The sequence below is a fragment of the Poecilia reticulata genome, linkage group LG21 (assembly GCF_000633615.1).
Source record: "Poecilia reticulata strain Guanapo linkage group LG21, Guppy_female_1.0+MT, whole genome shotgun sequence".
NCBI classification, from domain to species: domain Eukaryota; kingdom Metazoa; phylum Chordata; class Actinopteri; order Cyprinodontiformes; family Poeciliidae; genus Poecilia; species Poecilia reticulata.
The window spans coordinates 15,800,842-15,872,930 of NC_024351.1; the positions used below are offsets into that span (position 1 = coordinate 15,800,842).

The 72,089-nt window shown below is 38.7% G+C and overlaps 1 protein-coding gene across 1 annotated transcript; it reads left to right on the forward strand.

Annotated features, from left to right (window-relative positions):
• The first annotated feature begins 8,608 nt into the window (after positions 1-8,608).
• syndig1l (synapse differentiation inducing 1-like) lies at positions 8,609-46,866 on the forward strand. Its single transcript, XM_008398404.2, has 4 exons — positions 8,609-9,265; positions 17,713-18,377; positions 36,892-37,029; positions 43,444-46,866. Exons 2-4 carry the CDS (start codon positions 17,850-17,852, stop codon positions 43,600-43,602), a joined length of 825 nt encoding a protein of 274 aa, XP_008396626.1. The 5' UTR covers positions 8,609-9,265; positions 17,713-17,849; the 3' UTR covers positions 43,603-46,866.
• Positions 46,867-72,089: the final 25,223 nt, after the last annotated feature.

Consider the following 72,089-nt stretch of genomic DNA (forward strand, 5'->3'; position numbering starts at 1 on the left):
TTGTGTTTGTAATGTTTCACCAGTCAGGCATGGTGTGTCAAGTATATTTTGTAAATATTTTCCCTAACATAAAATCTAATTTTTTTTTCTTTTATTACATATTAACATTTTGGGTTTAACATGAAATCAAAGGAAGTTTAATGTGGAAAAACACAGATGAAAGTGTGTTTCCTCTGCCACATTTATGTCACCTTTTCCTTGACGTAAGCATACCTTTCGGTTTCACACATGGGGAATTGTACGGAATTTATGAATTTAATATATTGAAAATATATGTAGACACATGGAACCTTACACGCCAACCAGACCCACTAGAGAAATCTTCAGGCTTTACGGCTTCGCCAGCCTTGACCTACTTTTCGCCTGCATTTATATCATTAAAGGTTTCTCTGTCATTCACATCCTAGACTGCACATTTATCCTCTAGGTATATAACGGCCACAGTTTTAAATCAGGACCTTTACAGCACAGTGATCCAGACATAAAGGAAGGTAATACGCTCTCAGACATTGAATAAGTCTCACTTATATCCTGGTTGAATACCACAATGCCTGATTGAAGCATCAAGACTATGCACAAAATAATGCTTTTTCTTCTCTCGCTTTAAGTCTACAAGGTATTAAAGTATATTTTGACACTTTAATAGAAGACAACAGTATATTAGTGTCAAAAGTCTTGCTTCAACCTTTATGTCTTTTTTTTTTTTTTGATTCTATGTTGCCAGGTTTGTTTGTAATATTTTAAATACTCTTTTGCCAGCTGGCCAGTCAAGGGGTTGTGTTGTATTTTGGTATAGCTTTCTGACACACATGCAGATAGCGCACAGGATTCTGGCAACATTAGTTTTTGTCACAAAGATTCTCGGAAAGAAATTCAGGCCAAAAAAAGTTGATTCTCTGTTGCAGAAAATCAACTTATCCCCCCTTTTTCTAGGAGGAAAAAGAGAGCTATGGTTCCAGGATCTCTGTCTCCAATGGTGATTAGAGCTGGAGTTTTTTTTTTTTCTTCCTTTGGTTTTTGTGATTCTAGTGGGCTTTATTCATTAGTAACTTGACAGTAACAAAGGTTAAGAGATAAGGGGAAGACATGCTGCAAACGACCCAAGGCCGGGAATCAAACAAGGCACTGCAGCCTCTGCATACGGTGCACCTGCTCTACCACGGATCCATCTGACTCCAAGACATCACCTTTAATGTCCAGCAGCTTCAGGATGTGTTCATTCACATATCTTCTCCAATGGACATTGCATATTCTGCAACGTGGCCACAAAAAAAAAATTCTAGGTTTTTCTAGGTTTCCAAGTAACTTGGCAACAAAACACAAAAGAAGAACTACTTAGAAGGACTAGGGCGGACAAGACAAGCCAGATTTAATCTTCAAATTTGTTTAAACAAGACCTCTCAAACAACCACATCATCTGCCATGGCTGCCAAGATTGATTGGCAAGTGGAGAGGCTGACGGTGGGTGAGATCTAAAAGGTTTTTGAGCAAACTGAACCAGCAAGCTCCAGCTCTCAAAATGAAGTGCTCCTTTTTTGTTTGTGCACATTGTACAGAATGCAGAATGATACCATTTTAAGTTTGTTCCAGCCTCTGCATTCATGTTGCCGTCCAACATGACCTTTGGATGATCAGAGTCACATTTTGGCTCAGACATACGAGGCTGAAGTGCTTGCAGCTGCAACGTTTCCTCTGTCGGTGTTGTCATTGCAGGGGGGGAAAAAAAGTCATTTAGGCTGGATGAAAATATTTCAGAAATCATTTTTGCAGTGTCCAAAATCACTCAGTGAGCTTTACTTTACATTTACAAGCTTTTACTAAAGCCTTGACAAACTTGAAATTCAGTTTGTTGTGTCAGCCTTTGTTGTTGTTAATTGTTTTAACTGACCGCTGTCAGTTCTGTCAGGAGATCTACATTTTCATTTAAGTTGGAACGCAAGGTGTTTTCTTCAGTATGCTTCTTTTATTAAAGAAAAAAAAAAGAAACAGAGGCCTTTTTGGTAAGACTCTGTTTTGAAAATGTATCACTTTTGCTTCCTTTTTTGTAATAGTTGCAAAAGGAAATGAAAATGAGATACTGGCATTTAACTTTATGCTATCTCATGTTCTCTTGGAAAACTTGGACAATCTTTTCATTTGGACCAACTCACTGGATTACAGTAAGATGCACGACTCCTTAGATTTAATAATGATATGCTTTGAATGTTTTTGGAACATCACTGTTCTGTATCTTGTTGTATTTTGAGTTTATTATATTCCTTTTTTAGAATTTTGTAAATCATAATTTTGCTATCACATTTTTATAGCTACACCAGAAAAGCACCTTTATCTGAATTGAAGCAGCTAGTAGTATTGTGTGTTTTCATTGCAACAAAAAACAGAAAATGGTTTTGTTACAAGAGAAAATGTGTAAAATCCATAAAAATAAAAAAAAATAAATTATTCTTCTCATGAATGAAAGTAAATTTGATTGATTCCCAGAGAAGGTTGTTGCTAAAAACTAGAAACTCCAATGTCATTTGCAGGTGTTAAATATTAAATCATTTCCTATGAGTTGAGAAGGAAAGCCCATTTGAGGAACGTTATTTTAAAAAATCCCCTCTAAACCAAACTGTGGCCATGGATGCATTGAAAATAGCTGCATGGAGTGATGTGTTCATAGACACCCTCTTGTTTAACAGCCTCAGCGCTTTTTTTTTTTTTCTTCCCCATAATCTGCAATGACTGCTCTCTTCTTATTCAAACAAGAAGAAAATTGATGAAAGACCTTCAAAGTTCTTTCAGACGGACGCACGCTTTACATAGAGCACGGTTCATCTTCTATAGCTTCATTATTTCCAGGCTTCTTTTTTTATTGTTACTGTTTTGGTTCTGTGTTTTTAATGTAAGGGGAGGATCACAAAGGTTCATTTAAAAACTGTTGTGATCCACTCCACTGCTAATTGTGAAATCCCATGAAAGCACGCACAAAGGAAAAGTAACCCGAGAAACGAATTGGATTTCGTTTGAGAGGGAGAGAAAAGACAACGGGCTAAACAGCAGAGATGTCAAAGGATAAATTCAGTAATTAAAAATACAACATAGGACTTTCAGATGCGCTCGACTGAGCGGGGAGTTCAGAGGAAAGGCATTGATTCTCTTAAAAGAACGGAATTTGATTTCTGCTGCTCAAAGAAAACAACGACAGGACACTTGTCTTTCAATTACTGGACGCCTTCAACAAAGCTTCAAATTTTATTAATATTTTTATACTAATTGTATTGTAATGATATGGTATTATAATGCATGCAATGTTATATTGCACAACACCATATTGTACCAAATCATGGTGTACTGTACAGTCACACAGTAATGAAATCAATTTAATTTAATCAATTATTTCTGATGAGTTTGTCAGATTAAAAGTAACTCTTCAAAATAACAACCCTTGCATAAGTATTAAACATATATATTTAATATATTGAAAATGTTTTTTTAATAGCTCTGATGTTAAACTCCAGTGTAAAATGCTGTTTTCATCAGCTGTAAACATAAAAACAATCATGAAAAACTTTAAAACCTCAGTCTCGGTGTAAGTATTCTATGCATGTTTCACTTTTTAATATTACAATTTATTAAATATTAATACATGTTGGAAAAAGCTGTGAAAAGGCACATTTTTTGTGGATACTCAATAATATATGAAATAAATACACATTATATGATTTTACATGTAACACACGTAAACTGCATCACAATGTGATGCAGTTCAATATAATTGGATATACATTGTGATTTTGAATAACATGAAAGCGTTTTCAAGGTGACAGGTAAGTGTTTAATCCCAACAGCCACTGGTGAAAAGTTCACATATATTTAGCATCCAACGCATTACAGTTTTGGAGATAATATGTGATGTGTCTCGTTTAAATTGTTTTTAGTTTTTACTGAGAAGAGAAAGAAAGAAGCAGAGAATCCTAGACCTCTTTGTTCTAAACCACTTCAACTGAATTATCCGGCTCCTGGGGAGCAGCTTCATTACTCTAAGCCTTTTCAAAGGTTGAGCCAAGCCACTCTTCACAAAATGATTGAATTTGCAGGATTTTTATTTTTATTATTATTTTTTTTTATTTTGGCTTTTTATCACAGTAGTACAGATCAGGTCTTAGTTCATTGTGATAAACCCAGTTACATGGATCCACATGTGGTTTTTTTGTTCACATGTCGCTGATAATCACTGATCGGTGCAAGTCAAAGTTGGTCCAATCAGAACTAACATTATGGATGTTTTTTTTTTTTAACATATATTATTTACATTCTCCCTCTTTTCAAATTTCATCTAAACATAAACCAAAAATGAGAACGTATACTTTGCTTTTGCGTTTAGATATTTTGACAGGAATCTTCTTAAAGAAAACAATACAATAATTGCTGTAGGAATTGTGGTGTGGTCTCCCTACACCTCCTGGAGCTCCTGACTCTTGAGTCACAAATTCTACATCTGCATTAGAAAGAATAACTTCTCTTGCAACACGGCGTGGAAAGAATCTTTTACTTGACATATTATGACAACTAGCTCGACTACTTTGCAAGGTAAGAGTTATGCAACGTACGTAGCCTGCTGTGGAGGTTGAGAATTCACCACAGACACAAAGAATACAATTTCAACATGTTTTAATGAAATTGAAACTGAAGAAAGTAGCAGAGAGATGTGCATAGTCACTTGTGTGCATGTATTTGCATTTGTAACTTGTTCAAAGCAATAAGAAACAACTTTTCTAAAGTGTCCAACTGATACAATGATTTTAAGATCCAACAGAAAATGTCAATTCTGATCCGAGGGCTATACCAAATCACCTGAGAAAATCTGTATTATGAACAACTTATCAATAAAGTTGTTGCATGGGAACATCAAAATCAGATCCGAAGACAACTCAGGATAATTGATACATTTCGATGGTTGGCACATGAGTTTTCTGTTCGCATTATGTTTAAGATGAGGGGCGACGATCTATAGCAGGTTTCAGGAGCTGGACGTTGTAAATAAAAGTCTTAACCACGACGGAGACCAAAGGCATGCACAACATGTTAAACCCACACGTGAACTAGATGTCATGTCCCGTGTTGTTTAAACGACTGTGAGGCTTTTCAACAAGGTTCTATTTTGTGCTCCCTTTTATCCTCAAAGGGTTTATCAGATTTCTTGAGGAGAGAGCAACGTTCAACTTGGGACAAAGTCTTGATTGTTTTTTGTTGTTGTTGTTGTTGTTGTTGTTGTTGTTTTTTTTGCTGCAAGTCACTGAAGTGAAACATGGAGCAGCTACAGTCTATTTTCCAGAGTGCATCATCATCATCATCAGTGAGGAAGCTTAATGTGTCAACCAACATTTCTTTAATTGGAAAACTAAGTGTGGCCGTTTTTTCAATTAACTAAGCCCTGGCAGCACTCTAGCTACAAATTCATCCACATTTCTATAATGACATTGAAAAGTTAAAAGGTGTTACATATACATGAGGTTTAAATATGTATTATCATGAGGCAGGCATTTAACAATTAGCACCACATTCAGCAACGTTTTGTTGGCCTTGCTTTGTCTCTTCAAACTCTGCTGCTCATTTGTATTCTTTTCTGTTTCTCCCTGTGAGTGTCGACTGAGAGTGACAGAGAGGTGGAGGTTGGAATCGAGCACGGTGCCGTCGATGAGCCCTCTGCCTTCTAGACTCATTTGTGAAAAGGTTTGTAAAGGTGACAAATGACACCGTAAGAGGAGAGCAAGAAAATGGTTGGAGGCGAGAGCGAGGCGTTTTTTTGTTTTGTTTTTAATACGGCCGGTATATCTCCGATTTTAAGGAATTCTCTCCACGCTGTTGCCATTATGCCAGAATGCCTTCCTCCTGCCTCCAAACAGACCTGTGAGCCACTGAGCTCAGGGATATTCATTTGCAGCCCTAATGTTCTGTGGCAAAAGGAATTGGAGTCATCTCAAAACAAACAAATTGGATCGTACAGCTCTGCCGCATGGCGAGACATGCCTGTAGCTACGAGAGCGACAAGCACCTCTGAAAAGCAGGGGAGGGATGCGGCTGAGCATCACAGTATGACAGCTTTCTGCTGATCAAACTAAGTTCAAAAAGAGAGGAGTGAAGCTAAGGAAGAAAAGTCGTCAATGATTGATGGGCTTCTGATGAGGCCAAGAGAGCAACCGACCAGCGGACCTGAATCTGTTTGTCAGGAATGATTGCTGTTCCACTGAGTTTGAACAAAAAAAAATAAAAATACAGGTAGGAAAAGAAAGAAAAAAATACTCCTGGGAGGCCTGTCTTAAGAACAGTAGGTGGTTTGAGGAAACGTTGAAATGGCGGTATGATCAATGTTTCAGAACGTTCAAGCTATTACACGGCCTGTCAGAGCCACCTCCCATTGTGCTTGCCCTCTTTTTTTCCATCCCTATTGTCCATCCCTTGGTCAAACTCTGTGATGATCTAGACTATTTTGATCCACACTCTCTTGGGGTATTTCTTGACCTTTTCCCCCCCTTTTTTCTTTTTACTCTAAAGTGGGCAGGTCTAAATGTCAAATGCATAAAAGAAGCTAGTGTACATCAAAGAAAAGAAATGTCTACACAAAGAATCTTAGAGGTTTTACACTTAAGGGTCAAAATAAGTAAGAGTAAGAGGTCCAGATGTAGATTATGGTGCATATTTACTCTGAGGTGCATTTACTTTCAATAAGTTCTCATTTTCTTTTGTAAAAGAAACAAGCATGAAATGATTGATATGTTGTTGATGTAACAGTAACAAGAAAATTCCTACGAGAGGATGATTCATATATATCTGTGACCCAGCTGCACATTTATAGAAAGGTCTATTTTTTAGATTAGATTCCAGATTTAGTGCGTACTAATTTGCCGCCTGGCATAATATAACATATGGGTGCAATTGCTCTTTGTGTTAATGTGTTAATTAGCTAAGGTGTTAAATCTTACACTGAAATCTTTTTTTTTTCCTGCACAGTTCTGTGATATAGCTTCATTTTTCCTAGCGTACCCACAAGACATTTTAGAATACAAATACAAAGACACACAGTGCTGTCTGATTAGGACGGTGCCAGTGTTACTGGCTGTGCCTGCAGCTGTAATGAAGTCCATGGATCCATCCTCTACACCTGCTTAATCCTTACAGGATTCCAAGGGGGTCACAAGGTGAGCAATGGAATAAACCCATGGACCAGACAGCAGTCTATCACAGAGCAACAAAGACACCCACAGGACAAACGGCAAGTTAGAGAGACTAATCAACCTACAACAACAGGCATATTTTTAGTATATAAACCACAAGAAACCCCTGGGCAGCCAGTTTCTCCAACATTTCTTGGTGTATTTGCTCTTTGCTTGTTGTCCCGTCCAGTTAACCCTGTATGCGCTCTTCATTACAACAGGTGAAAAGGTTTGGACCTCAAAGTTCGACCATGAGATTATTGATTTGCAGCTTGTCATGATGCCAACTACTACAGTCTTGTTGCAGAGAGAAAATCTTTTTGAGATGTTGCTATTGCTATAAATCCATGGGCCAAACAATGAATGGAGCCATACAATTTCCCAGAGCAGACTGGGTCCAGCTTGTACCACCCCTGAGGTGGCTCCAGAAAACAGGGAAGAACTGCACAGTACCTGGAAATGGAGATAAATGTACATGGGGCTGGCTGGGGAGGGTAAAGCCACGCCCATGGAGAAGGAGCTTAAGGGAACGCACCTGGAAAAGCTCCAGCCAGGATTCACACCTTTTTACTGCAAGGATAAACCTCAGATTTGACTTGACTTCAAGAGTAGCCAAAGACAATCCCAGGATGTAGAATCTATCTAGCAAGTTCTGGGTCGGCACTGGCTGGAGTATCCTCACAATGGGGCACCTGGAAAACCTTTGAAGGGACAAGACTTGGAAGCATTTTGATCAGATGTCAGAATCACCTCAGCTGACTACTTTCAACTCAAAGCAGCAGCGATGTGATGATAGTACAAGCCAACCCTCAAGACGACTGACGTCTGTGTTTATCTGGAGTTCAAACTGAGCATCGAACTGCATTACTGACCATGGCGCTGTCTGCCCTTTTTTTTGACCACCAACAGAAAAAACCATGTCACAAACCTAAAATCATCTTAAACTGGCATCTTGTACATGACAGAGTACAAGTAATCAAAATAATTTGATTTTCAGCAGACAAATCTGCATCAACTGTGTGAAACTCTCATGTCAACAAAGGCCAAACTTTGGACGAGGTGTTTTTGACACCTTGTTGAACCTACATGCAATAAAGAATCAGGGCTTTACTTATGGCACCAAGGTGTTCCCAAGAAACAGAAATCAAACATTATTTAATAAGAAATTATTTTCACGGTCTTTCACCAAGTAGATTTATTGTCTTATTTCTAAAATAATACTACTACTACTACTACTAATAATAAAAACGTGATTGAGGTCATTGGATTCGCACATTTAAACTAATGAAATCAGAACAAAAACACAGAGCTGCCTGCTCACGTCCATCCATTCTCTATCTAATTGCTGCAGCTGTGTTTAAAAGGTGCCCGCTGTCTGCCCTGAAGCTCTTCCACGGAGAGATGACAGTCCAGTCCGATCACGACTCTGATCACCTGTCACTTTAATGAACTTAGATTGGCTTGGACGTTTCTTCCTTATTTCATCCCAGTCTGCTTGCTTTCCCGCAGCGGTGGATTGCATTGATTTCGAGCAGTCAGCAGGTTGTTGTTTTTTTTTAGCAGATCTTTAGATTGCAGATGGCTTGCTGATGACCAATAGGTAATAGTAAATTCGGTTATAGTAATCTCTGGCTGACTGGGGGTGGACGCGCTTTGTTTCCCGCTCGCCTCGCGCGCACTTCCACTCCTCATCTCTCTCTAAACCTCCACGCACCATCAGTCGTGTCTCCCTCTCCCTCTTTTTTTTTTTCGTTCCGAGGCTTGTTCTAAGTTTCAGAAGAGACCGATATCTAGTGAGAGGTCGGGTTTACTGTGGGGGAGAGCACCTCATCTTCGTTGAAGGCGCTCTTTCTTTCTTCTCTCCCCCCACCCCACCCCACCCCACCCCGCACCTGAAGTCGGAAGAGCGGTTTCGCCCGGAGTGATGGGCTATTTTCTTTAAATGAGAAAGTCTGAGAAATGTCTCTTTCTGTGGAGGACAACGCCAGCTCCGCTGCCATAATGCACGGGCAAAAACAAGCGAGTGTTTCCGTCTTCATGACAACATCTGGAGCCGCCGGGACCCAAAGGTAGGGATTTTATCCTCCCGTCACAGTTTTCGAATCTCTTTCGCAATTAACGCGTGTAGAGAGGTGCGCTTTTATTTGATCGCGCGTGTCTTTATGTGAAGAAAGCGCGCTGCCTTTACGCGCAGTTTTGCCTTCTCATGTTCATCCCCAAGTAATTAATTTCATTAAGGGGCCATATCTGTCGCATTGCACTGGGTCCCTTGCGATGGAGGAGGATGTTGATGAAGAACTCACACAGTCCCCCCCCCCCACTTGCGGACTGCTGAAGCTAAAATCCTACTCTGTTTTTTTTTTCAGCGACTCAACTTCTGTCCTGTATTATCAGGATATGTCTTTTTAAGATCGAGTAGAGGTTGGAGTAAAAGCACTTGCTTGGACAAACAGTGTTAAAGGATTCATTTTTCCTTAATGAAGAAATCAAAGGGTGGAAAAGAAACAAAGACCGCTGTGGGGGTTTGTGTGTGTGTGTGTGTGTGTGTGTGTGTGTGTGTGTGTGTGTGTGTNTGTGTGTGTGTGTGTGTGTGTGTGTGTGTGTGTGTGTGTGTGTGTGTGTGTGTGTGTGTGTGTGTGTGTGTGTGTGTGTGTGTGTGTGTGAACGAGTACGTTATCTCCCCTTAAAGCATGTGCGTTTTATATGTTTTATACTCTAATTGAAAAAGTACAACTATTTTGTGGATCCATAAAGTGATATAATTCAAACGTTTATGTTTTAAGCAATTTTAGTCATTAGTGTTTTCAGCTAATAAACACAGTTTTTTTTTTGTTTCTGAGATTATTTGAATGTTCCATAAGATCAATAAAAATATTTTGTTGGAAAGGCTTTATGTTCATGTCTACACAGTCTTTGATGCTGTCCTCAAAGAAGGTAAGCCACCAAAAATCACTGCTTTGAAAAGCTGGCTGTTCCCAGATTGCTGCGTCAAAGCGTATTTGTGGAAAGCTTAGTGGAAGGAAAAAGTATGAAAAGTGTACAGAGCCTCTGTTTCAATAGCCACAGGTTTGAATTGTCCCATTACATACTGACGTGAATCCAATGGATAAACTGAGGAGGGGGCTGAAAATTGGGGTTATTACAGAGAAAGGTGTAAATTATTTTTAGAAATGCCATTTTTTACAAAATAAAATAATAAATGCAATTTTTTTTTCAAAAATCGATTCCTTGTTTTCTCTTATCTTTTGAGAGATGCCTGTTTCATTTTCTATAAGAAACAAACTTTTTGTCTGAATGAAAACATAATACCAAATCTACGTCTAACAGATGGTGCGAATAATTTAGATTTTATGTGACCACATTAAATGAAAGTTGAGTGGATGGGAAAAAATGCACAAATAAGAAGGATAACAGGCTTCAGAGGATTTCAGTTCGTGGGAGAAACTAACACTGTTGGCATGCACTGAGCACTACACATGACTAGTTCTCACTATTAATATTTAAGGACTGACATTGGTGAGATTTATCATTTTTGTCTCCAAATGGGAATCTTGTCCCCTGAGCGCCTGCAGTGATTTCTGTCCCCCGAATCTGAGTTGCATGAGTAAACAAGACAATAAGCGTTCAATCTATACCCATCCGTCCATCCAGCACTCAAAATAACCCAGTCTAAGCGCTGGCCTCTTGTCCTCCTCTCCTAAAGTCTGCGATCAATAGGCAATGAAGACAACTCAGACACACTCTGCCTCGCCGACAGCAAACAACAGAGAACAAACTATGCAGAAGTGCGACACCTTTCCCGCTGAATTATTCAAGCACCCACGACAGAGACGGCAGATTTACACATCAAGGAACACCTCGCGTCCTCTCACAGGTGTGTGAACATCATAAAGCACGGTGGCAAGAGTGCAACTGGGCACAGGGACTCCAGAGAGGGGGCTGTGGCTGTTCCGTGAAATGTATGAATAGTTTTATGTCCGTGAGCTCAGCAGATAGTCATGACCTCATCTGTGGCTGTTCGTGCGGAAATAGACATCCGATTAATCTGAAGTGGATTACATTTTATGCACAGTCTCCTTTGATGGTAATAGATCGTAAAAGGATCAGTCAACATGAGTTAAGCCCATTACTCGTATAATCATTTTGGTTTGTCCCCGGATCAATCTGTGGGTTTTCCTCTGCTGAGGCGGCGTGAAGGGATCACCAATGATGTGCCAATGCCGATGTTTCAGCATTTCAACCTTGTGCATCATCCCAATTTGTGGCCATAAATAAGTGCGTGTCGTCATCCTTCTTGTGCACATTCAATGCCACATACTGCTCCTAAAATGAAATTACATTTAGCGATGGAGCTGTTGTTGTGGTCCCCGGCAAGCAGCTCTCCACATGTGGCAGCGAAACTGTGGATGCGACGTACTAGTAAACACATTAGACAGATAAGGCGCATTGGTATTCTGCCGCCTCTCGCTGACGCTCGCCTCTAGGCCTTGTTGATAATACCCGCTTTCCGTTTCTCCAGGGTCAGAGGTTAGAGCGTGATTGGCAGCAGACTGAGAAAGGGAAGCAGGCTATGCTGACTTGGAGTCTAATTGTGTTGCGGCACTCGGATGTTGGCGCTGCCACGGTCCTAATCTTACCCTATTCACACCTTGTTGCTTACAGGCTGATCGCTAATCTTTGGACCCCTTTGCCGGACCCCTCTGGGCACCTCTGTCTCATGCAGTTGCACTGCAGCACCCAGGCCCTGCGCTAAGGCCATCTTAGTCATGCCGAATTGTTTTCCTTGCAACAACGGCTTCTCTGCCTCATTCGCTTTCAGCCGCACCTCCCAGCTCTTTATTCCTCGCCGCCTCTGCTGTCTGCCAATATGCCCAAATGCACTCAACCAGAGAATCACATATAATTGTGATCTCCCTCTCGATTCCCCCCCACCTCACCCTCTCCCTGCATCTATTTGTTGCTCCTTCTTTGCCCAAAAAAAACAACAAAAAAACGCACTAAACATCTCACATACAGATGTATAGTCACTCACAGCCACATGTTATCAATGTTTCCAAATGAAACATGCCTGCATATATAAATTAGAATTCTTTACCTCTATGACTTTCATGCTGTCTGATTGTAAGGTGTCCTACATTTTTCAGCCTGCACTAAAATAGCTTATTCACTCTTTAATTCCCATTTGGAGGGAAAGAAAAAGTGCCCAACTTGAACCACCAACACAGCCTCAACAAATTAAGTAGCATGGCAAAACCATAAAGATTCCTGCGTGCGTCCCAGAGTAATGACATGAAAGTAGTCCACTGTCAGCTTAAAGCATTTATTTGGAGTATTAGTCTTACAGATATTATAGCGGCAAAGTATGAAGCAGAACACTTTTTCCTGTTACTTGCATGACAACCGCATCGTCTTGCTCTCAAAACCGAGTCAGAGCGACTCGGCTTATTTGCTTTTAAAGTTTAAGCAGACGCACCAAATCAGGATTGTTTGTTGTCCCCACTAAGCATGGACTGTATATTAGAAACTAGGATTTTATGGGATTGCATATAAATATTAAATCGAAAGCATACATTACACAGTTCATTAGGAAAATAAAACAAATTCTTCATAGTGCTGCTGAAAGGGCACAGCATATTAATTATTGCAGTTGTAATTTTGTGTACGACATTTATGTAATGTTTTGAGTTATATACATAGACTAATGCAAAAATCTAGCATATGTACACATTAAATGTAGTAGTTTAAAAAGTGCTTATTGTGCACTGTGGGTGTCTGGGTATTTACTGGCTGGTTAATTATTTGGACGGTCTGCTCAGGTAGCCAACCTGCAGGTGGCTGCTTGCCAGACTTGCTGCTCAAAGCTAGTCAAGTGTTGTTTTAATACAGTAAAAATGAGAAAAATAATACATATGATGGTGAAGCTTCTTTGGTTCTCACTGAACCAAATTAGTTTTTCAAGACCGGATATTATGGCATGCAAGGCAAACTTCGTTTGCCAAGTTGCCTAACAGTGGCAACTTGAAGCCTTGTTAACCAAAACTGATGCTTTAAATACATTCAATCATCACTGGAAACATTCTGATGATTTCTTCTGCAAGAAAATAAATTAACTGGGAATAGTCAAGGCAAACACCTTTGGGAATTAATTTCAGTGTCTATGTCAGAGCAAAGAAAAAATGCAATGTCTTTTTTTAAAACACTGTTCCTAAGAGTATTATATTTACACCAAACCTTCCCGACCTGGCCGACCACTCACCAAATGCTTCTGAAACATTCTGCCTATTTCCTCCAAAACTAAATGTACCGAAGATCAGGCACTTGTCTTACACAGCACAAAGGGAAAATGTCTGCCACGATAGGCCCTGCATCAACCCCCAAACCCAAGAAAAAATAGGGTTGATAACTGAAAACCTTTAAAATCCTGTGTTATGACTTTAAATCCGTGCCAACAGTTTGTTTCTCTTATAAAATGTAAACGGTGTGGTAATTTTAGCAGAAGCTGATTTTATTTACAGTGTTGCAGACATGTTATGGTGTTATGGTAATCAGAGCAGTTGCTTTATTCTAATACGGAGGTGATTTACAGCTGCTAATAAAATGCACTTTAACTGAAGTATTTAGCAAACACAATGTACAAAAATAACACAATATAAACAAAAAAAACTCAATCTAAAGGATACAATGGACAGCAATGGCCTACAGTATCAATAATTTATATGTCGGGATGCACACACCACAACGTGGTCTATGTTTAGGCCAAGGAGACCCATATGCTTACATAAATATTGCATCAAGAGCATAAAGTAATGTAAACACCTGCTCATCCACTGAACAATGTGCTATTAGTTTCATTCTTAAAATTTAAGATTCACTTGCACATATGAGCCCTGGGGCCACGCATGGTCTAACCAAAATCGTATTCTCAGCACATTGAGGCACAGGAAGACCAGCAGGGAGGAACACTGAAAACATTGTTAGCTGTCCAGTGCTTCTAGAGTTTTAGGATGTCTGGGAGTCTGGGGGATGTTGATTTATTAATGTGTTTTTGGAAAAGAGAAGAGAGGGAGGAAAAAAATCTACCTTTGAAGAAAAATGGGGAAGCAAAGAGAGGAATTTGTAGCGTATAACAAGTCATTAAAGCAAAGAAGGCAAGGAGGCCACAAACCTCAGTGTTTTTAATTGGAACTTAATGTGATAGATCAACACAATGCAGCGTGTAATTGCTGTAAAATGAAAAGGATACAAAGTTGTTTTTTGTCTACAAATAATTAGCTACAACATGGAGTGTGCATTTGTATTGAAACCGCACGGGTCAACACCTTCAGAACTGTATCTGCATGGCTGGCTGACCAGGGCGTATCCTGTTTTCCGCCCAATGACCGGCGGAGATAGGAACCGGCCACCTTGTGACCCTGCATGGTTAAGTGGGTGTAGACAATGAATGGATGGATGTTACTGCTCAAGAAAAACAATAGATGGAGTAAACTAAATAGTTCTGGTGAGATGTGAAGCATCCTGTATGTGGCTGGCAGTGAAGAGGTTGAGGACACACTCCTTTTGTTCCAGAGGAGGTTCAAACTACAAAACCTTGTACATTCTGCTTTATCCTTTCACCTTGTCAAGTATTTACTGATTAATAAACCCATTTAATGAGTTTACGGCTAGATTTAGTTCTAAAACTAAGTTTCTATATATGGTGAGATTGTTATGTTACTCGCACTTTTACAGATTGGTCAGAGTCCGCCTGCAAACAACATCTGCGATGCTGTAAGAGGTTTTCTGCTGTATTTGTTTTTCTTATTTTATGGTGCACAATGGGAGTTGCTGGAAACCTTGTACGTTTGTTAGAGTATAGGAAGTGATCGTATTTCTTTGAATCAAAAAACGGGGGAGCAAAAACAAAAGTTTGCACACCAACATTAAAATATGGGAGCGGTTGCTTCTCTTGCATAGATTTCCAGGCATTTATGAGCATCAACCCATAGTTGTCTTGATAATGTGCTTGGAAAAACCATTACAGAAGGATGTAACGCTACAAGAACAACTTGGTGGTCCAGACCAGTGACTCTGTACCAATATTTACATATATATATATATATATATATATATGCTATTTTTAAGGCTTAGGATTATTGTGTGTTTTTTTATGTCTAATGTATATATATTTTTCTATGACAAATGACTGAGTTGCCTTTCTTTAGAGTATCAGAGAAACTGGTAATGCTCATAAATTGCAAAATACATATTGAACTTGAATGCAGCACACATAATTGATTAGAAAACTTCATCAAAGAACAGTTCGTACGAACAGACTTTCAATGTCAGTTTGAAATTGTGCAGAGATAGGACACATTTACATAATCATTTTTTGCAATTCATTTATGGAAAACATATTGAAATGCAGTGACAGAGATGAAAGAGACGGTTCTGACTTAAAGAGACTATGGAAAATAGAGAAAATTATGCGAGTGAATCTGCTACTTTTTTATTCACTATAAATAACCTATAAATCAAGATAACTACACAAGCTGTTAATCACTGAGCCCTCCATTGTATTTATCTCATCAACTGAAGGCCTTTTCCTGTTGTTCCTAGTCTTGTTGTTTTCTGCATTACCTTTAAAACATTTGGTAATTCAGCCATATATGACTGGTATCAGGAATCAAGGTGAATAATCTATGTCTGGAAATCTCATGCAACCTAGAAATTATTCAGAGCAAGGTCAAGGGGTGAGAAGAAAACCTGGGATTGTGGGAAAACGAGTAGGATGAAAAAAAAAATTACATTTGAGCCTGGATGCTTTTGGATGCCTTTCCAGAGCAGGTGCATAGTGCTACAGATGGAAGATGGCTAGTGAGCACTTCTGAGTCAATCCAGCACATTTTTTTTTCTTCTTTCCTGTGCTCTGAAAAACATGCTGACTGGCATAAGGCTCACACTTACGCATGACATTAAAAGTTTTATTTTTAGGGTTATTCACGTCTACTATATATTTAAGGGGAACCGCTGCAATATTTTCTCCAAATAGCTATCGCAATTATATTTTGATAAACTGAGAAATATATCAAAAAGAAATAAATCGAGTGCCAGACATTTAGAGAAAAATTAATAAACAATGAAAATGAGTACCTTCGCCAATCTCAAACCAATTATAAACTTATGTTCTAAAGATGTCATACTTGTTTAAGCAGAACTATCAGACACTGATTAGGAGAAATGGGAATAATAGCTTCCCTGTGAGCAAAAGCTATGTAGGAGGCATCCACTGACACATCAGACGGTGATACTGATTGCACATTTGACAATAATAATCTGATCTGCTCACAAAAACTACATACACAGTGGAAAAGAGCGATATAAAAAACCTTTTCTCGATTAGTTGAGATTCTTCCCTTTTTTTGGATACACTTACATAAAATTGAGCTCAACCAATTGCCTTCAGAAGACACCTGGTGTGTTATTAAAGCACACCTTTGTGTAATTCAACCTGAGCATTAAAACAATTGTTCTAAGAACAAACGTCATGAAGGCTAAGGAATGCACCAGACAAGCCCGGTAAATAGTTGTGGAGACGTTGAAAGCTCTCCAAAGGACACATTCCCCTCAGGTAAAACATAGTGTGGCAACATCATGATGCTTTTCTTTGCATTCTAGTTCATAGAAAGATAAGTAGAGATGAAATACAAAACGGTCCTAAAGGAAAACTGTTGGAGGAGGTAAAGGCCTGGAGATTGACCTTCAAGCAGAATGGCAACCATAAACATACAGCCAGAGCCACAATATTTTATTTATTTTTTCCTTAGATCAAAGTGTGGTCATGTGTTAGACCAACCCAGGCAAAGCCAGACCTAAATCCAATTTTGACTTGTAGCAAGACCTGAAAATTGACGTGTCATTCTGTCTGGCTGTGCCTGAGCTATTTCGGCAAAAGTGTTGGTGTCTTTATGTGCAAAGCCTGCAGAGAAACACCCCAAAAGACTTGTAGATGTACGAAGGCACTTGATGGCAGTGGATTTAATTTATACTCATTAAAGGAAAAGGAAGTAAATACAATATATAGGCCACACCTTCAGGTTTTCATTTGTGAAAGAAAAAAAAACAGAAAAAAAATATCTTTTTCACTTTCAATTATACCTGTCGCATAAAATTCAAGTGAAACACACTAGCATTTGTGGCTGTAACGGACTGAAATATGGAAATGCTCACTGGATATGAAGACCTTTGTAGTTCGCCATATTACTGATGTTTCTGCTCTTTCGCCTGTGAATGTTTTCTAATGTGACTTGAGCGAGGATGCAAATTAGGCCTAATGGATTCATCTGCGCCATCCAGTTCTCGACAAGCAGAAGGCTGTAAAAGTTGCTGCTGCTGCTGCTGATGCTGAGAGAGCCCCGGCTGTTAACTTTGATCTGATGCGAGCATGTGTTGGAGTAAATGTTACCTGCCAGTAGATGTCAAATAAAATTCTGCTGAAGGTAAAAGCTCTCATCTCTGTCTGTGTTTGTTGCCTCTACAGATCTCAGAGTGCTTAATGCCATTAATGTCTACCGGCATTAACACCCACCACTAAGGAGCCTGTTCCTCCCTACAACTCTTCTGTCTCTGTCCGGCTGCCGAGAACGTTCGTTCTCTCGCATTTTGATCCCACTTCCAATGGAGAACCTCAGCGAACTGCAGAACCCATTGCTGGACAAAAACAGTAAGCACATGGTCAATGGTTACGGAGGAGAATTCCCCAATAACCAATACCAAGAAAACATTATTAACTACTTTGCTGGAGGAGGAGGTGGAGGAGGCCCAGGTGGAGGTGAGGGCGGTGAAGGAGGAGGAAAGGTAAATAATGGGAATGTAGTCAGTGGAGGAAGTTACAGCACCAATGGGAAGGTGAAGTCGCAGCAGTTTCTGGACGCCACCTCTCTGCATCTGGCGGTGGAGGCTTTCTACAGGCCTAACTTCATCTTGTACAAGGAGGACAGCGGAAGCATCAAGGCTAAGGAATACAAAAGCGAGTGCTGTGAGACCACCTTTACCGAGAAGAAGGCAAAAGAGGTGTCCAGCACCGCGGGAGGGGACACGCCCAGCGCAGAGGACCCTCAGTCCAAGTTGCTCGACGACGGCGAGCATGTCAAGATTCAGACCGTTTCTTACGAGGTAGAGGAGGAGGAATATGTGGAGTATGAGGTAAGAGCAGATCGAAGGCGGCGTGATTTTGTCAAAAATATTCAAACGCACTCCTACTAACCGCTGTAATGTGTCAGCTTATCCGCATCTGAAAAAAGCTGTGCATGTAAAGCAATTAATTCATTTTGCTCCTTGCTTCTGTCCCATCATATCCGACGTTTCCATATATGCTGACGATCTAAGAAATGCATTTTACCGGGGTCTAAAAGTGAAGAACTGAAGGAAAGTTTGAGGAAAATCCTGCAAGCTGATATTTGGATCTGCTGAATGTGACATACTCTGACTTACTTTCTGATTAATTCATCTAATCAATATTTGACCTCTTGGGGGCACGTATAGGTTTTGTTCACACTTAAACCAAAAGTGGCTCAAATCCAACTATTTTGCTCGAATGATCCTTTGCTTAGCCTGAACCGTACAAATCAGATTTATTTTTCAAATTAGACCACTGGCCGCCATGATGAATGGTTGTGAACTGCAGATGCTGCTGATGTGTTCTGAAGCCCACTCAGTCTAGATGTTCGCATTTTACGTCACTTAAATATGACGCTACATGAAATGCAGACAAAGACGGAGTAAGAGTGGCAGACTAGATGAAAGTCATTGTTTTGTTGGTTCAAATCAGATTTATCTTTTTTTTGATACTCACATGCCAGCTTGTGTTGCATCCATATTTACTCCAACATGCTGAGTGTGACGCCACATATCCATAAACTGTTCTTATCTAAGGTGCATTGACTTTGCTGAACTGCTTCAAAGTTATCCTCAGAGATATTTTTACAAAGCATTGCTTTTAAATTTTTTTTTAAATGTCCATTTTTGGGTCCAATCATTTTCAGTTCAGGATAGCATTCGGTTAGATCTAATCTTACACCGAACTTTGACCCACGAATTCAAGCCACACACCCATAAACAGACTCCTAAGTGAAATGCTTAAACTTGTGTTTCTGTATATAACAACTTAGCAAAGCACCTGTCTTAAACAGGATCTTTGGTCACTTTCTTTTGCTTAGTCAAAGTTTGTTTCAGTCTCTTGTTGACTCCTTGAAAATATCGTAGACAATAAAGATACTCACTCACTGAAATGGCATTTTAGCTCTTTCTAATAAATTATTGGCTGAAAGCTTGACATAAAGCAGATCAACAGAAGCGTGTTACATCTTTCTGACTTTGAGATGCAGTTTTTTTTGTTTGTTTGTTTTTTTTGTCCTGCACTTAGAGTCCTTTTTAAGCACTCACCACACAGCATCCAGCCATGGTCAGGTACATGTCAGGACAGAAAATGAGAGAAAACGCTTGTATTTCTGTGGCGCACGTGCTTTTATATTCAGGTTTTTTGTGAGACTGACATTTTACCGAGAGTAAATCTCTTTTGATGCACTGACCTCGCAGTCAGTTCCCAATATTGGTAACTCAATCGCTAGATATTATGAAATCACAGGGCTTCCTTGAACAGAAATATTGGGTACTTGGCACAAAATTAGCTGCAGCATTTTCACACTCCACCAGCACAACCAATTGCAAAAAAAATACTCAAAAGGATTTAACGAACCCGACAAGCAGAAAAGGGAGTTGGGAGCCGATTGGTGTCCTGTGGTGGACACTGCACACAGGTGGCTACTGGATAATTAAGACAAACATCAGGCAAATTTACCATGTAGACATGAAATAGTCTCTGGGGAAAGAAAGCACTCTTCAACTGGCTTTGATATATAGACGCAAATGAGGAAATAATTTCTTGATTTTGGAATTTCCTCCACTTCTCCAATTTCTTTGAAACTCGTGAATTTAGATGTAAACGTCACGTTTGATCTGTGGAATCTCATTGACATTGTTTTATTGCCGTTATTCTTTTCGCACACATTCTCTTTGAGGCGCATCAACAGGCTACTTTGAGATGTAAAGAGTGAAGTAAACATTGGGAGTCATTACGTAGAAGCCCAGCAGGAAACAAATGACACTTCCAAGTTGTTTCTAGCTCTCCTGCCCACAGTCTGACAACATCAAAGATCTGAGATTAGAAAGCCTGTCTGCTGACATGCACTGTGGTTGAGATTTAGCAAAAAATGTTTTGATAACACTTTATTTGAAGGGCGGTGAATAAGACTGACATGACACTGTCATAAACACATGTCATGAACATGAATAAGCCTTCATGAATATTTATGACTGTTGTCATAAAGCGTCATTCGGTTAATTATGACACTTTCATACAAAGTTGACATTATTCAAAATGTTGTTATGACAACTTGACATTAACCAAGAAATCATTACTGATATAAATTTGTTATAAAAGTATTATTGATTGCACTTTAAAAATTAGGTAACTTTATGTTATTAAAGGTAAAGTATAAACAGTAATGATTTCTTGGTTAATGTCAAGCTGTCATAACAAAGACATTTTGAATAATGTCAACTTCGTATTAAAAGTGTCATAATTTACCGAATGACACTTTATGACAACAGTCATAAATACTCATGAAGGCTTATTCATGTTCATGACAGATGTTATGTCATGTTTAAGACAATGTCATGACAGTCTAATTCACCCCCCTTCAAATAAAGTGTTACCAATGTTTTCGCCATGAATCTATATTCTCAACTTCATATTTGCAGACAGTTTCCTCCCAGGAATTCATTCGCCATTTCAATATTCCCCTTGATTCTTTTTGTATTTTTTTATTTTGTTTTTTGTTGATTTTTCTGAAGGCATCGTACAAGAAACATTGTTCTGCCTGGTGAATGGCCATGTTATCAGTTTGATTAAATCTTTATTGTAGACATTTTGCCTTCTCCTTCTGGCAGTTGGAGTAAATTTAATGTTTGTCCTTGTGGAGAAAGGCTTCCGTTTTAGGATATTAAAATAGGTGAATGAATACCTTTCTCTTTTTGCCAGGTGTCTCAGCCACTTCTTGCTGTAACCAAGGTCTATATGTTTTTAATATTTTTGCTTTACTCATCGTGTAAATGATGAGTTTGTCTGAGGCACTTAATGGGCCTCAACATTGAAATTATTAGCCTATCATTACACATAATTGCAGCTTATAAACCATGTACAGTTGAAACCTGATATATATGTAAACAAAATAAAAAGATATATTTTAGATATAGAAAGATTGTGCACACAGCTTTGAAGGTGCATGACTCTGATGTTTAGCCATGCAGAGAGCCATGTGCATTATGGCTAAACTGAAACTGGGTCATTAACAGGTCAATGATTTCAAACAGAACAGCTACGACTGGAAAAACAAAAGGCATTCACACAAAGTCAAACTTCAGACTTCAACATTATTGAAATTCTGTGTAGAGACCTGTGCAGAATCGAATGCCTGCAAACTCAATTAATCATGAGGTATGCTTGGTCATTGACACACACACAGCTTTTTTCAATTTGTCCATATGCACAATACACAAAACCCTAGAACTGAATGAGAGTCTCGTTAAGAGTTGCACTGTAAACTAACATTGGTGAACACACCACTTTATAACTAGAAATCTGATTTGAAGTCTTGCTTTGTCTTATCTGTAACTAACAGCTGTTGTTTTCAGTTTATCACAAAAAAATAAATAGCTAAAAGAATTAAAGGGAAACAGGCTCTAGTGAAATTAAGTCTTCTTCAATTTTACTATCAAAAGACAGAGACTAAAGTAAATGAAATCAAAGTGCCTAAATAAATTAGCAAAAGTCCAGAGGGAGAATCGGTAAAGGGGAAAAGGAATATTGTTTTAATAATATATCATGATAAACTTCTGTTGATGTTGGAATTGATTATTTCCAAACTTCACAATACCTTTTTATTCAAACATTTCATCATGACCTCTTTTTGAGACAGTAAAAGAACTACAGAAATAAAGTTTATAAATGATGAATAAATTCAAAATATATACAAATATACATATGTACTAAAATTAGCATGTTTAAGCGTTAAGATGTTAAACTTTTGTAAAAAAAATTGTGTAAATATTTTATTTATTGGCTTTTTGAAGAATATAACTCAGTTTTGTTTACAGGTGAATTTTCAGATTTTGTTTGGATATTTTTCTAATTTCTTTTTTTATTTAACTTTAATATTTGTCAACTAGTCTTTATAGACTAGTATATATATTTATATTTATCTATTTTTTTTACTAGCCCTATTCGGTTGAATACTTGATAACAGGAACACTTGGAGACTTTCCTGAAATTTTTCAGAGCAAAGCTATTTTTTAAGATGTATGGCCATTGTTTCACACTTCTTGAAGAGCATTACCAGTACAATTATTTTTTTGTCTTCAGAATTCAGCAAACCTAGGGCTTCAAGGTCTCCATGCCAGACTACCAAGGTAATATTACCTGCTTCTTTTCATCAGCCTGTGCTTTAACAAATGTACAATAAGCACAGGAGGTCAGCCAAATGAACCGCCATCTGTCTCCATCACGCTGTAGCCTCAGTGTGCATTGGCAGGTGAGAGCATGAGGACATTTGGCCAACTATGCATGGAAAAAAAAAAGAAAAAGAAAAAAACGCTTCTTTGTTTAGCGCCTGCTTCTCTGAAGCAAGGACGTGGCATTTACTTGGTTAGATTCCTTATAGGATTGTTATTTCTGTGGGTCATTGAAAGGAGATCACACAAAAGATGTGTACTGCCAAAACATGTTGCAGTGGATTCTGAAATGCTGTCAGTGTTGCAGTGGCATTGTTGCACAGTGGGTAAATAACTGCTTTAGTACATTAGCCATGTTGCAGCATGCTGAGAAATACACTGGAAGCAGCACCTTAAAAAAAAGCATGCTGAAATACATAAAGCAGTAACTGACCTTTTAATAGCACAGGTATACTTTTCATATTTAGTATATGTGTAAGTTCTTTAAATATACAGGTATGGATAAGCAACAAGAACAATATTTGTCTTTTCATAGAAAAATTCCCTCTACAATCAATTAATATAGTTATTTTTGTCTTTAGAGAGTAGGGATGTGTAATAATATCGATTTTGCGATATATATCGATATTTTCTTTCCTTGAAAAAAATTGATATTCATCCGCAAGTATCGTAACATCCAACTGTCATCTTGCTCACTTACTGCTTGCTTCGCCGGGAGAGCAAGTCGTTCATCAGGCTTAGAGTGATTCCTTCAGATGTTAAGTGTCAAGGTTAAAAAGGTATCAAACTGTTCAGAGCAGGGTACTTGGTGCACTTTATTTACTTTACAAATGAATGTTAGCTACGGTTTTTACTATTTCAATTAAAAGAAACATGTTTTCTCACCACTTCCTTGATTCATTTTGTCCAGCTGTCAACTTTTAAGTCTGTGTCCATGTCCAACCAGAGCCAGGTATTGTGTAGTTGGTGCTTTTAATCAGTTTTCAGTTAAATTAATTCAATCCAACTCTATAACAGTCACAAAATGTCACCAAAATCACTCTGTCCCTCTAAAATCTTTGAGAAAATCGCAAAAGTGTATTGAATTATATCGTTTGCTGAATATTGCAATATATATCGTATCGTGAGCAGAATATCGTGTATCGTATCGTGAGATTATTGTATCACTACAGCCCTATTAGAGAGTGAATGAAACATCCCACAAGAATATTTTTTCCTAAGTGCTCGTTGAAATAAAGATTTTGCGAAACAATATATAGTTGTGGTTAGAACTGTGTAATGTTTCTGCTTAATTGCAGACCAACAAAAATCAGCAGAGAAACAAAAACCAATGGTATAAGGTTCTGGGAGACAAATACATATATTTACATATTTAGGCAACGCAGCTCCCCATTCCATATAAAAACAACTGTTGTGCACATTGCATTCCTGAAAAAAATGCACTTTGTATCATGAATCTTATATTAGAAATGGATAACAGGCAGGTTAATGGATGCTGTTTACCTGACAAGTACTTAGCACAACAACACAGTGTGGGAAGAAGGAGAGCGTGCAGCTACGAGTTGTGTTGTGTATTCATTTGTGCAAGGCTCTAACAGGAATGAGCTGCTTTTTATGCGGACGATGTGCTGAAAAGTACTAAATATTGTACTTTGAGTAAATCACCTTCATGGAAACGGCAATCCCCGGCTCTCGTTGGAATATGATGAATGTGCAATGCAGCCAAAATGGTTCAAAAACATGCAAACATCCTGAGTTTGAGTTTGATTTCAGCAGCACTGTTTAAAACTGCAGTGATAAAGAGATATGTGCGTGCTCGTGCGCGTTCGTGTGTACAGTATGTACCTATTAAGTTGTGCACAGTTGTGAAAGCTGCTAGATCTAGATTTGAAGTGTTATGCGTATTGCCGGCTCTAAACTTGGACTCAGTGGGGTAAAATGAAGCCGTGTTTGTGGATAAGCTGTGCACAGATCTGCAAAAAAGAGAAAAAAAAAGAAAGGTGTTTCTTCATTGAGCAAGCAGTTAGTTACGCCAATGAGTGCATTTTTCCTTGAAAAGTCAACGGTAAACTATGTTTTCAAGTCTCATCTGGTAAAATGCGCAGCCTTTTGTCCACAGTTGGGGAAATAAAAATAAAAAAACATGAGAGAGCAGCAGATGGTGTTGGTGTCCACACTAAGACATCTGCTGGCTATATAAAGAACACAGACTAGCCATCATCCCATCATCCCTGTCCTTATTTGCCTCAGCTCAAGATGCAAAGTGGTGTGAAAAAGGTCTCGCTTCCTGCAGGTCAATCAACCAGGTTCCCTCCTAAAACCAATTTCACGTCACTAACTGACCATATATTATGAATACATCAGCCGGCCTGTTCACTTCCAAGATCCAAGAAGCATTTCATTGAAAAGAGTGTGATATTTTACAAGTAATATTCATGTCAGATAAAAGGGAGAGTGAAAACTTGCTCATAGTTTATCGTCGTAACATGATTAAGCCAGGATCGTATTTGTTTTTTTGTGTGTGTCTGCAATTGTTGTGAATAATGACAGATTCAAGTAATATCAGCTTCTATTTATGCAGTTTTCAAATTACATCACAGACAAATTTAAACAAGTTTATACTAGTTTCTTTTTTTACTGAGTCAGTTTGGTTGTTTCGGGTCAGTGTGGTTGTATTTCAATTTGTGTAATTCTTTTGGCTTCTGAAAATGCTGAGACGCTGTAAGAACAGCGAGACAAATCTGCAGATGACAGTTTTATTGACAGCCATATCTTAAGGGACGGTACATGAAGGTCTAGCCTGTCAGAGATTTGAGTGAGAAAAGCGAATGAAAGGTGACTTGGGTAGTTTGTGTGCTTTGTGCTGAAGATTGCTTTAGTGGAAGAAATAGTCTTTTCCATAGAGATGTGCATCTTTCCAGAAAAGTGAACTAAAGCTCTTAAGTTTTGTATCTTATATTAGATAATGACTGTTGTAGCAATACTGGATATGTACTAATACCAGTGAAAACCAAGCAAATAAAACACAATTTCATATTCAGGAAAAGTTTTAGCCTGAAAGGAAGAGGGAAGTGGAGTTCTCCTACTACAGTATGAAACTCATCTTTAAAAATCTTTTAGTAAAAATCCAGATTAATAATCCCAGAGGCTAAGGTTAATAGCTAATCTGTTGGGGCTCCAAGACCAAATCAGACTTCTGCACAATAAAACAACTCAGTTCCCAAATAAATTACTACTGTTTACACAAAACACCAATTCATGAACCATAAATAGTTTTCATGTCTTTTGTGGTTGTACTTCTGCAAAAGTTGTTGGTTATGTACACAGAAAATTAAGGTAGTAGATGATTCACGTATAACAATGGGTTCTGAGTATATTTCATATCAGGTCAGACTAACTACCTGATACAATAGTGAACTGGCATATAAACTAAAAGTAATTGTATCCTTACCTTGCTTTTCTATGAGTGTTCAGTTCTCAGTTTGTGTTTCCGTAGGAAGATGATTGGCTGCCCACAGCCTCCAACATTCATTTCCTGTGCAAATCAAATCCTTTTTCTCTTGAACTAATTGTCCATTGTAAATGTGAAAATGGCTTCAAAGAATCGTTCAGCTAAACTGCTTCAACGACTTTCAGACTGGTGTGTTGTGAGACGGTATAAATTAGTGTTGGCACTTCGTGGAATAGATGCTACATTCAATCTGAATGCGAATTAGTACAAAATGAAAATGCAAAGTTATCTACTCTATCTGCAGATGTGATATTAACTCCATCTAACCATTTCGCAGACACTCATTTTAAAACTATCAATTTAAGCAAAACTGTTCCCCAGTCAGAATTTGCCTTTTTAAAATTGCCACCAGCATGCAAAGAGAATACTTCAGCCAACCACATTTGCTTGTCACCCATCTGTTGCATCAGTTCAATGCATAACATTTGCTTTCATCAGTACTTTTTACATCCACGGAGTCATTTCAGCATGTGATGCATAGGTGGAACGTAAAAATCAGCTTCCACTCAGCCTTGCTGTGGTGTCGCTCTGCACCATGAGCACTAAAAGGTTAAAATCATTGCCTTGTGTGTCGGATTAATGGAGGGTTTGGCTTTTTATACAGATATCAGTGACATCCCGCTACCCTCTGCAGAATGTTCGCTAGATAGAGGCCGAGTCGATTACGAGCATTATCCATTTAATCTATATGTGAGAGAAAGTGGCTGCCTATGGTTACATTAAATTTAAAATGCTGTCATTCTCTAGTTCGCTGCACGCCAATTGTTCGCTCTTTAAAAGGCTCACACAGAGTGAGCTAGTGTCTTACTTTCCGGCAAAATCTTTTAACAGTCTCAGACTTTTCTCACAGAGCTCGGCAAAATCAGGGGGGGTCATTTGAGCTCTGAAATTGATTTTCAAACCTGAAAACTAAAGAGTTTTATGCCTTTTAGAGAACTGTTTTAGTTAAAACAAATGATAGAAATGTTTCAAAATACGTCAAAGAGGAGATGCTCTGTAAATCTGAAGTTTCATGCATCTTGCAAAAACAAAACAAACAAAAAAAAAACACCAAGGAGATTTAAAGTTGCTGCTTAATGAACAAAAATTTTCTACAAAGTATAAAATACTGCACATAATCTCAGATTTGAGATGTTCCACTGGCTTCTGAATGAAAGTCATCATCATGAACCTATATGCTTGTACATATATTCTGATTATCTTTAATTTTTTTCATTTCAATCAAGCGATTTGAAATGACAATTTATATTAATCAGCATCTCTATTTCATAACACAATGCTCCCTTCCTACCAATGTATCTCACCTATCTCACAGTTTTCATGAAGATGAAATGATTAAGACTTTTCACTTTGTCCATCAGTAGTCATAACGTAGCTTCTGACTGGTTTGTATCAAATACGTGGCCACTTAATGTAGCTGGAAGTCGGTTCATAATTAACCACACTACACAGGTCTACCTAAGAAGTACCGTAGCTTTTCTGTAGTATGATTCACTTTATTGTTCTGTTTGCATAATGTATAAGCAGAAACAGTCAGTCACTGTCTGTCTGCGGTTATTAGCAGGAGACGAGGGTGATTGCTAGGGCTGCAGCGACGTTTTATTACAGCAACTTCATCCACTTTATACACCAAAAATAAAGAGGTGGAAAGACAGAAAAATAACACATCTAAGACAAAAATGCCATTTATTTCTTTCTGTAGACAAGCTAACATTAGAAATGAAATATTAAAATAACATGTAGGGTGATTTTTTTTTTCTTTTCTTTTTGCTGTTCCAGCCATTAGGCCGATAATTACTGCAGTGAGTGTGTCTTTGGTTTTGCTGAGTGTGATATTATCGACTGATAGTAGCAACCGTGATAAATGTTCCTTTTGACCCAAGGCAGAAGCATAGATCATCTGTATGAGTTTGTTTGCAGCTACTGCCTTGAGAAATTCTTTATATGCAGTGTTGGACTTGTTAGAGTCGTGTATTCAGCTTTGGTACAGGACGTCTTGAAGAGTTTGTTCCACAGTAAATAAAAAAAAAAAAAACTGAAGTATTGAACTGAAGTACAATCTCCCTGCAGGGAGCTTGGTTTTAACACAGATGTCTGTACTTTAATCTTGCACCACAGCTGAAAATGATTCTAATAAGAAAACTTTTTTTTTTCCCCTTGAAAAATCAAAAAACGCCTCCATAACATACAATAGGTCTCATAGGAAATTTAATAATGACACCATCATATTACCATAAGCATCGATTAGACATTAAGAAATAAAATATCCTCCATAGTGCCAATTTGAAGTATCAAATGCCAGATTTAATCCTCACCTGAAAAGGTGTTCAGAGTATTAAAATGTAAATAGAGTGAAAACTGTGTCTAAAATGTTGTGATTTTTTATTTATTTTTTTATAACAGTCAGCCCTAGAAGGGATGATTATATGTAGAGAATATAAACAGTCTTTCTTACGGGTTAAAAGGAGCTCTGTTGGATTTAGATGGGTTTAGTTGTTTCCTCTTCTCCAGGAAATAAACAAAACAATTCAGGCTCCTTCACATGTGCAAAACTGACTAGCACTTCCAGTATAATGTGAATTCCCTTCTCATGTCCACTGAAAGAGGTACTTAAATCCCACTATGTGTTTGTATTTCACTTTTTAAATTAGCTGCAGTTTTAATTAGCGTAACAGCACAGTTGTCGCTTCGAATAAAAGTGGCATCTTTACAGCAAACTTGGAATTGATTTTGCGCAGTCACTTTTACAGTCACACATAAATTGTTGTACGCTGACGAAGTGAAGTCATGGAAGTTCAAAAGTAGGAGCAGTGAGTAAGTGTACTCAAGCAAGATTTGTGTTATTTCAAAAATAATGGTACTCAAGTTGAAGTAAACATAAAGACATTACTCAAGTCAATGTATGTATTCACATCCCACCTGCTTGCTTCCTCTACAAACCCAACATTTGCTTTTGCATTTTAAAACATTCAAATAGCGCAACATGAATGCTAAGCATGTACCGGTTCCTGCTGATGCCTCATTACCCGATCCCAAATTGCACACCTGTCAAAGAGAGGCCACAAGGTAGTGAAAAGAAGAAAAAAAAACATCTTTTTTTCATTAATCATCGTGGGTAGCAGAGCTCCAGTGACTGTTGTGCATGTTTGGGAAGACAGCAGCACTACGTCGCAGACGGAGATGCTATTATCGTGAGCCCACGCACTCTGTGACTGAGAGAAACACCTGAGGACGGTGGACATTTTATCAGGTTTGTGCTGGTACGCTTGCAGTGCATGATACATATACATGTCACGTTTTTAATATAAAACCTGATGTGTGTATCATGTTGTAACATGATGATGTGACTTGGCCTTAAAGTGTGGATCTCAGCGGTGATTGCTCCTCTCCTGTGTCGTTGGGATGCGGTGGGTGTGGATTGATGCTGTTTTTCCCGGTGTGGCGTCGCTGTAGCTGCTGGGATGGATGCACCAATGAACGTTTTTATTCCGAGTGACCGCGGACCATCTATTGCACAAATAAAGTAATAGAATAAGGAAGAGACTATTAAGAATAGACACTAATAGCTGCTGTTTCTGTAAATAGCTTATTAATAGATGTTGGCATAGCGAGTGCCAGACTCCACAGGGAAAAGTCGAATAATATGCATAATTTGTGTCATTTCGCGTGATTCATCCCATGTCTTATGCCCGCAAATATGCTGAAAATGTGACTTTGCATCTGAATTTTTCTCATTAACTTTGCTTATGCATTCATCCAATTAATTGAATCGCCTTTGGCTGTAGAGATTTCTTTCTGCTTCCAGCCTCCCCCGCCCCTGCACACTTTATCTTTGTACTGCTGTACAGTATAACAATTAATAAGTGTATAATCTCAACCATTGGGCTCCTGCATAATAAGAAGGTTGAAAAGGCAACGCTGGTTTAAATAGCTTCTCATTGCTTTTCTATTATGTTAATGTTAATGTATGGGATTTTATGTGACGGACCAAAACAAAGTAATGTTTAGCTGGGTAATGAAAGAAAAGTGATGGAGGCCATGGGGCCGGGGTTTCCCCCAGAAAACTTGCAAAGCCCGGTGCTCAGGGCGCTGCAGCAGTCATCCAGCCTCCTGCCAATATTTTTGAGTTAAAAAATGTTTAAACCTGACAGGAAACTTGAAAATATCATTATATAGTTATGCACTTTTGGAAGACTGTAAGATTAATACCTAAGCACCAACTATAATTCTTAAAAAAAAAGAAAAAAAAAAGGCAATCATAAAAAGTAACCTGAATAAAAATTAATAATGTTATGCCTGGTGGGGGCACAAGTAAAGCCTGGTGGCCCGCCAGGCTTATAATACACTGAGGGAAACCCTGGAGGAGTTTCAACATAATTTATTGATTAAAATCAAAATTGTGGCATTCATGTTTTCAGATCATTTCACTTTGATGAAATGATCTAAATGAAATCCAGTGGAATCAATTAACTGTGTAATTTATGGTCAGTATAAATCTATTGTTTCTCTAAAGGCCTCAAAGTTGTTGTTTTTTAAGAACATTGGTGAACAAACAGCATCACAACAACCAAGGAACTCAGCAGGCAGAGCAGTGATCTTGTGGGAATTGTGGACAATTTTCTTCATCAGAAAATTGAAACGTAAGGAAGAACTGCAGACCTTACCGAGACATGACCTGAACTGACTGACTGGACAAGTCAAAAACAGTTATCAGAGAAGTTGCCCAAGCAGCCATTTTAACTCTGGAGGAGCTGCAGATAGCAACAGCTCAGGTGTGAGAATCTTCTGACAAGACATGTATTGAACTTCACAAATATGGTGTCTAGTGAACAGAACTGTTAAGAGAAAGCCATTTTAGTTTTCCACAAGCAACAAAGAGAACAGAGTTAACATGGACAACAATGCTCTGGTCAGATTAGACCAAAATTAAAGTTTTTGACCTGCATGTCGAACACAATGTCTGGCAGCAAACCAATACCACCCCCACCACAAAATACGGTGCTTTGAGGAAGATTTTCTTCCAGCAAGGACAGGAGAGTAGACTTTATCGGAAGATGGGAAGAGCTAAACTTTAAAAAGAAAATCTGAGACTGCAAAAGAGTTGTAACTAATTACAATGAAAGGTGTTCCTATAAAATATTGATGCAGGGCGACTAAATACTAATGCTTGCCACACTTTGCTTATTCTTGCAATTTTTGTTGATCAGCCACATAAAATCCCCAAGAATGTATGCGGTTGACTCAGCAAAGTGAAACTGAACACAAGGACGATACAGCAGATTGACTCTCTTAACGGTGAACTTAGGTTATTGTAGACTTGCTGAATACAAATGGCCACAGTATTTCACTTTGAAAGTAAAGCTCTCATAAGCTGAATCGACAGTTGGCATAAAGTACAGACATTTTGCTTGTTTATATCTGGCCACATTTTGAAAACTTTGTGGTTATTGGTGCAAATCTTTCCTGATATTCAAATTAATCAAACCCTTCAGCGGGTTATGCTAAGTGATGAATCTATCAATTATGTGTTTGCAACTTGTTGGCAACATTTCATATTTTTACCACACCGTTTGGAATAAATGTCTGAATTCATACTCATTAGGACACTCTGGTAGAGGTGGCCGATTGGCAAGCAGCACACAGATGCTCATTAAAAGTTATACGGGAAAAGTGTAAACAGCTCCTCTTTGCTGTAAACCCAGAGGAGGTTCATGACCCGAAACACTACAGTATGTTTGTAGAGACTGATTTGAAATTATGTGTCACATTTATTTGAGTGAAAATTAAAGATAATTGCTTTGTTCCCAGAAGATAATTGGTTAAAAAAAATTGCTCGTGAGCTGTCTGAAAAGTTTGGATTATAGTCATCTCGTACAATGAGCCAAATCTGGTTCTTCACTTACTTTACTAACTTCCTCTGCTAGTTGAACTTCTCTTCCTCGGCAAACATTTGCTAATGATATTCTTGAAGGCTGTTTGTCTTATTCTCCAAACAGCCACGGGGCTGTGCCTATAATGTTAGCAAAAAAAATCTGAACACACATTATCCAAGCTGGTCTGGCTCTGCAGCGATTGCACCGTGGCATCTGCTTTAGGCCATTATTGCAGAGTGACATTATGCACAATGTGAGCTGCATTATGCTCATCCGACCTTCTTGGCCTCCGCATTTTCCTTTTAAAAAAGAATTAAGATATATCGATCGCCACAACAGGAGTCTGTTTTCACAGCTTTTAGCATATTTGTGAGCGCAGCTTGACAGCAGAGTCAGATATTGTCTGCGGGCGAAGGACAATGTGAGGGCTTTCGCTGGCTCAATCATGTTTGTCGTCAAATATTGCTTGGTTTTGTTTTGCATTTGTGTTTGAAGCTTAATCCAAAATGTGCCCCTACCATGAGAGAGCAGGGCCAGGGTACGGTTTTTCAGCCACCCACCATCTAATCCTCCATCATCAGTCACGCAGCACGGCCGTGGGTATGCGCTGCTAAATTATTTGAAACAAGTTTTACAGCTGGAAGCAAATGTGTTCTCAATATTATCCTTCTTTTGCAACTTTTTAACATTTAATGCAATGGAAATATTACAGCTATGTGCTGCCACTAATACGAAGAGATTCAACTGAAAGAACATTAATTTGTCTGCGATGTGTTTCTCTCTTCATCTATATAATGATAATTCAAATTCAGGGCTTTCACAAGCTTTTTTTCAGTCCCTTTTTGATCATTTCATTATTATTTCCAATTTCTGACCTTTTCCAGCTGCAAGAGCTGCTGTTCAAAAAGGTATCTGCTCAAAAAGATCAATATGTCCAATTTCGTGACTATATTTATAGTCACTATATATTGTCTGAAGTCTTAAACACCTCCGAATGAACTCCCCACTCAAACGTTTAGCATCCATCCATGCAAAGGTTGTTTTTCTTTTTTGTTTTTTTTTTGCAGACATGATCATAAACGTCTTTAATGGTGACTTTAACTCAGCCATTCTCTCCTCTCATTTTGTGGTCTGGAGTGCGAGTTTAGTTGGAAAGCCTTTGGATTTTGGGTGGGCCTTGTGATGCCATTTTTATCAGCGCACCTGCTTGGGAGCAAAGCAGGCAGACTGGTCCGTCTTTGACCTAAGTGCATAAAAACTCTTGTTTCCACTCTGAATAAAAGTGGTAGATTTTCAGCTTCTTCTGAACACCATCTGCCAGCTGAAGCTGCCAGGCGGTTGGCAGATCCCAGTTTTGGCTAAATGACGATCTCTGTAGCTTTTCTTAAAAGATAGTAACATGACCCAAATTGAACATCACAAGACCTTCAAGCATCACGAACAAATGTGGAAACAGTAGAGTGATTCAGCATTAAGCAAACTGATTGGCTGAATGGGAAAAAAAGAAACCTTTAATGACCTAAAGTTTGATAGTTTTGCAATCTTCTTCTATTGGCACAGAGATTGACTAGTCGATTGTGATCAACTGCATAAGGAAAATTATTTTAAATACCAAAGGGACATGGCTATCCCTCCTACACCGACCAACTTGACAAAGACAGCATTATTCAATGAGGCAGCCAGGAGGCACATAGTGATTCTGGAGGAGCTGCAGAGATCCACAGCTCAGGTGGGGGGATCTGTTAACAGGAGAGATGGGACAGACAAATAGATCTAGAGTAAAATATGGTTGTAGAAGCGTTAGGTATGATTTTCTTTAGCAGCTACAGGAAAATTATTCAGAGATGATGACATAAATCCAATGAAGGATCTGTCTATAATTACTAACATTATTCAGTCTGACTGAGTTTGACACGCTCTGAAAGACCTGCAGCTGTAATTGCAATGAAATATGACAGCATCCAAATCACACCAGACTCCCCACCCCCACCCCCACTTTTTATTGTAAAAAAGTTTGGAAACCAAGTATGATATTCCTTCTACTTCTTAATTGTGTGCTGGTTTGGGTTAGTCTGTCACATAACATCAAAATTGTCTTGCAATGTGGAAGAATATGAATAAAAGTTACTAAGCATTGTATTATTAGAGAGAAGTGGAACACAATCATGATGCAAGACATTTTTACGTCATACCTTCAAGTTTGCACCCTAACAAAAAGTTAAAAAAACCATAAATAAATAAATAAATAAATAAATAAATAAATAAATAAATAAATAAAAAAAAGTCAAACTTACTTGGCCAAACCACATTTCTACAATAAAAAGATCAATAAGGCATAGATTTTATTACTGTGACTGTATGTGCTGCTTGCTTTTATCCACCTTCCCCAACCTTTTCTCTTACTTATCTAACCTATCTGATTAAACTATCAAATGTTATTTTGGACTACTTTGCCTCAATAGCCTTGGTTTATTTATTTTTTGTCGTTTATTTTCAATCTTCCGTCCTCCTGCTGCATCATCCCTCAAACAGGATCACGGGAAGAATGCAGCTTAAAGACTCTTATAGAAACGGTGACCTCAATCTGCATTTTCCTTTCAATACTACAACCACCGAAAATAAATCTCTGGTTTTTGTTTCGCCTTTGTTGATATGCGAGTACATTAGAAGATGCCACAGTCACAATATATGGATCTGTAGATGGTGACACACACTGATAATTTTTTGTTCTGGATAAGGACTCAGAATCTGCAACCTCCCAAAGAGAATAATAATCTTTTTTTTTTTTTTTCTTTTGCTGAAAGCACTGCAGTTCCATGTGAGGAATATTGTGTGGAGCGTGAAATAGTTTCATAAAGCTTTAGGGTTGGAGGTGTGTTTGATTTATAAGTTTTTCACATCTGAAATGGAGGATACTTTCAAGCGTATCCCTTTTTTTGATACCATCTGTTGTTTAGAAGCCAAAATGTGGGCTTCTGCATATATCAGAACTAATGGAAACCTAATGGGCCATCACGAAAAAGCCATGAATATGAGCTGTGACATTTGGTGGAAGCAAACAATCCCGCATACAGTGACATGTTTTGTTTCTCATTACACAAATGACTTTTCTTTTCAAAGGATGGAGATTCTTCCTTCACTCAGTCAGATTGAAAATTACCTCCACCTATTCACACTTTATTGTAATGAGAGAGGCTGCCATCTGCCATCTGTCACTTTTTACAGTGAAATCTCTTTTTTTTTCTCTGTAGACCTAACAAGATATCAGCCATAAATATCCAAACTGCATGTATCTGTTGATGTGGTGTGCAACAATGTAGCAAAAAAAAAAAATGAAAGCGAGCAAATTTGAGAAATGGGCCTGCATATCATTATGTGTTGCTTATTGTTCAGCAGTGAGGCGTGTGTGTCTGCTTTTTCCTACTTAGTCACTTCAGTTAATAAAGTGTCTTGAATATTTTCACAATTTTTTAACATTACAACTACAATCTTCAATATAGTGCATAGAGAATTTAGAGAGCTCATATAATTTGGGGTGTGAGGAGTGTGTAGATGAGCTTGATTGACAACGCTAAAACCCTCCTCGCACTGATTGGTTCTACTGTCGTTTGCAGAAATACACCAGAGGGAGGAGGCTGATTGAAGGTGAAACAAAGATTTGGAATGGGAAAGTGGATTACAGTGGAAAGTTGAGTCATGTTGCACAAAAAAAAAATCCATGAAGCAGTAAATTCATGAATACTGAACCCTAAATAGGCTGCGTCCACTGTAGCACCATGAATATAAAAAATGTTCATTACAAATTATCATAGTGGTTATAAACTCAGAAACCTAGTAATGTATTTTTCGGACTATAAGCCGCTACTTTTTCCCCACACTTTGAACCATGGGGTTTACAGCCCGTTGCGGCTTTTCTGTGGATTTTTCTTCAACCACCAGGGGGCTCTTTAGCAGGAAGTGAATTGCTGGTAGTCAATATTGGAAATCAAAGAAAAAAACACTAATTTTCATTTAGAACAAGCACATGCTAGCAGCAGACACGACGAAGAAATGTTTTCAAACTCATACTACCTCATCATGAAAAAAACACGAGGAAGTTCATATGATGCAGCTTTTAAGTTGAAGGTTATCGATCTGGCAGTACAGGAGGGAAATAGAGCCGCTGCACGTAAACTCGGCGTGAAGGAATTCCATGGTTTGGCTTTGGAGACGGAGAGCTGAGTCCTTAATAAATTTAGCAGATTTATTAGGTCGCAACTCTCTGCTGCCCTCTGCTGAGTCCTTATGGAAAACCGAGAACGGCAGAGACACCAGCGGCTTATAGCCCGGTGCAGCTTATATGTGCACGTTTCGAGTGTTTTTTCAAAAAAATGTGTAGCTGCGGCTTACAGTATGGTGCACTCTATAGTCCGGAAAATACGGTATGTATCTTCCAGAAGGAGCAAGTATTTCAGGATGTTAAGTGTAAATAACAGGCTTCCTCATAAATAACTATGCAACAATGTGGGTGAGTGTAAAGGTTTATATTTTTGTGTTTGCAAACTGTTTCTATGCTGTTTTGACGTTCTGTCCTTTTAAAATGCTCCAACTTGGGATGGGGGGGGTTTTACATTTTTATTACCAGGACAGAATGAATAATGCAAGATGTCTTTGTTAGCTTGACACACCTCTTTGTTTATCGCCATGCCACCGCTTGTGAGCTGTAAAATATGTCTATGGATGATGCTTGTAATGGAAGTCTGCTATGACCTTGTCCTTCATGCAGACGGACTGCTCCAGTGACAGTGAGAGTGAAGATAACTTCATAGTTGTCCCACCACGAGACCACCTTGGCCTGGCTATATTCTCCATGCTCTGCTGTTTCTGGCCTTTGGGGATAGCAGCCTTTTACTTCTCACAGGGGGTGAGTCCACACACACACACACACACACGCACGCACACACAAATACACACGCGCACGCACACACAAATACACACACGCCTTCAAAGCTGCGGTCTGTTACACATGAATGATGCAGCATCTGTTTGTCAAGGTCTAACATTTCGTGCTTTCAAACACACAGAAATACACATTTTCATAGATTCATCAGTGTGCACACACTCACATGCACGTTCCCGTTTTTTTTTTTTTTTTTTTTTTTTTGTGGGGTGTGAGTCATTACCACAAGATTAGAACCATCACTACCAGTAAAAACCTTGCAACTGACAGTCCTAATGCAAGGCCAATTTTTATTAAGCAAGCCATCAATAACTCAAGGCCAATCTGTAAGCCTGATGCTCTGTAAACACGATGAGAGCCTCCTTTAGTGGGAGTTCATAAATCACTTTTAAGGCTCTATCTCTGAACGCCAAGAAAGGAGGCTTTCAAAATCCTTAGGTGAGAAGGACCCTTTGAACTATTGCCGTTTTCAAGAGGATTAAAGATGAACCCAATTAAAGGTGTGCCGCGGCGTTTAAAAATGATGAGCTCTAGGAAACATTAAACAGGCCTGTTTCCTGTTTCGGCTGCTTTGCAGGAGGTTAGAGAACTAAATACCTGGAAAAGGTGCATGAATACATGAACCATTGTCCCAAGTTTAATTTATTTTATCCACATTTGCGTTGTATTTTTAACTCTTTAACATAGACATTATGATAGCCTTACTAGACATTCACCGTGAAAATAAATGAAATTAATTTCTTTCAATAGAGTTTTCACATTTTCACTTTGATACACAACATGCATTTAGACTTTTAAGTCATTGACAAATAAATACATTATTCCTGTTGGGTGAAAACTATATACTGTTATCAAAATAATGTTACAAACTATTTTACTTTCAGTATCTGTTTCTTCTCTCTACATGCTGCTTACGCTTTACACTCGATAAAAGCCCCACTACCATCTAACTACCCACCCTATTTTACCCAGCTGACCTGTTTATGTTACCAATAAAAATTTCTATTTTCTTTCTTAAGCTCTCCCTGATGGCAAATGCTTAGCCTCTTCAGCATCTTAAATTAAATTAGCACCTCAGCATCCTCAGCTAAAACTTTCCTACAACTAGTGTAGCCAAATTCTTCCTTTTCTGAGATACGATCTTTGGCTTCTATCTTTTTTTTTTTGAGAGCAAACAAACAAAAAAAAAACACTGCATTTACAGATTTTTACAACTAACTCTGCTAGCACTTTGTAGTTAGTTGATGTTACAATAACATCATTTTTACATGAAAGGATCTTGAATGACAGTCATTCACAGAATATCCCAGAGGTGCTAATCATTTCTGGTTGCTTTCCAGTCATGTAAACACCCCTAAACTAGAGCGGGTTTGATGTCAGGATTAGCTTAAACACTAAGTTATGTAAACAAACCTAGTGTTGTCTTTTTGCTAACACTGAAAGCTAATATTAACTGGCTGAAAAGCAGCTAGGCTATTGGCTTGGTTAGCTAGTTAAACTCTGCTAATCAAATATATTGCAGTAAACTTTAGACATCCCAACTCGCCTTCGAAAAAGCGTTACCTTAAGAATGGCGTTGATCAGTTTCTAGACCATGACGTTGTAGGAAAATGGCTACATTTCTTATTAATAGGAGTAATAAGAGTGAATGCGATGAAAGATGCAATGAAGTTGGAAAATCTTTGATCCGACCTTTGCTCACTCTAGAAGGGTCTCTGGAAGTAAACCATAACAATAGTATGGTATTTTTTTTAAAAAAGAGTAAAGTTTCGGAGTCATTTTAAAAATGGTAGCAAATTTTGAGACCAACAACTAGCCCCAGTTTCGTCAAATTATATAGCTAATAAAAGCATTTATACCACAGGCATTCAGGAAAATGGCTTCTAAATAGATAACTGCTGTGATGATCACTACGCATTTAAACTTATTTTCTTGTTACTGGTCCTACGTATAATTATATAATAAATTAAATTAGTTAATGGATATTTCACCCACATTCTTTTATCGAAATTTACTGTTGAGCTATAAAAAACCCCACATCTGCTGTATTACACGTCCACGACCTCTGGTGCATTTGAGTCTTAACCGGTAACAAAAGATGCCTGTCGGCGTCCATCTAGACTTCCTCCCACGGTTTGCAGGGAACGGCTTGAACGATGCCGTGTTGCATAAAGAAGACAAAGACCAGTCCTGTCTTGCCGCTAACCGATTCTTTCCCGTGCATCATCAGCAGGACAAAGAGATAACATATTTAAGGGATATCATTAGCACACCCACGTGCTCACAAAAGCTAATTTAAAACCAGGCACTGTACCCGTGCATTTGCTGCGGATCGACAGCCATTTTACTAAATTGCCTTAAGATGATAAAGCTTGAACATTTAACCATCTTATCTTTGGAGGCAAGGAGTTCAAGTCAGTCGGTGAATTATCTTGTCAGGAGCTAATTTGATTCTTCCTAAGCAATTATGAGAACATTGTGGCAGTGTTTAGGTACGGGGGATTTTTCTGCCAGTCTCCCTGCTTTAGAAGTTGCATCATAAGTAGAGCTGTCACGAAAGAACATAGAGGGAGTTTTAAATTACTTCATGTCACAGCTGAGTAACTCCATGCTGTATCTTCATTTCATTCTTTTTTTTTTTCCTTGAGAAGAACAGCCAATGAAAAAAGTGTATATTATTTAAACGTATTTGACTGTGTTGAATGTTTTTAACTGAATACAGACAAAATGTCAGGGGGAAAAAAAATCCCTGGACTATTTATTGCCTTTGTTCCTTTTGAAATGTGGTCTAATGTTTAAATTATGTAAAATAAACATTTTTTTTTAATGATCAAATAAACATTCCATGTCGGTCTTGCAAATAAGATGGAAAAATGTGAACATTTCTTTTTTCTTTTTTTTTTTTATATATTTTTTGTTATGGTGAAAGTCACTAAATCATCCTTCTGATCAGAATCTGTCTGAGATTATTGGCTAGTTTCTTGTAAAAATAACATTGTAGATTCAATTTTTTATGGGTATATCAACTGGAAAATAATGGAAATACATAGCCCATCAAAAAGCACTGGGATCAGAACTCAAAAAATCAAAGTAACCTTTCAGATGGTTAATGTAATATTTAGGAGACAATGGATCCTCCGAATGTTTAAGAACCACCTGTGAGCATTTCTTTCTTTCTCCAAACATCATTTGAGGAAATGATTGCCTTTTTGTCAATGAATGACGAGAAAACTGAGGAATTTCAAAGATTTCAATGATTGCACATCAGCCTCACCTTTTTAGATGACATCAACAAACAAACCTGTTATTGACTGTAAATGTCTGCATATGGTCATGCTACGATACCCAAAGGTCGTGTTTAGTCAAATAGAGAGCTTCTGGAGAGAACCTGAGTCAGGGCACCAGGATATATATATACAAGCACAAACACATACATTGTTTGTCTGTCTGTTCCCTCAAACAGCCCCCAAACAGCTAAATTGCTGTTTGCTGAAGAAAACATTTTAAATCCCTTGTAATGCTTTTATGAATTCAGGATTTGCACTAATAAGCCTCAAACGCGCACAACCGATAATGACATAAGTACCCTGGTTACCTGAAGAAATTTTGTTTTGACTTTAGATCGTAAACTATCAATGAGTCCTAATTAATCTGACACTAATTGAGTGCGAGTTGTGTGTGGTGCAGATGGATTTCATTCCCGTCTCTGACACAGCCGTGGACCGACGTGGGGAGCTGAGGGGACCGGCAGTGATTCCGCTCTTGATTATGCAAATACAACTCCGCCGAAGCTAGATTATGGCGTACAAGCCATCGTAATGAATGAAAATGAATGAGCTAATTATTGTTGAGCAGTTAAATTGTCTGCGTTAAGGGCAGTCAGGACAGTGAGCATCAGAGATGGAGACCTTCCTCTTTGCACGTTATTTGGTCAGGAAAAAACCCTGTTAACGCTCCTGAATTGACTTCTGACAGCGCAACGCAGAGTGAGCCTCCATGGAGCCAAGACTGAGATGTTATCTTTTTATTTTTTTCCCATGACACCCCATTTCGGTAATTTTGTCAAGGTTGTGCAGATAAAGCCCAGAAGCTTTCTAACCATTTTGCTCTCAAGGGCATCCTGACATTCACATCGACATGCACTATTAGTCTCTCACAGTTGTAATCTTATAAAGCCATCTGAGAGCATTTCTTCATTCAGCTATAATCTTTGCATATGCGGAGTGCACCAACATGTCTGATCTTCTGTCAACACATAAACCTTTTAGATTTCATCCATTAGATAAAAAAAAGAGGAACGTCTGCTTCCGCTCTACACTGATGGAGAGAACTATTTGCTGTTTTGGTTGTAGTCAGGATTTAGCTTTACTAGACAGCAACAAAAAGCAAAAAAAAAAAGGAAATACAAAATTTTTTGGTCTGTTAAGTCTTTTTCAGTTGCATGTCTGTTTTTCCTTAAAAATCTTGTTTTTCAGCCATAATCTGCATTGCACTGCATTATTAAGTCTCCCATGAAAATATTCCTTGACCTCGACACTGAACCAGTTGTACAGTGGACGAGCACACAGTCCACTACTAAATGTGACAAAGTGCCTGCTGAGTTCTTTATTTTTTTATGACGATTTGTGCCAGCGGCAAAGTGTTCTTGTTTTAGTGTGAAAGCATTCTAAATTGGTTTGCTGTTTACTGAAAACATGGTTGTGCATAATAGAAAAGCTCTCAGTGGAAAACAGTGAGAGCTCGTTTCACTTTTAATACACAAGTAGCTCATTTGCATATGTGCTGGGAGTGGAGGAGACTGTAATCACATTCTATTAAATGTTATTTTGTGTTCTTCTAACATTGCAAGCAGCTCATTCTGGGTTTATGCTACAGGCTTACCGCCTACAGGTTAAACTTTATATACACCAAAACCGAAACGTGACAATGAGATCCAAGAATTTCACACCTTCATTGTTATTTTTATTTACTTCGTTTAGCTCTTCGTAGTCTTCACAATAAATTGTACGGCTCACTGCTGAGACAGTAATAGGCTGGTTGTCATATCTATATCAAGACGCATATATCGGCCTCAAAGTGGAGACGCCCAGCTTCTCGGCAGAATCAGCATAAAGTAGTTGGCAGACAAACTCTCTGCCCGTCTTAAAATAAGGAAATACACCACTGCAAAAGATCGGGCTTGATTATGTCTCAGAACGTCTGACCCTGAGGCTGATCTCATCATACGCGGGCACATCACACATTGTTGTTGAAATGAAGTCTGGAATAATGAAGGTCATTCCCCCACGCTGGCATCCTGCACTCGCAGGCTCTGCTTCCACGCCGCAGCCCGACCCTCGTGTTAATACGCAGGCGCGCTGAATTACGGTTTCTTTAACGACAAACTGCACTCTGCACCCTGCCGGATCTCGTCAGCTGAGGACAAAAAATGCATAAATGTGCCAGCGGCACTGTAATTAAGCCAAACAGAATTAATGTAGCGAAAGACAGTGTTGTTGGGAAACAGAAAAACAATTTGAAACGAGAATGAAAATTCCTCGTCCAGTATTCTGACAATGAACACTTCATAACGCATTAAATAACCAAATTAATTATGGACGTTTGAGGACAGTACTTCAAAAGTTTTGTTGAAGTTGAAAGATTTAATCTGACACGGCTCTAAAAACAGGATCTACACTGGAATAACAATCACCTGCTACCTTAAGTGCTTCAAATAAAAAGTAGTAGCAAAAAACGAGAAAAATGAACGTTGCACTTCATTGCTAAAATAATTTTTTCCCTTAAAGACAATAAAACGAACACCGACTGCACTTTTATTTGATTGAAGTCACATTTGTGGCAAATCATCTTTTTCGTACCCTTACTTTTCCAATTTTTTTTAAAAATCATCCGCTTCACTTCAGATCTCAGAAAACACAAAGTTACTACTGAATTACCATCAACAGTGTTCAGAGGAAGGTTCAGCAGAGGCTCTACTTCTGAGCTCTACTTCCCTCCATCCAGAACTTTTACAGGTCTGGATGCAGGAAGACAGCAGCTGACAGCTTTGCAGACCCCACACATTCTGGACACAAACTGTTATGACTTTTATCTTCAGGTCGGGCACTATGGGGGAAATATTTTCAATAATCATGTCATTGAGTCAGTTTTGTCCCCAGGGTGGCTCTCTGATAAATTTTGCATATTTACACTATTTCAATCTTGTCTTTCTCTTCTGCATACGCATTTACAATAAAAAAAACATTTATTTTAATTTCCCTTCCTCCATATTTATATTTTAAAATGTCTCCCTTGTGAGTCAAAGCCCTTGTTGGTGTGCACAGATTTGGTAACTAAACCCGATTCTCAATCTGCTTTCCTTCATTTTCTCTTTTCCAGACCACCAAGGCGGTGAACAAAGGAGACTTCCCACTGGCCAACATCGCCTCCCGGAGGGCTTTGTTCCTCGCTGCCCTAGCCATCACTATAGGCACCGGTGTTTATGTAGGAGTGGTGGTAGCTCTCATTGCCTACCTCTCTAAACCAGGACACATATAGCAGAAGCACCCTGTTTTCCATCACCTCCTGGGAGCCTGGGAAAAAGAACAAACCCCCTCTGGGGAGACAGAGTTGCACCTGCAGACTTTGAGAAAACTTTTATGTGGATGTACAGTTTTTTTTCTGTCTTTTTTTTTTTCTGTCCACCTTTCTCTCTTTTCTGCCTTCTCCTGCAAAAGACCCTCTGGTGTCCAGGACAAGCCACAGTGACTAGAGACAGGTCAAGCTTCAGAAGAATGACGGGGGCACAGGGGAGGAAAAAGGGAAACTTTGACTTATTTGGTTGTTTTTAACTCCACGGATGTGATGACAAAGTTTCCCATGAGCTTTGTTTGCGTTCGGTTGACTTGATCCTTGTTGGCTTTGACTGGATTTTATCTTCCCAGGTTCCTAAACTGAGCTAAAAAAGGAGAAAATGGAGAGCATCGTTCAGAAATCAAGTAACTATCATCGTTAAAGACGGTTAAGAAATAATATGCTCATTTAAACCAACTCTGTATTTATTACAGCTAATGCTATGTCTCAAACTTCTTTGGGTGGACTTGTCTTGCAGGTATGCCAGCTATGAATGCACCTTGGTCTTTGACTCATCAGCTTAAATTATCGGTATTTGTACGGCACTGACTTCCTCACAAACTAGGAATAAGATTAAGTATAAATGCATCTAATGTCCAGAAAATGTTGAGATAGATCCTTTAACATTTTTTTTCTCCTTTTGTCATGTCACAACCACAAACTTCATTGTAATTTGTTATGTTATGCGTAGACCAACATAAAGATGTGTACTTTGTATCAACTGAACTGTTTTGTGCAATAATCTTTTGAATTTAGGACTGACTGCATGGTTGGGGTCATTGTACTGCTGAAGGTGGACATCTGCCCCAGTCTCAAGAGTTTCGGTGCATTTAGCTTTTCCCCAGAGTAAGATGCTACCACCAGTATTCAAGGTGGGGACGGCATGAGTGTTTTGCAACGCTAGTTTTCTGCCAACATGATTAAATATGCTCTCCGCTGGTTAGAGGACCTTCTAACACATGTGTGCTGTTATTCCACGTAGCTTTTGGCAAACTGCTAATTGGAAAATATATGACTTTTAGCTATGCTTTTCTTGTTGTCACTTTTACAAAGTGAATGGATTTGTAAAGTGGAGTCCACAATTAATAGTTGTCTTCTTAACAGAAACCAACACCTGACCTCAGTAGCTTCTCCGTCGGGCTCTTGGAGGACAGCCATGGCTTTTTAGTTGTGCAGTACTGTTTACATTTTTGGATGAGTTAAAAAAAATACCACGTCCAATTTTAAAAACTTGGGACTTTGTCTGAAAAGCTACCCCTACTTTTGTCTCTAGATGCTGCTAATTTTCTAGAGTTCACAGAGCAGTTGCAGACAGATGGCTGTAAAAGTTTTTATTTATGTCTGTCACAGGAAACGGTACCGATCGCAAAGATGCTAGACCGCTTACAGAATTTTATTTGTCATTTTCTTTTAACTTTATGCCTATGTGCTGATTTACGTTGGTCATACAAAATCCCAATGAAATACAATGATGTTTGTGTTTTGTGAAATGACAAAATGTAACACAGCTAGATGGTTACTTCTTGAAGACACTGTACAGTACAAGATGCTGATGGAGGTTTTTATTCTCTTTAAAGTGTTAAATTGACACAAGTCACAACAATACATATCGGTGCCTCAGTCCTGTATGTTTCCACAGAGAAAGTGTCCAAACACCAGATGCACACCTGATGGAAGACCAAATTGCGGTGTGTCCTGTGGTTATAACAGAGTCCTCACTAATCTCACTTTAAAGAATGTAAGAAGCACAGATTTGAGTTATTCACACGGTCTGAGATTTACTCCAAAAAGTGTCTAAGGATCAAAATAATATTTAAAACAAACCCTTACCCATGCACAGCTGACAGGAAGGTTATAAATCATGTAGATAATCTCATTTAAAAGAATGCCTTACATATTTTTCATGAATAAATGGAAAAATGCCATCTGACAGCGTTGAATTTTGCTCTAATCTGTTATTCCGTGCATGAGTCCTGCCGTGCCGGCAGTATACTGCAATGCATGATTGGTTGGACAGTATAACTTGTTTTTCTATGTCAGATAAAAGTTTAAACTGCTGTAAAACAGACCATACTTGCACAACTCTTGAATCTAAATTCCACTCTTCAGCTAGTAACAAAAAAAATAAAATAAAATAAAAAATCTGAAAACATAGTTTTAGATCCGATTCAGGCTTTATCATTTTTTCCGTCATTCCTTCAATAACTGTCACGGATACTCAAAAACGGAAAAAAAAAAAAAATTTAAATAAAAAATCTGGAAACGCAAATAAATCTTAGCTGACTTGAATTGTTATTCTCTGGCATTTCAACTGACTCTTGTGCATTGAAGCTTAGAAACCAGGCTTATTGTTTGAGCGGTGAAGTCTCAGGAAGTTGGTCGCTACGTTTTCTGCACAGGTACTGCATTCTTTGCTCCAGACAATTAGGCTGTAAAACAAGCTTTGCGGCGTATTCCCCCCAGAGAACAACCCTGAATAAACACGGCCGCATTAATTTCATTAAAAAGCTACTTTTGGTTTTGCTTGTTGCTACAAAAAACCTTTGCAAAAGGTAAAGAGTCGGTTTCTTTAAGTGAAAACCAGTTTTGAGTTGCCTTTTTATTAAAAGCCAGATACAGATTTACAGCGTAATGCAGACTGATTGTAACGGTTTATTTTTCAAAGCTTGTCTGAGTTTTGCTGATCTGAACAGACTGGCTTCTTCGGCCCTTAAAGCCACCGACCCAGTTGGACCACAGAAACTCTGGACCTACAGGTTTCAGTGAACACACCCGTCATCCTCATCAGTGAAGTCATCGCTTAAGACATTTTCGTCCGTTCTGCATACATGCATTCACTCATCGAGAGTGTCTTTCAAACCTGTTTTGTTTTCTCACCTGCTACTGTACAGTACGTCAAAACGGTATGTGAACTTTTATGCTGCTGCTGCTGCTGCTTTTATTTATTTCCCTTCCAGCGACGACCTGAGTCCACGCCAACACAACGATCCGTCTCAACGCAGTTCTTAATGCCGGGGTGATAGTCGTCTGTTTGTGTTGTGCTTGTATGTCACATTTATGTTTTTGAGTTCTTTCTTTCTATTTTTTGTGTGACTGCATCGTGTAAATAGTGTCAATAAGATGCAAACGCATCCTCAAATGTATTGAAAAATAAACCTGAACAGAAGGGTGTCTTCTTAAAAGCACAAACGTTTTTTTTATTTTTTATTATTTATTTATTTATGTAGCTTGTTTTGTTCTTTAGGAGTTGAATAAATTGAAGATGTATAATTATCTGAAACTATCTCCACAGCTTGAAAGAATTGAGTTCATAAAGCAAAAAGCAAAGCCAGACTGAGTCACAGAGTGTAGGCTGCTTTGCTAGGAAGAGTCAGAAACTTGGATCTGAACCAATCTCATTGATTCATGCAAGAAGTAAAGCTACCTTTGTGTTCTTGGTGTTGCTGATATGTAAATGTAATACCAGCATCAAATCTAGGATGCAAGCAGCTTTTATGTTATTTATAACAAACATGTTTGATCAGTTTTATGCATTTATTTACACTCTGAGTTCAATGCACAGGTCCAAAGTGTTTATATCCAGTACATGTCAGTCTGTTTTGACATTCTGTTAGTGTTGGAAAGCAAAGACAAGACCGGCTGATGTTGTTTTTGAATTTCAGACCCAACTGGGCTGCATTATCATGCTCAACATAGTCTTTCTTTAAATGACTGTTTGTTTCTGCACATTCAGTTTTAACATTGCTTGTTACTTTTATAGTTATTGTACGCAGATTCATCCACATATTTATTGGCTTTTAAAACTTATTAAGAGTTGCTTTTTCAGTTTCAGTTTTTTTATCACCGTAACAAAGCATGATATTTCCTTATTTGGGAATATTTTAGCTGAATTTGTCCAAATTACCAAAAATACAAACGTGCTAAAAGCTGCTCAGGAATTATAAAAAAAAAAAAAAAAAAGCTTTTAAATTTCCCATTGACTATTGAGAAGAGCAGAGCAATTTTACATTTTTGGAATTTTTTTCTCCCAAGTCATTTTAAATTGCTCAGTTATCTCTTGAGATTAATTGTTAATGTTCTGAGCTCGTTGTATGAACTGTTTCTTAGTGCATTTCTGGTGAAAACGTTATTAAAGGGCTAGCAGAGGAGCGACATTGTGATCCCATCCCGAGGGCGGAGTTTCAGAAAGAGCAGGAGTTTTTAAAGAGACCAATTTAAAAGCTTTAAATTACACAGTCAAATTTATTTTATGTCATATTTGACATATGTGCAGCAATTTTACTGAAGGTAGCATAATGGCCAGATTGTGCTATAAAGTTTCACCATGCTCTGGAAAACAAAACATAACACTGCCCCTTTAATTATTTCCCTAAAGAATCATCTTTCTCCAGAAGATTACTCAGTTGTTTGTGCTTGAATGGACTTTGTAGAATCTGAATGTGCTTTGGATAACAGCTCCTTCTCTTGAGCAGTCTGAATACTTCTTATTGCTAGTCCTCTACTACTGGCTCGCACCTAATTACACTCAGCTTGGTACAGATTGAAGGGGCCTTCTCAGAAAATCAATGAACATTGCTCTGCTCTTGGACACATTTATTAGGAGGACGGTCTCCACTTAACACCACTTAACGAATGCATTTATGGCCGGGCCGTGATCTTGCTCCACGCCCTGCAGATTCTTTAGCGCATTAAGGGGCAGGCAAGACGGTTCTTTGATGAATATGTAAAAAGTAAAAAAATAAAAAGCCTGAAGCACAAAGCCTTGTGAGGACATAATGGAAAATGGGATCCTCTGGGACAGGTTAATGATCAGCCACCTTGCAGTTTAATGTCCTTTCAGATAGAATCACTGATCTACAGCTATGAATTGCAAATGACTAGTCATCTGATGCAGGAAATAAACCCGTGAAGACTTAATTATTCTTTGTGGGTCAGGCTGTGTCACAGTATGTGCACGCACTGCAAGAAACCCGAGTTTGGTTCCAGCTGTGGAGAAGATTTCTTCGCAAGAGAGGAAAACATCTCGGGGTTGCTGCCACTAAACAGAAGCTGCAGAAGAACAGAGATGCTCTCGAAGACACCGGGAGCGAGCAATACTCATAAACAAACGAAAGAAAAGGTTGGGTTTTTTTTTTTTTTGTTTTGTTTTGTTTGTGCCAGCATAAACAAGCAACGTTCAACAGCAGACACAAGTGGGCTGAATTAATGAGCACATATGGATCAAAGGAAACTGGTTGTGTTTTACAGAGTTCAGGAAGACTAGCCGAAAAAAAGTACATAAATAAAGACGGTGTGTTTTTAAAATAATGTGATCTTGTGTGTCCAATATGTGCATTTTGATGGACTATTTAGTTTACATCATTATGCTCGCAATTATTGCAAAAGTGATTAAACACAAATGGGATATACTTGATCAAGTCACATAAACAGCCTCTTTGTTTCCAGATGTTGTTTTTCTGGTCTCTAAACGACTCGGGTGTCATGACACCAAGAAATTAAATTCATACGTTAATATTAAAGTGCCACTGCTAATAGAATAATGTTAGATTAGCTTGCCTCTTACGTTCTGATGTTTCCGACAAGTTTATTTCTCAGGCGTTGTATTCCACCCAAGGACAGCGCAGCCCCCAGAAACCCTGTTTTACATGTGCTGATGATCACCCACCCACATGACAGCATGTGGGTAATCATCACAACACAGTTCAAATAAATATTGCTGTAAACCGTTTTGTTCACAGACGGATTAAGGAAAAAAAAAAGACATGCAGAGCAGCTTCCAAAACAAGGCATTTGTGTTTTGATTGCAACGTGTGTGCGTGTGTGTGCGTGCGTGTGCGTGCGTGTGTGTGTGTGTGTGTGTGTGTGTGGGGTGGGGGGTGTGCGTGTGTGTGTGTGTGTGTGTGNCCCGTGTCCTGCTAGTTTTACCAACTGTCCTGCTAAAACACATATACCAACCCACAGAGCTGACGGCGTCCATTTGGTCAGGTCTCTGCATCAGCTGTCAGTACAGTCCTTAGAGTAGGAGAATTAACTACAGCTGTTCGGACCTGCATGCTGAGGTCCATTTTCCACTGAAAGACGAGTTCAGGGTTACAGGGTGAGCGTGTGTGTGTGTGTGTGTGTGTGTGTGTGTGGGGTGGGGGGTGTGCGTGTGTGTGTGTGTGTGTGTGTGCAAAATGTCCCTCAGCGAATTTCTATTGGAACCTGACTCCTTGTTTTTTTAGCTCTTTCCATATAAAATCTAAATTATATTCAACTTCCCTCAAAGGATTTCTGAGGTTTGTTTTGGGAAAATAAATTGTGTTTCTCAAAACCGACAAGCGAGAAACTTTCCGCTCGTCACATCATCAAATCCCTACGGCTGAAAAATCTAAAAAAAATTCAAATCACCATATTGGGCCTAAACATCACTTTGAGCTGATAGCACAGCGAGCAGGTGTTGGTTCTGTGTATTGCGCTGTGAATACGAAGCTCTCAGATGAGGGGGGAGATTCTTCTTCTACGGGGTTGAGTGAATCTTTCCGATAACTGGCATCCACTGAATCACGGTTACTACGGCTGTGTCAGGTTTTGACCAAAACGCAGCCGTGAACTTGGAACTGGAGAGAAACTTGCAGGGCTTGAATGGAGAAAACGGAGCGTAGAGCACGAGCAGAGCAGCAAAGAACAATGAAAACCTGTGAGCTTACCTATTAGGTTGAAAGTAGAGAATGACATTGAATGCTGGTGAGTCAATCATGGGACTGCGAAACAGCTGTGGAAGAGGACAAACAGGCAAACTGAGGAAATGTGAATACATTACACAAAGGAAGCTGGACTAGATACAACAAAACTATCAAAGAATGACTAAAACTGATAAAAGAGAAATAAATCGAGAGGCATAAAGAGCAAACTAGAAAGGAATCCACAATCGAATCCACACGTTTCTACTAATAATGAACACAAGAAAATTAACTGAATTCAGCAAGACCTTTTGAAGAAATAATAAAAAACTCGGAAGAGATCAAATGAAAACCAAAACACACAAGGATCATAATAAGTTAATTGCTGGTACGACTAAGGGCCGTCCAGATACCACCACTGGTTCTGGTACCACTGTTTCAGAACCACAGCCGTAAAGGTTAGAGATAACATTGTTTCTAATTTTAATGTGCTGTATCTCTATACATGCTGCATGTTTCCCTGTAGTGGATCTATGAATTACACTCGACAGACTGTATTTCTGTTTTACGCAGAAAACATAATCACATTTGGTAACTGCTAGTAAAATTATGGACTTTCCCCATTTTGAATAGTGAAATTTTACACAACAGTTGCTCTACAGTAGCCCACTGTGTGCAACATATTCAATAGAACATAGATCCTCAAAAGTACACCAAAAAAAAAAAATGTTTTGAAGCCGGCATTATGTTTTATTTTCAACGCAGCCTTGCATTGGACCTCTGACCTGTCCAGGGCAAACTCCACCTGTCGCCCAATGACTGCTGGCGAAAGGCACCCGCCCCCCTCCAGATCCGTCAAGGATACGCATGTGGCTCTCAGAGAAAATGGCAGCAATTTCTAAAGATGTTATCAATCTTTTTTTCCCCTGACTTCAATGTAATAATCCAGTGTTTCATCTGAATGCTTACAAGTCTGACCTTGGGGAGAGTTTGCTGGAAAAACAGCCGTCTATATGTTATGTCTGTCACTTCAGGATACATTTTCCCATTATAGGCATTATTTTTAGTTTGCTTTAAAATTCTGTTGTATCCCTATTAAAATTATTAGTCGGCAATTTCTTTATTTTTTAGTTTGCTGTCAGTGCCAACAATTTGCTCAGCATGAATAAAACTTCTAAGACAATAAATTGGGAACATTTCTGCTTTCAAGACATAAGTACATTAAATCAAAGCATATTCCTCTTTTAAATTGCTTGCTCTAAATCTAATTGAAAAATGATGGTCAAGCTTGAAAATTGCAAGTTCTCCATTCAATTAATTTGACATTGAGGCGTTTCGCAGAGTAGAACATGCAATAAATTCAGTAAATGAACAAAGTTGGCGGAGATATTTTCTCGCAGCTCTGACTGCAATTAAAGTTGGAGCTGCTTCTACAAAGTATTGATACCAAGTGGGGGCTGAATACAAATGCGTTCCATATTTTTCAGATTTTTATATATAAAGGAAATAAAAACATTGTATTTTTTTTATTCAGCTTCTTATTTATGCACTATATTTTGTGATGAACTAACACACAAAATTTCTACATACATTGCAGTTTGTATCTCTCCATTAAGGAAATCAGAACGATGCTGAGTCTGGTGAAAAATAATATAATCAATAAAACCAAATATTCTCTCTGTCTAGACTCACACAGTAACTAGCTTTTTACCAGCTTTATTCCTCATACTGTTTTAATTCATATATTAATATGTCTCGTTTCAAAGATGTTGAGCTATTGCTTCTGCCTGACTAGGTTTCATCCATGAGTCTGTGGATCTTCACATGGATGTTTCCTGGAAGCCCTTTTCAAATGCAATGAAAGCAACGGATTTCATGTTTTCTCATAGCTCCGACTTTTATCTGGCTGTTGCACTTGTAAGTTTGTCTGCAAGCAGAGAGGGGGGGGGGGGAAAGGGGCTGAGATGAAACTAATTTTATGGGTTTTGAAACCCGCTGGGAGACCAAGATACCCTGTAAAGATTTATTTATCAGCTGGAAAGCAACCAAAGGAAAGTAGATTCAGAAAAAGGGAAATCTTATGTTTATTAGATTGCACAGAGGAATTTGTGAATATAGGGCTTTTAAAAGTTGGTCTGTGGCAGCAGCTGCTGAGGCAGAAATACTCTTTTGGAAGATAAGGTAAAAAGCACATCAGTTATCGCTGTGAATAGCAGATATGAACTAGAAAATTTCTGAAGAATTTAAACGGGGCCTGCCGGTTTGGAACCCGGCATTCTGATGCTAAACATTAGCAACAATGCTAAAGTAAGCTACAATGTATTCAATAGCATGTAAAGAGTCACAAGCATGTAGAGTAACATGGACTTACTCCATCCAGTATGTTAAAATTAGTGCAGAAGTTAAAATTAAATGCTAATGTTAGCCTAAATTCTCTCAGTAGCATGTTGTCTTACACTGATTTCCTCCATTCAGTATGATAAGCATGGCTAATAAATAAACAAAATAGCTTAAAAGCATATTTTAGGGAACAGGATGCTGCTAATGTGGGCAGTGCATTGCTCACATTAGCACAGACATTAGCAATGCACTGCTAATGTCTGAGCTGCTGTTAATGCACTGCCTTCTGATTTTTACGTTTACTTCATGGCACTTGGTTACCAGAAAACCTGCTCATCTCTTAGCAACAGACTAACAACAAATATTTTTTATTGTTCAAAAAACATAAGATTTCTTCTGCTCTTTTGAAATACTACTTATCGTATACTTAAGAACGGTGTCATCGGTGAATATTTCAAAACAGTGAAAATTTTTCTTTTTGTCATATTAATTTTCACTTGATTTATGTAAAAAAAAAATGGATCTTGTTTATTATGATTTCAAGAGGCAGCAGTCAGGAGGTTCATCAAAAAACAAAATCAGTTTGTTTGAAATCCATCTATCTGTCTGTCTGTCTATCCATCTGTCCATCGGGTCACAGATGAAGCAGAGAGGCCCAGACTTCCTTCTCCTGATGAAATAATAAAAATATAATAAAACAATGTATCAAACTAAAAAAATGTACACATTACCTAAATAAACATTGTAGATAACATTCTTATAGCTTTTATAGAGCCAAGAATACACTGTTGAAATGAAAGTCATATTCTTGCCTTACAGTAGACAGAAAACCTTGTAACATTTGTTACAATGTGGCAGCAAATGTTACAATGTGGTAACAATGTTGTAATGTATAGTGCATAAATAACCACCTCACCTTCAGATGAGGTGGTTTTCATCTGAATTTAACACCTGGTAACGTACTGGCATTTTTTTTCCTTTATTATGTTCTGATATATAAAGCTTTCAAACTGAAAAGTTTGAAAGCTTTTCAGTTTGAAAGTAATAAAATGTTTACATTTTATTACGACTGTAAACCGTGCACCCTCCCTTTGTTCGACTGTAAGCCTGGACATGCCACAAGGGATACATGCAGACATTAGCATTGTAATGTGATGCATATTTAAAACAAAACAGATTCGCATTCTAACAACCGAGAAATAAATATTAACACAGTCTTTTAAATTCACTGCCTCGAGCTTCCAATCCTGTGTAAGCAGCCTCTGCTTCTGTTGTGTTTAGTGTTTTCTGCCCGATAGATATTTATGCTCCCAGCGCAGGCAGAGCTGTCTGTGAATTTCTGTTCCGTTTTGTCTTTAGGACAGAGAGACAGAAGTTGTGGATAATGTGAATAAAATACATGGTTATGGGTGTCTTGTGACACATTGTAGTCTTTGAGAACTTGGCTCAGGGTCCAGCTTTCGTCCACTCATAAACAAAAAAAAGACGATAGAGTTGGTCTTTTGCATAATTAAAGGTTTTAATAATGAAAGATTCTAAAAACCTTTTAGTCTCCCAAACATAAAAAAAAAGGTGCTCATTGAAGGTAAATGGGTTTGTTAGTATTACAGGGGCATAGTCAGAGCAAAGTAGCAGTTCACCAGCAGTTCGCCTAAGGCAATGCTACGCTATGCTGAGGGGGAAGAATAACATCCATTGCTTTTAAGACTAAATGGAGGCAATTTACACAGTTTATTTAGCATTTTGACATCTAAAAGGCAAATATGAAGAATTTTCTATGGCCTACGCAAAAACATTATGCAAAAATGAACGGATTATGTGACATTTGGCAACTGCCAATCCTTGTATTGATACTTAAATTCATGAAATTAGCACCTTTATGTTGATTTAGAATATTTATTCAACCAGGTAGGTCTAAATAAGATCCAATGTCTCTTTTACGAGGGGAACCAACATAAATGCACTTCAGTTGAGATCTTATTATGAGTGAATTCTTGAACGCACCATAGCATGAAAGTAGGCATTACCTGAAACTGAATTTGCTTTTTTATTTGTTTCAAAACCATGAACTGTTTATACTCATGCTTCTCATATCTTGCTCCTGCAGACAATGTCGCTGAAGTGCTAGGCAAGTATTAGCATGTTTGTTATCTGTTTTGATGATGCATTGATTTAAAGGCCTCATCATTTAGAAGTTATATATACAGAAAACATCGTTTTGAGGGCCTTTTCTACTTTGAGCACATTTCTGAGCAGGTTGCATGAACTGGACAAAGGAGCTGCAGCAGCAAGAATAGTTTCCACTTCCGTGTGACTGTAATGGTTAAAAAGCGACATTTTGTCAAAGAAATACCCAGATTCGTTAGATCAGCAAAACACACACACAGCTTTATGTTGCAGACACCTCATACATGTTAATAGGAACTGACCTTTAAAATGTTTAGTGTAAAATGTGGCTACATGTTTCATATAGGAAATGGACTACAAGAAGAACAGCAGAGCTGCAACGTTTGTGTGAATATCCAGAGGTTTTGCTGGGCTAAAAAAGAGGGATGTTGCTTATTGTACCAGTTTATATTTTGGGGAAAAAACAGAACATATTTTTTTGTTAACAATACTTTATGAAAACAACTGAACAACATGGATTGTCAATGTTGCATGGTTTATTTTAACACTAATTCCATTTCTAAGGTGTAGGTTTTTTTAATTTGCTCTCTTATCGCTGGAAGTCAATCATCTGTAAAGTGATATGAACAGCCCAAATACCACTGAGTTTGGATTGACCTGCTACAAAAAGCGAGAGAAAATGTTTTCCCTATGGTAAGTAAGATTTATCTGGGCAGCTTGTGAGAAAAACAGGAAAAGCATGAGTGTCACTCCTAAAGAGAGAGTTGATAACTCTAGAGCAGAGGTCCAGAAACTTTCGACTTTTTGGGGGCAAAATGAATGTACGTAGCTGAACATAGACAGGCTACTTGTTAAGCTTAAGGTGCTGTATTGATATTAGCTAGTCATCTTTTAGCTAATATTACCTGCATCTAGCAGCTTTACTCAACTCAGTCGGTTAGTTTGGGGGGAAAAACTGAAAAGTTCTTTGCGTTTTGCTGGTTTGCTGCCATGATTCTAACACACCTGCGTAGCTCTACACAGCAGCAGCAGGTCTCCTTCGCTGCCGCACAGGTGTAAACCCAGCGCGAGCGTCGTATAGCGCTCATGTTGCGTTTAAAGGCGGCTCGGAAAAACAGGTTACCACATGTTAACAACGGATGAAACAGTTTTAACTGCTGATAAAAGTGACAGAGGACACAGATATGGGAAGTGTGGAAGCCCCTACTGTATCAAATTGACATAAGAATAACAGAGATTTGGCCATTCTAAGGTAAAAACCCAACGCATACAGCATTCATGTTTTGTTTGTTTTTTTCATCCAGACGGCTTCCCACGCCCCGCCTAGGTGGCGCGCCCCACAGTTTGGGAACCTCTGCTCTAGAGTTTGAATTTAGTAATTTGTACATCCATATGAGTATATGAAAAACATAATAATTAGCTAAAAAAATACCTGCCATATTGTAGTAGCACTTTTTCTCCTGAGAGTGGAATTTAGTCAACAAATGCAAGCTCGAATCAAAGAACAAAATGGAGAACATTTTCCTTGATTTTTTTTTTTTGATAGCCATAAAATGCGCCTAAATGTTAAGCGTAATGACATGCGACGTTTCGGTGCAATAAATCTGTCTACCGATTTTAGCTCCAGCCCGATAGCTGTCACATTAACGATTCAGCATTTGAGATAGATGGCATTTGAACCGCCTTGTCTTCAGGGTGGTCCTGCTCGGCTGAGGTAACACCACCTCAGTGGGCCTTTTATTACGGCTTCTCTCAGCAGACTGGATACGTTCGCCACAGTGCGGTGCAGACAACATTAAACAGAAGCAGCGACTCTTTGAACAATGCCGGTGCCTCATACACACTTGCTACTGCCATTATCTTTAACAGTACACCTGCCTCATCCCCTGCAGCTGTCATTCACAACTTCTCCGGCACATAGTTTTGTTTTGTTTTTTTTTTGCTTCCAACTTTAGTCGTTCGTAACTTTTACGAGTTCACTGTCTCAGCCTCTGCTCTCTGGCACTCATATTTACTTTTGTTTTAATATGGAAGTGCATGACTACACCTATAATCCCCCCTGATTATGTTTCTCAACAAACAAGAAATTTGTTTGCAGGAGGCTCAACCTCTATTATCTGGAATCCACAGTCAAATTAAGAGTCCACCAACCTGCCTGCCTGCTTGGCCCTATGATTTGCATCTTTGCTTATCCACTAAACACTTAAGGTCCCAAGTTACACACGAGATTAAGCACTTTACTGCACTGTTTGAGAAAGCTCAAACCTGGCTGGAGAGCCTCTCTGCTGCAGGTTTGTTTGAATAGTTTGTTGCAGATGAAACAAAAAAGTGACACGTTGAACTTGTTCTGCAAAGAACAGAGTCTTTTTAGTGCAGGAGAGGGATGTTTGGGTTTTCCTCTCTGAGCTTTTATCACAGATAAGTTGAAAACAATGTAATTGATGTGTGCAAGCAGCAATTTACAAGTCTTACCACAGATTCACAGTTAAATTTTTGTGTTAACTTTGACTAGACCATTCTGACACATGGATTTGCTTTTTATCCAGGTCAGCCAAAGCCAGGTCACTTTTGTGGGTCTTTCAAAGACAGTTTAAGAAAATAAATAAAACGTGCTTTTTTTCCAATAATCACATGGTCAGTTGCTCTGGTTGAATGACTGACTGTAATGTAAATTACTTTGGAGTCCTCAGACTTGATAAAGCCATTTGTATTTTAGCTATGGTTGCAAGCGTTTTAGTTTTATTGTCATGTCACTGTGACGTGTTACTTGGTGTTGTTCTATTATATAAAGTCAATATAAACACATGGAAAAATGTTGCCAGAAAACATGTGAGGAAGTTCAACGGGTATAAATAGCTGAACTGAAAAGAGTAGAGGAAGCCTGAGACGTTTTTACCTTTGAGGAAAATAAATGTGAGTGAAAGAACTCCCCTTCTCTCTGGTGGATACTTTCCACATCAAAACCATTTAGTCGATTGCTTTTAGACCAAGCTGGAGCTGTCGTTTTGCAAATATGTTTGTAGAGAGGGAGCGAGACAAAGCCGTCGGCACGGCAAATAATATCACAGCGAGTGGCACCAGGCAGCATGAGAGACAGCCTGAAGAGCAGGATATTTAGGAGTGAATCATGTCTGGGGGAGAAACAGAGACACAGTGAAAGGAGAATAAAGACAAGACCAGAGCAGCCGAAGCCGTTTGACAGACAGGCAGTGATTTACTGCCTTCCCGCTGACTCCTATGTTGTTGTCTCTGTCGCTAATTGACAGTCAATTATCTCCTGATGTCAGCACCATCCAGTGGCGAGTCAGTCTGCGTGAAGACTTTGTTGACGTCCCCTGGGAACGGACAAGTTTACAAGACTCTGGTGACGAAACAATCACGCTTGTCGACATCCTTCCTTTCTCCTCTGAGAACCTGGAGGTGGGGGCGGGATGCCTATTGTGCAAAGAAACTCAAGCTCATTCTGCGAGGAGGAAGAAATAGATCTCAATAATGAGTCAAAGAGGAACAGCAAAGTAAGGGATTTGACTTGATTAGCATTTTAAAAGGGAATGAATAATCAGGCTGACATGGAGGAAAAGAGCAGATCCAGGCTAAAAAATGTTATCTCTTCCTAACGCAGGCGGCAAACCCTGCAGACAGCTCAAGTTACAAAGAGTTCTTTATTCATCTAAAACTAGAATCTGGATCGCACAAGCAACCTGACTCTGTTCACGGTGTCAACGTTTATCCGTCTTATTGGAGAGGCCATCTGTTTTGCACACGTTTTAGCCGAAACGCTACAGAAAGTTCATTTTTGTTTTCAGGGATATAATGCCGTTCCAATTCCTGCATGAATTCCATGTTGACGTTTTCTAAGAATCCAAAGTCAAATGAATATACAGGGGGAAAAAATTTGAGTTTAAAATGTTGATTATTTTGTTGATGATAGCTTTCAAATAAAATGTGATTAATTTTGATAAATTAATTAAATTCCATGCACTCAACTTGATTAAACCTTTTTGTAAAAAAAAAAAATTAAATAAAACTACTAGGAAAAATGAAAGTATTTTATAACATGGGGTTTTGTGCAAATGACAACACACAGCTAGCTGTCTGCTCAAGGTTGCCAATCCTGCAGTTTTTTAGTTTTTTGTTTTGTTTTTTTTTTTCTTTATATGATGCAGTCCCATTGACTGCTAATCAATTATTAATTATGTTTTGGGCAAAGGAATCCACCTGCAAGGCTTTGCTGTAGAAAAACCCCTTGTTGCAGGTCAAAAGGTGGCTTTGCGTGGAGGCAGCGAAATCAATGTATTGTCATTACTGGAGTGGCAACAGCATCGCAGCACTGAGAAGCACAAGGATTTACTAAAAAAAAATAAATACTTTGAAGCGTTGAAACATATTGAAAGCTTGCATGTTGGGGGTTGTGCTGCTCCCAACTCTGCACGTGTTTTTTCAGGTCCCCTCAAGGGTTCCGCTCATCCACAGCTGTTGTTGTAGATGGCTCCCCTGTTTTTTTTTTTTATGCAAGGTCTCATTTCCCATGCTTTTGACGGATGCAGAGAGATAAGGGTGTTTACTTGGCTCAGTAATGATACGATGTGCTGCGAGGCGAAGCGAGTGGTTGCGATCACCCGGCAACACCTGTCCAATCAGCCCTCAAGACGCCTTAAATGTTTTCAATCAGCGCTGCTGGTGTGTAGATGCTCCGAGCTCACGGGGAAGCGTTGGTAATTGGCTTCTGTTTGTCCTGCTCTTATCCGTGTGTTGCTCTCATGGATAACTCGGAACTAATTAATCGGCGTATGAAGGGAGGGGTGGGATTTGCCTTTTCTGTTTCGCTCCATTTCATTTTCTTTACAACAACAACGTTTCCAGCGGTGTTCAGTGATCCCTTTTGTAACAGTGTGAATGCTGATATGAACCTTAGAAAGTTTTTGGAGATAATTGCTTTTTTTTTTTGTATTTAAGAGGCTTTGTACACACTTTTCTTAATCTCTCTCTCTCTCTCTCTCTCTCTGTCTCTTTCTCTCTCTCCAGTTTTGCTTTAATGTTTACAGCATGTTTCTGCCAGCAGCCCCGCAGCATCACGCACTTACATAAATGTGAAATAACGAGATTTCGTTCTAAAGAAATCGTGCTGTTTTCAAATAATTGCTTTGATATAATCCAAGCATTTCATCTATTAAAGCCCCAGGAAGTTCTTTAATGGAGTCTTATTGAACAATTCTGCTGGATATTCGCTCTCACAATCACTTTATTACACATAATAAAGGAACCACAATGGAACATCAATATGTATGGCCTTTCCTTAAAAGACTTGTGATGCTGCTTTTTTTTAATTTTTTTTTTATTACACACAAGTCTAAGAAAGCAGCATCAGTCTCGTTTCCGCAAAGTTGTCTGTACGTTTTGAAACAGGCTTTCAGGAAGATGTCCTAAGTTTGTTGTGTTCTTCTTGTGCCTATGTTTTGTTTTTTGTTTTTTTTAATTTGTGCTTCCTATTAGAGTGTGTGATAATAAATATTAACGATCCACAAAAGAGAATTTTAATTTAACCACAGATCAATGTCTTCAGTCCAGGGAGAGCCGTTAAATAACAATGAACGTTTTAAAGGGCAAGAAAAAAAGCAACACCAGGGGGTTACTGCTACTAGAAACAAATGAAAAATTTGCCATATTCTCTGCAGGATGAGATTTTTTAACTCAGTCCCCCCACGTCGCTCTATGGAGCCGTCACATAGCCAACTGCTGGTTCTATAGTTTGTTGCCAAGTCACCCTGTGACACTGGGTTTATTTATGCAGTTTGCACAGAAGATGTGTAGTTTTTAACTGCAGTCTGAGTCAAAATGGTGAATTAGAAGGACCTTAATGTGCCATATATATGAATTAATCAGATGGCAATCAATCATAATGACAATGTGTGCTGTTCTTTATTAAATATTGCTTATTGTTCTTGTCAGATACTCATGTTAATAAGTTCAGAAAACAAAATTGTTCCATTTAGATTGCTAGACGTTATGAGGTTTTCATTATTACTGTCTTCATTTTATAATTTTCAATGCACTCGGGTTAGAAAAATAAAAGCTGCGACAATTTATGACCATACTCTCAACCAGATATGGAGTTTGGAGTTTCAGTCTTTGTCTGGCCTTGCAAACTGCATGGTGAAGACCTCATCTCTTGTCTATCAATCCTATAATATGCAGTTGAAACCAAATGTTTGTTTAGAAAAAGTAACATGACCCTTTATTTACTTTCTGACATTAATTAGACTAAACCTTTCCTGTTTTATGTCCGTCAGAGTCACTTGAATTTGTCATGGTTGGTTAGTTTGTGCATGGACTGAAATGTGGAAAGGAGCTGGGAGCATGGATCATGTTGAATGTTTAATTTAATGAAAAGCAAAAACTTGCAACAAAAAGAACACAAGGAGCCAGAGCAGAACAAAAACAACAGGAATGAGGAACAACAGGGAGGTAACACGATTAAACAGGAGGAACTAGAAAGGAGAAAGCTTTAAATCTTGTGAGGGTGAAACTGATAACCCTTTTTCTGATAAATCAGCCACATCTTGGTTGGGTTGAGTGAATACAACCATCCAGATTGGATGCTTCTTAGCCCAACAGTCGTTAGTCAGCAGGAAGCAACAAATTAAGACGGTCTTCACCTCATGTAACAAATAATCTGACAAATAATTCATGAATTGTCGTATGTTGGAGACAAAATGTTATGCCTGTTAATCTGGAACAATTGGCTCTTCACGAAATGTTGGGCGTGAGCTTCCCAGCACATCTTAATTTTAGCCACTGGTATATTAGCTTCTACAGTGGAGCAAGCTAATTAAAATGAAACCCACTGTATCTTGGTCTCCTTATCCTCTTTTTTTAAAAACTTGTTTCCAATAAATACAAGACATTGTATTAATTAACAGATCCTCCAATAAAAACAAGTCAAAGTAGAATCTTAGCAGGAAAACAATATTTTTTCTTCTCCAAACACGAGTCTAATAGTTTCCAATCATGCAAAACTTTTTATTTGCTTTCTTGTTTGTTTGTTTTGTTTTGCTTGGCCATAAGTTAAAACTAAAACTAAATTTCTGGTATGTCACAGAAATACACAAAAGCATCTGGTGGTTTTTCCAACTACAAACCCGTATACATAACACAACAACCTAATCTGTGAGATGAAAGGTCCTGGATTACTTTTACTGATCAGGAGAGGAAGTGGGAAACGAGCTGCCGTGAAGAGGGTGTGGGCTGATAATATCTTGAGAATTTCAAGAGGTTTATGCTCATTTTCCAACTTCAATCATACAAATGCTTCTACATCTACTTCAGACGAAGTAGGGACCAATTTGACAATCTGTTGGTAAGTCACACTCCAACTGCTAAAAGTAAAAAGAAAAAAAAAAAAATGCTATTAGGATGCCAGTCACAGAGTCTCGGAGTGATTGGTTCTCAGTGATCTGTGTACACTTCAGTTTCTTTGTGCCTGTTTGCAATTTCCTGTGATTGGATGCATTGAGGTCTTGTCACAGACTGCTGCACTCCAGTTAAAATCCACTTGGCACAGCAGAGATCTGTTCTGTTGTTTTGGGATCGAAGCGCTGGTCACACAGGTTCCCACGTAAGAACAGCTTTGCAGATGCATTGTGCTTCTAAATTCAAAAATCCCCATTTTGTCTCGAGTTCATGCAAATAACCAGTGTTCAATGAGAGTAATAATCATATTAGGACGACACATTTGATGGATGTTTCCCCAACGTTGAGCGAGACTACGGCGGAGTGGTTTGTAGATGTAATTCCAAAATGCATGAAAACCACCGAGACTGTTGTCGTTCAGTGACATCCCGTGCTACCCTGGCGCAATAAAATCTTTTGTCTCGTTTTACTAATTGTTTTGTTCTACATCTCACTTAGCCACGTCTACAGGCAGCTTCTGATTTGGAGGTAAGTATTGAATTTATTCCTGCTTAATCCCACCTTTTGCTAATTCAGTACTTTGCGAAACGAAAGACGTTTGACAGGAGAGAGGACAAAACGGCCCTGTAAGTTGAAGAAACCTGAAACTCCAGCAGAACCTGGCTCTGGACCAGCAGCCATCTGCCACCACCGACTGGGGACTTGAAAACGGTGGAGCGGACAGACAAAAAAGAAACAGAAGAACTGATGTAGAAGTACTTTCTAAGTTAAACAAAAGTGAAAAGTTAAGAGCAGGGGAGGGAAAAAGTTTAGTTGTTGCCAGCCTTAGCTGAGCCGACGCCCTCCTCCAGGACGGAACCACAGCCAAACAGAAAGCCAGACCAGATGTAGCTTTTAAGGAGATAAAAAAAAAACTGAAAGAAAATAAAAAGTTAATAGCTGAAATAACTGCAGAAACATATAAATTGGAAGAAAGTAGTAAAGTGGTCAGTTTGTTCTACAGTAAAGCGCATAGCAGTGTAACCAGCCTCAAACTAACAAACGCATGCTGAAGTCTCATTCCTGATCCCCAGAGATCTGCTCATTCCTTCCCTTGTCCAGTTGGCTTCTTCCTCCTGTGAAACTCTCCTTGAACCTCCTTGCTGCTTCTCCGACAGCCTTCCTTGAAGACACAACCCAAAGCCGTCACCAGCCCATTGCACCATTCACTCACATGCCTGTGCAGCCTCCAGTACCTTCTCCACCTTCATACCAGCAGTCGAACTTGGCGGCGGTAGTGTGACGGTCTGGCCTTCCTTGCTGAAATCGACTGAACCATAAATTCTACAAATTCACGAAGGAAAGCGTCAATCCATCAGGACCTTATGCACAAACACACAACGATTATGCAAAATGACAAAGCTCCGAAGCTCATCAGTAATTCCACCTCTGAATAGCGGAGGGTTTTGATGTGGCCTCATCAAAGTCCGCAGTAAAATCCAATTGAGAGGCTGTGGCTGGACCCTACGCAGGTCTTTTAGGCTCAAACCCACCAGGAGGGCAGAACTGAAAAGAATTATGTCAATAAAAATGGAAGAAACTGCAAAAGCATTTGCCAGTTACTACCAAACCTTTACTCCAGCGGGTGGCAGTCACTTCTTCACATAAAACAGCCGTCTTAGTGGCACACACATGCAATGTTTAGTATTCATTTATTTTTATTTAACTTTCATTTAAAGAGGTGAGTTATTACAAACAAATTCTTATTTACAATAACGGCTTAGTTGGAATGGAGGACAGAGTTAGAGTCATCATTAGACAGTTGATACAAGGAATGGTTGAACAAGCATTTAAATGTGTGACCGATTTGACTAGCAAAAGAAAATATAATAATCTGTCAGGAGAAGAAAAAAAAACTGAGATCATTCTTATTGGATGTCTTCTACATGAGACCATTTAGAACGATTTAAAACATTTGTTCACAACACCGAGCCGACTAATGCCTTTTAGATGGATGGCTTATTAGACATCATCATGCTGCTCATGACTGTATATCTGATCTTATTTCCATGCAACTGGGTTTGATTATTTATCAAAGCTCAGATATTAAGACGGAGTGTAAACCTTAAGTGGCCTACTGCCATTAAGTGAACAGCACGAGAATCTATCTGGGGATATAAAACACTTTGGCACATCTCTTTGGTGTGAAATATATCCTCGTGCTTGTGCCTAGAATGAAGCACTCGCAGCACTCTCACTACAAATCTATCATTTCAGCAGCAGCCCATGGGAAATCCATCTTGTCATTTTTTTTCGCCCCCCCCCCCCAACTTCTCGCCTCAGCCTGAGAGTGTGGGAGGAGTGCAGAGGAACCTTGCATTAATGCCTCTTGCTTTTCAAACGGGAGCCCATCGACTGGGGATATGTGTTCATTTCATTTGCTTTATATCTAACTCAGAAGGAGGATATGGGGAGTGCAGGGATTAGCAGACAGACACACGCTGTAAGGATGTCTGTCTGACTCTGTTGACTCTGTGGGATCCCAGTAGACTCTATGCACACTTGTACGAGGGAGGAAAGGGGAGAAACGAGGCAGCGGAAGATTTTTTTATTTATTTTTTTTTTTTTAAACGCATAGCCTTATTCTCACCTGAATATACATCAAACATGCTTGTACCTGTGGTAATGCCTGCACACTTAAGCTCCCGACAGAATAAATCCACATGATTTAAGAGGAAGCACAATGTGATAGTTTTCATCGCTGCCTTAATATTAAAGAGATTATAAAGAAGGCTTCAGAAACTTAGATGAAATCCCACCAAAATGCTGAGTAAAATAAATAAATAAAAACTTCCAGGTGAAGCTGGAAATTCGGTTGTAAGACAAAGAGAAATATATCAAAACGTAACAGCAAGATGTTTTTAGGTCAGCGTGTTGGATCCAGTTCTCTGTTTCTGATCGTTTTTGTGTTTTGCTTGCTCGCAAGTGCACTTTGCATGACGGCGGTACAGATGTTTTCTATGCATAATTCAGTACATAAACACTAGTTTCAGGTAATCTGCGCAACAAAACAACCAAAACAAAAAAAAAGTAATGTATGCAGAAAGGAAGACATTATGCAAAAATATGCAAAAAATATGCTTGCACCAAGATACGTTTTGGAGCCCTTTTTGGAGCCGAATGTACCCACATTGTGCATAATGGTATGTTTCTATTAAAGTTTAAGTGCAGGATTTTTTTAAGTGAGATTTTGCAGAGCAGAAACATGTAATTTCTCACATTTAGTACAACTGTCTTTACATCTTCATTTAGTGTAAGCCTAGGTTAGCTGGTTCTGTAAGTGAAAGCCATCAACTAGTCTAAGCAGAGCCAAGGCCAAAACGGTCTTGCATTTTCTTAAAACATTTCCGATCTCAAAAATATCATAACAGTTTGAATGTGATTTACAGATTGTTCCTGAACCTATCAAGAATAAACTGCCTGTTCTAAATGTTGCCTAAACATAGACTAACTAAGTATAGACTGAGCACTGACTCATATCTTCAAATAATTAGCATCGGCCTTCTGTATCAACGCGGATTTGTGATAGCAGGACATTTCAAAGAAAGTCTCTTACTGGAGTTAATAATGTGTTCATATTTCTATGCACTCGACTTTGTTTCACATGTGTAAGTCTTGAATTTGAATGAGTGTGCGGAGCACAGCTGTTCTGTCAGAGACCCATGTGGGTGCAGGTGGCAGATTGTGGACAGATTTTCCTCTGATATCCGTGAGGCTGAGCTCAGCTGCGATGCAGCAATACACTCAGCGAGGGGTTCAGCTCGGGCTATTCATACATCACTCTCACAGTTGGACGATCCCGTCATTTGTAAGGATGCGCTCCGGTAACTAGCTCGTCTCCAGAGCCACTCCAGTGCCGTGTACGCCACTCGGCACAACAACATCAATACGACGCCGGCGGGACTCTTTGGAGTCAAAAGTGGTGTGACAGTCTTCAGCACCACCTTTTCATGTATTTTTATCTCTGTAATTGGGTTTTAGTTGCGCATTCATCTTTCTTTTGAGCATGCGCGCGCATCGTGTGTTCGGGTGTGATCGTGCGAGTGAGTGCCTGTGCAGTCCGCGATTGTGTGGGTGGGCTTTCGGGGGCTGAGATTAAAAGCTTTGGGATGAGAAGTACAAGCCCTCCTTTCTTTTTTTTTTTTTTTTTATTTTCTCTCAGAGATTTAGGTGCAATCTTCTGCTGGGGCTCAGCAGGACCTGGAAACGGAAGCCGGTAATCTCAACTATTGATTTGGTGCCTGAATCGAAAGGTCAACAACCTCTCTCCCAACATCTGATGAAGACCCTGAACCACCATTTTCTTTAGGAAAGAGCCAGAGCATCTGGATATTGACAAGTGAGCTCTGATTTCGTCGCCTAATACAGTAAAATAAAAAGTAATCAAATGTCATCATTAATTTACACGCAAGCTTACAGCGCTTATTATACTCAAATGAAAAGGGAGCAGGAAGTGAAGAAATAATAAAAATAGAAAATAAAAACATTATTTTGAAATTATTATTATACAAGCCTGCCTCTTTCTCAATAACTACAAAATTAATTTTCAGAACCACATGCTATACATTAACTATAAACTGTTCTCCTCATTACTAACTAAAGAGTTAATAAGACTTTTTTTGTAAAGTGTTTTGCGTTGATTTACAGTATAGCATGTTTTTTTTTCCCAACTCCTCATTCAAACTTCCATAATTTCACTTCATGCACCAAAAAACCCATTTCTTTTCAAGTATTACGCACAGTTTTACTTTTGAAATCATTCTTCCTTCTGTTGTTTCTGTCACTTGAGGTTAGCAAAACTTTTTAAAATTTGTTGGCAATGGTCTCTATATGGCTTTAAACATTTCTAACAGCTTTTTAACTCAACAAAATCCCATACTTTCAAGATATCTGACTGAATAAACAGTTTATCAGTATGTTCTCTAGCATTCGCTTTATATTAAATTCTCTATTTTGTGTTACAAACATAGGTCTAGTGTTGGTCTTATGAGACAACAAATGAATGGCATAATATCTGGAGTGTTGGTTTTTAAAAAAAATAATTTAGAAGTCCAACACTTTTTGCGGGGTATAAGCAACAGCTTTAATACAGCCATCTTTCACAAAGCAGCTCCTTTTCAGGGAGTCAACTTTGGGTGTGCAGCTGCTCTGTACTGGACCCACCACAAAACTCCACACGCCATACATAAAACATTCTCCTTCAATATAGGCGGTCTGGTGAAGCTGCAAAATTCCTCCCCCACTCTGCTTATCTATGCTGCCGCTGCTGCTACCTGCTCTGCATACTGCCCACTCCTCTTCATCCACCCCAGCATCCACCCCGTACGGCTTCAAGGCTGGGATTTCTCGGCACTCCTTGGAAACTTGGAAAACATTTCAGCAGGAGTGAAGGGATAGTACTTTTAAATGCCCTAATAATGATTCTTATTTAACCGTAAAAGCAGAAATAACCAACAAGCTCAGGATGTGGTCCAACCTGAAGACACTGTCAGTGCATCATGAGGTGAAGCCAACATATAAGCAGCTTAATCCTCATTATTGTCCACCGTGGTTGTTGTTTTTCTGTCTGGACTCAGAACTGAACTGTGGAGCTCCTTCAGTGACAGACTGCTGCATCGCACAAAAGATTTTGCAGATTGTTCCTCCCAGCAGCTGTTAGACTCTATAACCCTCACAGGCTGGAGCAGCAGTATTTGCACAGTTTTTCTCATTTCAAGTAACATTTCTGCTGGTATTTGCAAAGCTCTGGTGTTTGCACAGTTTTTTATTTTATTATTGTTATTTCACATTTTGCACATTTCTGAAATTATCCTACTCAGCTGCACATTCCTTTGTGTTTCATATTGTTATGTTTGCCCTTACTCTACAGTATATTATTCTTAATTATTTTATAGTATATCTAATATTTGTCTTTCTGCTTCGATTGCCTTGCTGCTGTTGCACCTAAATTTCCCCTCTGAGGGACAATAAAGGCTGTTTTTATTTTCCTATTCTATTTATGTTCTATAAGCTCCAAAATACTTGAGATTGCAACACAATTTCACCATCCAGCAGGTTGGTGGTACAAAAAGATCTTGAAGTTGTGCTGGTTTTGATCATATTGTCCTGGGTAAGACCTGACCAAACTCCAATTCAGAATCTGTGGCAAGACTTCAAAATTGCTTTTCACTGATGCTTTCCACGTAGCGTGACTTAGCTTGAGCTATTTTGCAAAGAAGAATGGATATACAGCTGAATACAAATGTATCCCACTCCGTTCATATTCATGTGGTTTAGTTTTTGTTTTTGTTTTAAACCATTAACACAATTCATTCCACTCCCTACTTTGTCTTAATCTATCCCATAAAATCTAATTAAAAGAAAGAAGCCAAAGCCAGACAGAGTTATGTGAGTCTTGTAAACATCCAAACCATTTAAAAAATGCCCATTTTACCTTAATAACCCATACAGGTCATTCCTTGTTTAGGTTCCTTTAAAATGACCATTGATCCTCCTCATATGGAGCAATTGCAATTTATTTTTTTCTCAAACAGACAAGTTTTATTTTGTGTTTAACTGCATTCAATTCGACTCAAACGCATTTAGTACTCCCAAAGGAAAAGTAAATGCATCTTCAAGTAGTAATACTCAAGTTTCTTTAAAGAGATGTTGTAGATCGTGATGGCAGTGAGCGGCAAGGATCTCTTCTGTCATACGGTGGAGAATCTCAGCCTTCTTTATCAGCAAGTGCCCAGTTTTGATGTCGCTACCCAAGCAGATGATGGCAGAAAAGATTGGACCTTCCACAACCGATTTATAGACGATGTAGATAACAGATATATAGAAGCATTTTGCTGCAGGACCTGAGCTTCTTACAGTCTGGCAGTAGTAACATACTGAGGGCTTGCTTTTTTTTGCAGAAACAAGAATGCTGGTAAGAGTTGGTCGGAGTATAGATGGGAAATACAACAGAAGAGACCGGCCCACAGGTCCCTTTCCAGCTAGTTTGACAATAGCTCAGTCAAAGTCCAGATCTAAATCCAATTGAGAATCTATGAGAAAACTTGGAAATCGATGTCAACAAATACTCTTCATTGAATCTGGCTGAGATTCAGCTATTCTGAAATAAGGAATCAGAGGAAATGCCTTGTTTTTCTGAGCTGAGTTGCCATATTTTGCTGATTCATTCTCTCATCCTTCACACAATAATAAACTGACAGTCAGTGCATCGGCGCAGACGTAAAATTGCTTGAAAGCGTTTAGGTTTCCTGCTTTACGGTTTATTAAGCACTTTTCCTGTCACTGAAGCACAAGTGGCAGTCTTTTTTTTTTTTTTTTAAGTCTCCAGTTGTATATTTTTAGCTCTCACCAGTTGTCCAGCTGTGAATGATGAGATTAAAATAAGTTCTTTGAAAAGATGATTTATCCAAGAGTGAGGTAGTTCTTTTTTTTTCCCTTTTTTATGGTCTCACTTCACCTTGAGTTTTAAGCAGTTTTGTGAAAGCTTGGTTTCACAAAACCAAGCTTTTTTTGGTTTTGTTCAATTGATCTGGGATCAATTTACCTCAGATATGCAGGGTTAATGGTGGATCTTTAGTGCTTTTTCCAGCTCTTGTACAACCCTCCAGGTCGTGCCATGCTGGGCAAGGCCCCTATCAACAACGATCACCATTACAGAATGTAAACGATCGCTATTTCACAAAAAGTGCCTTTGTTGGACGCATGGCATTGAAATGTTTCTCTTCCCTGAGCCGTCCACATCATTAATACCTCCAGGGACAAGGCCTGTTTACAAGAAGACCCAATGTTGTTATCTACATCAATAAGCCACACTCTAAATGTTTCATTACTGCAAGTTTTACAACGCTTTTCTTGAGATCAGATGATTTTTGTCTTCCTGACCTCAATTATGCACAAGATCTTTTCGAAGCAATGTTTTGACAGCAATTTCTTTAATTACTTCTTTAAAAAAAAACATTTAATCACATGCAGGAATTTGTAGATATCTGGACAGCAGCCGTATGAAAGTGGATAAACTCGTGGTGACGAGGTGTAAGGAGGGTGAAGATTGTGTGGTTCATGTGCTAAAACTTCACGCCGCCGCATCTTACGTGCCTTCTTGACCCTGATAAAAACACACTGTACACCTTGGAACGGATGGCAGGCAGCTCCCAATGCAGCCACTTAGTGATGAGAAGTATTTGCTTTATTCCACTCTCGTTCAGATTAGTTTTTTTTTCCCTCTTTGCTTTTACACACACAAAAAAGAAGCAATGTCCAACACGTCGATATATCAGTGACAGTCTTTTTGCAGTTCAGTTTTTGTGATTATTGTTTTAACTCGAATTCAAGCCGTACTGTGTGATAGAAATTTCTGATGGGGATTTAGCTGAACACTAACTACTTAACTTTGCAGTCTAAACTGTGTCTTACTCGCTAAAAGCCTGGCAACGGCTGCCTTTGTGGACAAAAGTGATAATTGCATGATTCTGCTACCCCCTCCGCCCCCATTTTAACAGTGAAGAGTGCAGCATCGCCTTCATCAGCTGTCCAAGCAATAAATACAAAATCACCAGGTTCAAGCCAGTCATTTTTCTGTCCGTAACACCATAAAATTCTGCATTACAGGAGATTTGGCCAAGAGAAAAATGTATAAGCCAATGTGTTTATTCACTTTGTTAACACTCGACTGCTTATTTTCAGATAGAATGGCTTGTTTTGTCATTCAATAGATGTGGGGAAAGATAATAAAGGAAATTTACTTGGAGCAAGGGTAGAACTATATATTTTACTCAACAAAATGCATTAAAAGGTCGGTTTCTAGCAGAGGCGTTGGCAAAAGTATTATTCTTCTGATTCGGGAAGGACAAAAATTACAATTATCATTTTCACCTGTCTTCCCTCATGGTGTAGTCCCAAACAAACAACATGTGATCGAAATAGGAATAGATTCAGCACAGGTTCAAAAAAAAATGCAGCCTAAGAAAATATGTGGCCTTGAGGATATAACACTCCAGTGTTGCCTTGCTGCCTTTGCTATGAATAACAACTTTTGGTTCCTGTTGCTCAACAATTTAATAATAATTCTTTGAACAGCACTCTGCTGAGGGACGTGAACATTCTTCTCTCGCGCATGTGGGCCTGCTGAACGGAGATTTTTGCATCCATACCCTGACTTATACTTTTCAATAACCTTTTCTCTGATTTTCTTTTTTTTGGAAATTTTCTTTTGTCTTTAATCTGTAATGGTAGCCAGGCATACTTATTACCCAATTGCCAATACTTGGTACTACAATCACTGGAGATACACTAGCAACATTCCACTCAGTGTGAGTACTCTCAGTACCAATTGGCTGGACCTCGGATGAATTAAAGTGGGTGAATATCTATGTAATCACTTTTTTATTATTATTTGTCGCTATTTTTGTAAAAATCAGTTTTCATTTTGTTTTGTTTTTTAATATTTTGGTTTCCATTGTAAAAGCAATAAAAGGTTCAAATATCTAAGGGGGTAAATACTTTTAACAGGCACTGCGGTGATGATGATAAATGGTTGTGTGCTTCATGAAATAAAGATACTGTAACTGAATTTGACCAGACAGAAGAAAATGATATTAATCATTCTTTTGCAGCGTTGAGTGACGACTAACAGGAATAAATGATGGAACTTGTCATTCCTTCCTGCCATATCACACAAGATGATTATCGAGATGATTACCCCAATCATTGTCAAAAGCACATTTTCCAATAGGCCTCAGTCATTCCATGAAGTTACCAATCCGTGTGGAAGAATAACAAGGCAAATGGAAAAGTAAACAGCCGAAGGTGTCGAGAGCTTTAGGGGGGGATTATACA

Bases quoted from the DNA above. Each gene is read 5' to 3' on its own strand.
- syndig1l (XM_008398404.2), top strand. From the start codon at position 17,850: ATGGAGAACCTCAGCGAACTGCAGAACCCATTGCTGGACAAAAACAGT. The intron at 18,378-36,891 runs GTAAGAGCAGAT...TCCTTCATGCAG, and splicing joins AGGAATATGTGGAGTATGAG to ACGGACTGCTCCAGTGACAG. The intron at 37,030-43,443 runs GTGAGTCCACAC...TCTCTTTTCCAG, and splicing joins CCTTTTACTTCTCACAGGGG to ACCACCAAGGCGGTGAACAA.